Source organism: Heloderma suspectum, chromosome 4 (assembly GCF_057233095.1).
Source record: "Heloderma suspectum isolate Gila_16-S chromosome 4, 16-S_ref, whole genome shotgun sequence".
Taxonomy (NCBI): domain Eukaryota; kingdom Metazoa; phylum Chordata; class Lepidosauria; order Squamata; family Helodermatidae; genus Heloderma; species Heloderma suspectum.
This window is the reverse complement of record NC_139461.1, coordinates 26,805,929-26,863,375: the sequence shown is the minus strand read 5'-3', so window position 1 is coordinate 26,863,375 and position 57,447 is coordinate 26,805,929. Positions and strand designations below refer to the sequence as shown.

At 46.0% G+C, this 57,447-nt stretch overlaps 1 protein-coding gene across 2 annotated transcripts; it reads left to right on the top strand.

The window, feature by feature from the left end:
- The first annotated feature begins 10,045 nt into the window (after positions 1-10,045).
- Positions 10,046-33,022, top strand: MAL2 (mal, T cell differentiation protein 2). 2 transcript variants are annotated; one of them, XR_014790008.1, is made up of 5 exons: positions 10,046-10,247; positions 19,161-19,331; positions 28,123-28,299; positions 29,869-32,127; positions 32,252-33,022. XR_014790008.1 is itself a non-coding variant. In XM_084848901.1 (4 exons), exons 1-4 carry the CDS (start codon positions 10,110-10,112, stop codon positions 29,938-29,940), a joined length of 558 nt encoding a protein of 185 aa, XP_084705027.1. In that variant the 5' UTR covers positions 10,046-10,109; the 3' UTR covers positions 29,941-33,018. The 2 variants fall into 2 exon arrangements, 1 of the variants encoding a protein (XP_084705027.1); XM_084848901.1 differs by having other exon boundaries at positions 29,869-33,018.
- Positions 33,023-57,447: the final 24,425 nt, after the last annotated feature.

The following is a 57,447-nucleotide window of genomic DNA, read 5'->3' as shown; positions in this document are numbered from 1 at the left end:
CCAAAGTCTTGCCTGAATGAAAACATCTTTGCCTGCCAGCAGAAGGACAACAGAGAAAAAACCAACCTAGCCTTCCTCAGCAGGGGAGTCCCAGAGCCTGGAAGCAGCCACCAAGAAGGCGCTTTCTCACATCCCTACCAGATGTGCCTCTGATGTCAGTGTGACTGAGAAAAGGGCCTCCCCCAGAGATCTTAAAATGTTTGTTTCCTTTCATAGAGAGACCTGGCTTGGTGTGGGAGGTGGGAATAAAGATGAGACATCTCCTCCAACAATTACCTAGCCTTCTTAGGCCACTTTAGCTGAAATGGCGACACATCGCCTGAATATTATGTACTATCTTCACTCTTTTATCAAATCCAAGACACTGGCCAGATTTTGCCTCAGGGCAACTCACAATGAAAGCCCTACTCACAGAAATCTGATAGGGAACCCATAGTATTACAACCTGCAGTGTAGGGTGCCATGTGGCACTTTGGCTATGAATGAGTACAAGCCAGGGGCTTCTTCACATGCCCATATGATATCAGCACATGGCAGTACATCATGAGTTCCAGCCACATCAGGTCATGGCTGCTATGTATAGATCCACTGGCACATGCAGGGACGTTTAAGGAGAGAGGATAAGTAGTCATCCTGGCAGCTCCACCTCATGTTTAGGACCACATCCAGTTGTTCTTCAGGAAAACCTGTATCTCTGGATCTATACACAGACTATTATTATAATTAACTAGCAAACAGACCCAGATTCACATGGGTTCAAGTAACCCTCATTTTGATACAGTGAAGCCTTCAAGGAAAGTTACGAAGCTGACAGAGTTTAACATATTGTGCCTGCTCCGTCTGAGTGAAGCCATGCCTACTGGCACTCCAAGCACGGCCCCTGCCATGATGCACCCCATATCCCCCTGAGGGAGGGCTCTGCCCATTTCACTTCCCTGAGTAAGGGCTGCCCCACAGCAGAAGGGAGGGGAGGATGTTATACCTCTGTCCCTCAGGTTACTCCCCTGCCTGTTTCAAACTGCAAAGCTGGTTAGAGAAGTCAGCCACCTAGTGACTGAAGATGGTACTGCAAGCATCAAACACAGAGACACATTTAAATTAATTTAAGTCAATTAATGTGTTTTTAAAACAAAATAACCCCAAGGTGCAATCCTCTACAGTCCCCTTAATATGCATGCCAAGTTTCAGATGTCTTGGTTTCACGGTCTTGATGCTACGCAACAGACAGACAGACAACCTCATTTATTATTATAGATTAATAGAATTCTTCTGTACTAGGGAATGTATGCCAAAGACACACATTCTTTGGCTTAAAAAAAAAGGAAGTGACTGTTGATCTACATTGATCATGCTATTGTCATTGTGAGGCACAAAATAAATAACCTAACCCCTCAAAGGACTCTTAAAATACATGATCTTTTTTTGCCATCTGATCTCAAATCCATCCAAGACTTGGTCTTGAAACCTTTTTGAGAATCTCTCCATCTCTGAAATGGTGCATCTGGACAAATGAAAAATTCACCCCCAAATTGGTAAATTTTGATAAACCAGCAGATGTGATTCAGGAGTTTGCAGCTGAGTACCAGAAGTCAGTCCCAGCAGTAACAGAGTGCTGTATGCAATGACAGATACCTTGGCTAGGGACTTACACAATTTATCCCATGGTTGCCACATGCTGAAATGGTCGTGTGACGCAGCATTTAATTTATCCTTTTGCAGATGTAGCTTATTATTATGGCTTAATTCCAACATTCACTAGTGCTATGGGACTCTCTCCCTCCCTCCTCCCCACTGCAACCCTCCACAGCATCAGAAAATCTGCTCCGGAGGGTTTCCCAGCCTTTTAGAGCAGATTTTAAGGGCACATAGAAGGGTATGGGCAGAAGGGGAATTCCTCCCCCTTCTGGTTCCACTGATGGAACTGTTTCCATCAGCGGAACAACACAATCTGATTCAGCCCTATAGATTTGCAAGCAGGACCTGCAATGAAATTTTCTTCTGGGTCTTCACATCTCTGGGAACATTGCAATGCATTAGGAGAGAAACTGATTAAACAGTTAAAAGTAGCAAGAGGAAATAAGGACGCAGACAACTGTATAGAACTATAGAACTGTTTTATTACACATGCAAGCACAAGAGACAACACTATGAAACCAGCCAATACACCTGGACCATTATGGAAAGCCACCATTAAAAAATAAAAATAAAATCTGACTCTTTATAAATTTGCCTCAAAGTCATTCTATGAGACACCTAGTTGTTGTTGTTGTTCAGTCGTGTCCGACTCTTCGTGACCCCATGGACCATAGCACGCCAGGCCTTCCTGTCCTGCGCTCTCTCCCCGAGTGTGCTCAAGTCCATATTCATTGCATCAGTGATGCTATCTAGCCATCTCATCCTCTGCCGCCCCCTTCTCCTTTTGCCTTCAGCCTTTCCCAGCATCAGGGTCTTTTCCAGAGAGTTTTCTCTTCGCATTAGGTGGCCAAAATATTTGAGCTTCAGCTTCAGTATCTGTCCTTCCAATGAGCACTCAGGGTTGATTTCCTTTGGGATTGAATGAAATAGACTATCAACAATCCCCATTATACCTAGTTCCTTTTTGAACTGTTGTTATGATTGCAATGTATTGCTTGGAGACGGGGGGGGGGGGAGATAATAACAAAAAAACAAAAGCAACAGCACTCTGCTGAATTTCAGTGGCACAAAACCGAAAGTAAACAGCAGTGAATCAAAGCATATAAGTTTCAAGGACAAGAGTCTCCAAGACATACCAACTGTCTTAATGCCCACAGCAGGTGTGTTCCTGGATTCACTGTCTAGTTAGAATAGATTTACAGCTGCTGTGTGCTACCAGAATACCACAGAACAGATGCCATCTAGAAGGGGAACCTGTCTGATGGCCCTCACTTGCCTTTCTTCATAAAAGGGTTTGATCTAGCATGCATTATTGCTCATAAAGTATGGAGATGAATTTAAGTTCCATTGGATGAACCTTTTCATTTTGTTTTCAACAAGCTGACCGCTGCAACCCACAACCACCAAACAGAAAGGGATGCCAACTCCAACTGTGGTTGTTTCAATGGGGCTTGTGTGGGAGAACATCTCAGTGGATGTTTGCCAGATGCAGATGAGGACACAGCTCTTCCACCTTTAACAGTCATGTAGAAGAGGGAATTCTCTCTTCTGTGCAATGATTAAAAGTGCAGGAGCCCTGATGCTTTGCCACTCTACCAGTGGACTTTGCCCCATAATGCAGATCTGTCTGTCTCCCTTTCTACAGCCTTTAATGGTACCCTAGACTTGATTCCTAAGGGAGCCACTTCATAATGCAGCCACCTCTGTCTACATAGAAGTGACTTTCATGGCCTTCATATGGAGACTATAATGTTTTCATCACAAATTATTATGTACAAAATTATTTTCCCACACCACTGAAGAATAGCATGGCCCCCTACTGAGGAAACATGCCTAGGCCTCACACAGTGGCATGTACTGATCAGAGCTACCAGAAGAGAAACTGACTAAGTCTTGGCCTTAAGTTGGCCAGTTGCAAAGGAGGACAGGGCTTCTGCACCTTTAATAGCAGCTTGCCAGCTGCTGAAATCCCCTCTTCTACACAACTATTAAAGGTGCAAAACAACTCCCAGCAAGTAAACTCCATCAGGGATGAGATCGTAGCCCAACTCATTGTGCTAGATTTCCACCACCACTATGGTTCCCACAGAGAGCTTTTCATGCAATAGAGCATTTGAAAATGTGATTCCCCACCTGCAGCCTGAATTGGTAGAGTCCATTCTACCTCCTCAGAGCTCTACATCCTCATTCTGCCACTTGTGTTGACCTAATCTTCCTATTGGGACTGATAAGGCACACTAAATCCCCTCATTTGAGAAAGTAAACACACACTGCACCTTGCAATCAAAATATGGTATCACATCATATCTTTCCCTGCCAAAGCAAAATATTTTCTCCTACACAGCTCTACGCTAAAAGCTCTGTCCTGGCGCAAACTTCATTAAACCAATCTTTGATTGTTGACATGATTTCATTGCTAGCAACACGAACCTTCCTCCTACTCTAGAAACCAGAGTTTCTACTTCAGGGTAGTTCCTATCCCAGTTCAAGATCAGTTCTGTGTTGTATCATGCATACTATCAGGTGCTTTGTGCATGCTTAGAGATTGCAACATTAGACTTGCATACATTACTTTCTGCAGATACAGCTATGCAGTCAAACCAGAAAGTACCGAGCTGGTTGGGCACAACAGGAGCAAGATGAATCTTTTTTTCTTTTTTTTTTTTAAGGATCTTGAAACCTGATACAGTTACAGACGCTCATTATAGCCACACTTACTAGGGTGTGTGTGTCCTGGGTACAAAAATGAGAAATCCTGTGGGAGGTCCCTGAAACCTAGTAGAGAGCTTCTAACAAGATCAGAAAACAAGCATCTGACCTGCTAGTAATACACATCAGTCCATTTAAGAACAAAAAAATCCCGAATGAATCAGTGAAAAGTGGCTAGACCAGAATTTATATATTAATATAGTAAAGTGTGCATATTAAATGCTCTCCTCTCTTCTTCAAGTGGTGAGAAGTTCCAGGGATATAATGCTCCTCCGGGTTTGGTTTCCTTTGGAAGGCAGTCACTGGAGGCTTATTCACATTTGTAGTATTTCTGTTGATGTACAAATCTACAGCTTGAGCATAGGTAGGGGCACAGCTTAAACCAGCCTCTAGATGTGTTGGACTACAACTCCCATCTTCCTCAGCCAGCACAGGTAATGGTCATGTGGGCTGGGGAAGATGGGAGTTGTAGTCCAACACATCTGGAGTGTGCCAGGTTGAGGAAGGTTGTCTTAAACCTTTTGACTACAGACAGCTAAAATCCACAGGTTTTTAAATCCACATCAGACCACTGGAGAGACAGCCAACACCATCACATGCTTATGGAGCCCATAATATCATTATTTATTTATTTATTATTTATTAATTACATTTCTATCCTGCCTTTTTTTTCCTCTTGGAAGGAACCCAAGGCAGCTTTCATAGTCCTCCTTCTATCTACTTTATCCTCACAACAAGGTAGGCTTGACATGTGCCCAACCATGCCTACTCTTGATGCCAGCCCTGTATATATAGTTGCGGAGCCCCATTTGTTTGTGTGTGTGTGTACATATACACACACAGAAGTGGGGCTCAGTAACAAAATATTGCAGTCTACCCTGTTGTTGAAGGGGTTTAATTAAAACACACACACGTTAACATCAGGATTAGCAGCAGCCCCTGCTCTAATGGGTCTTGCTTACGGGTCTTAGGTACAAAATTTAGTTAGTTTTTGAACATTAATGGCGCAATCCTATGCAGATAGGCAGCCGGCTCTGAACTTGGAGGCAACCACCTATCCAATGCAGGGCAGGAGAAGCACGGAGGGGATCGTTCCCTCCACGCTCCTCCTGTCCTGCATTTTCAGCTAAACAGCCGATTTTGGCTGTCTAGCAGGAGTAGGGCTGAGCAGTGGAGGAGATTGCCGAATGACACATTGGATGTGTCGTACCGGCATTTCTCCCCTCCCCACCCCAGAATGCTCCCTGGACACCCCGTTTCAGCTGCTCCACACTCCTGCAAGCACAGAGGACGGGGCTTCTCCGTGCTGCCTGCGAGGCAGCATGGAAGGGAGGAAAGGTCGGTTCTCCGGGAACCAACCTCAGAGTGAGGGCTCCAAGGTCGGTTCCCAAAAAACAAGATATCCTACGGCCGTCTAGCCGCTGACTAGTGGCAATAGGACTGCTCCCTAAAAAATGCCATCAGTCAGCATTCAAGTCAATGGTGTGTAATTTGGTCTGAGAGGAGTCTGAGGGGACAATTTAAGTAGATCGTTGCAACCAGGGAGGTATGGATATTTTTTTAATTGGGAATCCAAACCAGAGGCAGCAACCCCCCACCCACCCTGCAATATTAACAATGTATTACACTGCTAGGCTACTGCAAGCTACTCGTGGTGTTCTCAGCACAGCCAACCTGCAATAGGGGTATGACAATGAACTAGACCACAGAGTCGTTGTATACGACTCTCTCATCCCAACCTGCACTATGGGGACAAAACTAATGGATAAGACTGCAGGGTTGTACTCTCTCAGTTTCAGCCCCACCTGCAAATACCACTAGACAACACTGCAGGGCTGTTGTAAACCATTCAAAGCCTGACCTGCAGTATTCCATGTGAACCACACTGCATAGCTCTCATAAACCACTCTCTTCCAGCCGTAGTCTTTTCCGACCTGCAGTATAGAGAATGAACTGCATATGCTTCGGAATTTGCATTAGTAGGGAGTTATTGTTCAGTATTTCACACTAAATAATAACTGAGCTAAAAAGAACAGGAAGTATTTTCTTTGCTACATTTGGGGAGGGCACACTGGGGCCCAATCCCAGCTACATTATGATTTTGGATTTGTCCATTGATTTCTGTGGTCAGCTCTCACTTGCCCTTGGGGACTTTTAAAAAATATCTTCTCAGTGTGAAACAGAAAATGACCTATCCGGACAATAAGAGGGTTCTCTCTGTAACTGTTGTATCTGTGTGTGTGTGTGACCCTCCTGTTCCAGCTTTGTTCCATTTCACTCCCACCTAGGGATGGGGGAGAAATCCTCCACGGACCCCAGTGAGGCCGGATTCAAAAGAATCCCCCCCCCCGAGTCCGTGGAGGATCAGAAGACTTACCTCCACCTCCACGAGGAATCCTCGCTGGCTGGCTCCTCCCTGCCGGCTGGCTCCGAAGTGCCAGCGATACAATCGCCATTGCCATATCGCTGGTGGGCCGGATTGACTACGGCCACAAATGGTGTTGGGGACGCCATTTGCGGCCGTGCTTTTAATTAACACGATAGGCTATGCAAATATCTGTGTAGCCTTTCATGTAAAAGCAGGGATGTCCTCTGCGGACCAGAGCTGGCCAGCGAGGATTCCGGGGGGGAGGGACGGATCGCCTCCCCCACCTGTGGACCCTGGCAGAGTCTAGGTAAGGGGGTTTCGTACACCCCTACTCCCACCCAGGCCCAATCTACATGGAGGCATCTTTGAACACTGATGCAGTTTAAAAATGCATTTTCTTGAATTCACATCGATTTCCCCCATGGCGCACACAGCCAATTAATCCAGTGTAGACTTGATAGAAATTTCACTTTCATGAGACAAATACAATCTTAAACCACATTAATTTGGCTATATGGGCAGTGTCTTGGGACATCAAGTTTCCTTCTTCTTCTTCTTTTAACATTCATTAAGCGTGGTGTGAAAAAGTGGAGATTATCCTTTTAAATCATCCCAAAAGCAATGTGCTGACTTTCTTGGGAGTAAGCCTCATTGAAGAGAATGTGATTTACTTCTGAGGACACATGTTTATTGGTGCGTTTTCAGCTAGTTGTTCTTTGAGGCAAATAAATAAAAAGGACAAAAGAGAGAATCAGGAAGGCTTGAAAAGAAATTCCAAACTTTATTTTTTTCAGGGCAGGGGGGAGGGGAAGCAGCATTGCAGGAACAGGTTAATAACTTCTTTCCATCTGGGGACCTCAACAACATTTGTCCTTTCTTTCTTTCTTTCTTTCTTTCTTTCTTTCTTTCTTTTTGGACATTCATTAAGCTTCATAGGTATTTTTTAAAAAAAGTCATACCAGGAACAACGTGCTGACTTTCTCAGGAGTAAGCCTCATTGAATAGAATGGGATTTACTTCTGAGCAGCCAGGTAGTTGTTCCTTGAGGCAAAGAAATAAATAGGACAAAAGATAGAACATGTCTCATTCAAAGGTGCAATGATGCACAGGTTAACAAACAACCAAAAAAACCCCGAAGGTCAGTGGAGGGTGAAGCCGTTCCTCCTTGCGGTGCTGAAGCCACTGCTCCTTCCCCTGGAGTATAACTACAAGTTTAGGACACACTGAGTCCCAAAACGCATGGAAGTCAGGGTAACTGGAAAGTCAGTCAGAAAAGGACTGTGTGAAAATGCAGCAAGAAAATCCAGGACTGATACAGACTGGGGGTAATGTCATGTGTCATATCTGTGAGAGGCGCGGTAGCACTGCAGTAAATTTCCTGTGTAGATTGGGCCCCAGTTGTCAGATTTTTTCCCTGTCAGTCAGTCAACACTCCATGCCACTGAATTCTCATGGGGCTGCTTTTAGGGTTTCCTCCACATAGGTTTTTTTCCCCTAAACAGTTTTGTATTTCTGCAAACTTTGGGGTTCCCCTGAGTCTGTCGATAGCTTCCTCTTGTGCATGGGTGCTGCCATTCTGGCTACGTAATGATGGGCAATAGAAATAGAACAAAAGATATATCACCCGTATCAGCCTGCTCGCACTTATAGAACAGCAAGAGAGGTCCTTTTCATTTGCTCACCTGCAAGAGCAGTTAGGTGGGTGACCACACATGAGAGGGCCTTCTCTGCAGTGGCCCATACCTCTGGAATTAGTTGCCATCAGGGATCCACCATGCTCCATCACTGCAAGCTTTTAAGAAGGCCTTGAAAACATATTATTTTACTCTGGCCTTCTCCCGACATGATTGCTATTGTCGCTGTTTTACTGCTGGTTTTGCTGTTGTTTTTTATTGCTGTTTTTATTACTGTGTTTACTGTGTTTCTATCACTGTTAATATTGTATCAGTTTTATGTCTTTTATTGCTGTGAGCCATCTTTGGCGGGCTTCTACCCTGAAAGGTGGCCAAAATTAAATATTGCATTTAACAACTTGACTGCGAGCCACAGGCAACCAGAAATTAGGATTGTGCGAACTCACCTGAGTCTGCCCCGTGACCAGCTCGCTGTATCCCTGCCCACTGCTGGACCCGGCTTGTGCTTGGCCACGAGCCGCCTGGTGGTTCGCAGGGGCCCAGCGAGCCCTGTCAATGCTGCTGTTGCGAGCAACTGCGTCCCTGCTTCATGGATGGGCCAGCCCTGGAACTACCACCTCATTCTACTGCATCTGAAATGGAATCATATGGCTGGCTCACACTGACCATGTGGTTTCTGACCAGGGCTTAGCCACAGAATTCCCACCCCCAGTGCCAGGGTTCAGACTCGGGACATGTGAAGTAGTTAAACTCAACAATGCTTCTGAGCATGCACAGACTGCCTTGTCATTCCTGCATATGAGTAGCAACTTGAGGCAGCCTTCCCCAAACACACAGGGGCGGGGGGGGGGGTGTGCAGAGGGCAGACTGGCCAACCCAGAGACCTAAGTTGGATCCACTTCTTAGGACCAAAACGGACATTACTTTAAATCTGTGTCTAGGCACTACCTGGGTGTTGTTGTTTTTAATTAGGTTGCAATCCTATGCACACTTAGACCGAGAAAGAAGTCTTACAACTCTCAGCATTCTCACCTGGGGAATGCTGGGAGTTGTAGGACTTTTTTCTCTGTCTAAGCATGCATAGGATTGTATCCTTACTCTACTGTAGGAGCAGGGCCCCGGATCCGGATCTTAAAAGTCCCCCTACCACATGCTAGGGTCCCAATCCGGAGTGGGTGCCCTGCACCCAGTCAACAGTAAAACTGAAGGTGTAGGGGCAGGGTTGGGGGAGACCTAGCTGTTAAACATAGATTTAAACGAATGTCTGTTTTGGCCCTTAGTGGGTTCTCTGGACAAGGGGTAAAAGCCAATGTAAGTCCTACTTAGAGGAGACCCATTGAAATGAATGGGGCTTCCATTAATCATGACTAACTCAATCCCATTCATTTCAATGGGTCTACTCTAAGTAGGACTAACACGGGATACTACCCAAGGTCTTTTGCGCAGCGCCGAGCGCACCCCTTCTGTCCAGTAACAGAAGCGTCATGAAAGAAGCGAGGGTCCGCGCGGTGCGAAGGCGCAGCAAGGTGGGTGCGAAGGCCGCGCGGGCGGGCGGGCGAGCGAAGAACGGGGGCGGGCGAGCGGCGGGGCGGTGCCCAGCAAGCTACGCGCTCCCTGCCTGCCACCTGCGGCTCTTCGCCTCCCAGTCCCTCCTCCTCCTGCCTGCCTGCCTGCCTGCCTGCCCGCCCTACCTGGCCGCGGCCACGTCAGGGGCTCCTTCTAACTCGGCCGCCACCCCCGCTCGCTCGGATCCCGCAGCCACCATGATCTCTGCCCGAGGCGGGAGCTCCATGCCGCCGCCCCCCAACGCCACCGCCTATTACCCCCCGCCGCGCATCACCCTCCCCTCCGGCGTGGAGATCCTGCGCACTTACTCGGGGGCCTTCATCTGCCTAGAGATAGTAAGTGACGGGGGAGGGGGATGCCGCGCTTGGGGCGCGTTGGGGGGGCGACTGGAGCGAGGGAGCAGCAAGGCGGAGCAAATGTGCAACAAGTGCGCCCCCCCCCGCGTGTCTACTCAGAAGTAAGCCTCCTTGAGTTCAGCGGGGCTTCCTCCCAACTTGGTGCTCTCCAGCTGTTTTGGACTTCCATAAGAAGAGCCCTGCTGGATCAGACCAAGGGTCCATCTAGGCCAGCGTTCTGTTCACAGAGTGGCCAACCAGCTGCCCACGGGAAGCCCACAAGCAGGACATGAGTGCAACAGCACCCTCCCGCCCTTGTTCCCCAGCAACTGGTGTACATGGGCATACTTCAGATCCCATCAGCCTGAGCCAACGTGGCCAATGGTCAGGGATCCTGGGAGTTGTAGTTCAAAACATCTGGAGGGTATCAGATTGTGGTAGGCTGTTGTATAGCATCACGGCTGTAATCTCTTCGCAATCTCTGTAATTTTTTTTTGCGGAAGGACTATCAGATACCTTGTAATTTTAAGAAGAGGGGTTCCTTTTATTTATTTTTCCAGCGTCCATACAAATCTACTGTTCCTGGGGTAGCTGCTTCTTTCTTTCTTCCTCAGCAAAAAATCACTCAATGACATTTCCCTCTCCCCCCCCCCCACACACACCCATCACTGCCACATAATGGAGCCACCTTGTTGCACGTCTGGCCTGTGCCACTGCAGTGGGGAACCTCTTCTGCACCCAGCCTTGAGTTCCCTGAGAGAAGAAAGGCGATATATATATTCCTAACACTGGAGAGAAAGCTGCACCTGTTGGATATCTGCATGTCTCACACTGTTGTTCAGCACAAGAGAAGATGGCCAACTAGTCCATTAGCCCCAACTTAGTCAAATGTTCTTTTCTGTCCCCACACAATCCCTCTTAGCTCCAACTCTTCTAGTTTCCCATTTGAGATGCATACTGTACAGCCTTACTTTGTTTTCCATGCTTACTTGTTGTTGTCGTATTGTGTGTGTGTGTTTTCAAATGATGGTTACATTACCCAAAGGATAGGGCAGTTATAGATTTAGGGCACAATCCTATGCATGTTTAGACAGAAAAAAAAGTCCTACAACTCCCAGCATTTCTCATGCTAGCTGGGGAATGCTGTGAATTGTAGGACTTTTTCCTGTCTAAGCATGCATAGGGTTGCGCCCTTAAATAATACGTTTTGACATCATTACTAGAGTCCCCTCTCTTACCCACTTCTCCCACCAATGCTTGTTTCTCTTCTCAGCCCTGGAAGTCCTACTTTGACCTCTTTCATCCCTAATTAAATGCTTCCTGCGGTTATGTAATCCCGCCCCAATCAATATGAATATACTAAGCTGCCTTATACAAAATCAGTGTTTGTTTATTTAGGGCGCAATCCTATCTAGATAGGCAGCCGCCTCCAAACTTGGAAGTGACCGCCTATCCAAAGCAAGGCAGGAGAAGCACAGGGGGTGGGGGGATCGTTCCTTCCATGCCTCTCCTGCCCTGCTGTTTCTGCTAGACAGCCCATTTCAGCCATCTAGCTGCGAGGGGCAGAGCAGGAGAGGAGGCTGCTGTAGGACACATTGGATGTGACATACAGGCAGATCCGCTCTTCCCGCCCTGGAACGCCCCCAGCCCTGCCCCTTTTCAGCTGCTGTGTGCTCCTCTTGTGAGCACAGAGGATGGGGCTTCTCTGTGCTGCCTGTGAGGCAGCGCAGACGTGGGGGAAGGTCGGTTTTCCGGGAACCGACCTCGGAGCGCAGCCTCCGATATCGGTTCCTGGAAAACAGCATATCCTATGGCCGTCTAGCCACTGTCTAGCGGCCATAGGATTGCTCCCTTATCGAGTTTAAATACCACCCAATCGACAAATTCCCTCGAGGCAGTTTACAATCATAAAAACCCCAAGCAACAATAAAATAACAACCAATACAATAATACAACTAATGAAAATATCAAAACATTTAAGAGCCAATAATAAAGTTAATAATCAGAGCAACAGATTAAAGATTAGATTCCTGCTGGAACAGGAAGGTCTTAGCCTGGTGTCTAAATGTATATGTTGAGGACATGTGCTGGATCACCCTGGGAAGGGCATTTCACAGATGGGGGACGCTACAGAGAAGGCTCTTTTCCTGGTAGCCACCCATCACACCACTGTGGGTAGCACCATCCAGAGAAGAGCCTCCAAGGTTGATCTTAACAGTTGGGCAAGAATATGGGGGAAGGCATTCCTTCGGGTAGTCTGGTCCTAAACCTGTTAGGGCTTTAAAGGGTCCATTTAACCCAGTACTGTCTGTCTGACTGGCGGCAGCTGTTAGGATGGCTGGACGTAAAAGAGGACAGAGCTTCTGCACCTTTAATAGGTGTGTAGAAGAGGAAATTGTACAAGGCGTACCTTGTTATGCAAGCTAGATGTGCTGAGCTCTCCGGCCTTTGCCTATAAGTGCCTAATTTTACTTATCCAGCCCTACACACACTCTCTTCAGCACCTCATCTTCAGCCAGGCCTGTTCAGACACCCCTTCCATTCCAGGTTAAGCCAGCTTTGTTTACAGGCCACACTCAAAATGAGTTTGTGGTGGTGACACACGGTCTTGTGCATGGCTTCTTCCTGAGGGCAGATCACAACCTTGCATGCCCGTGCGCCAAATCTGGCCCTCCTGGGTCCCAGACCAGCCTCCTGGGGTTACCTAGATGGACATGCCCCCTTCTGCTAGCCCCGCCCCCTTTCCCCTAACGACCAATCTCTTGGTGGTTTCTTGGCTTTTCTGCAGATTCGTCCTCATTTCTGAAAGGTAGAAATGCCTCTCCTAAGGTTTAATTACTGGTAGTAATTTAAGGGCTTTAAGCTGCAATATGCTGGTCTTTTTGACCTTACCCCCTTCTGCCTTCGGCCTTACCTGGAATGTGGCCCCGAGAGCTTCTCTGAAATGGAATGACTCTCCTAAAGCAGGTTGAGTGGCAGAGTGGCCATCTTCTTCCCTCTGTAACGGCTGCTGTGTGGCATGCAGAAATCCAAGAGGTGGCATTTTTCCCCAGCAAGTTGATGGTAGGTATTGGAAAATTGTCGCCTGCTGAATTTCTGCCTACTCTGCCATTGTTAAAGCCTTAGGATCCCTGCTAGAAACATTGCTGGCAACATGGCCATTTCTTCTCACCTGTGCAAATGAGTCCCATGCCCATCTCCTTGACCTTTCTCAAACACAGCTATGTTGCTGAAACTTCTGTCCCTATTTTACTCCTACTACTCCCTCCTGTCCCTATTCTTCCCCTGCATTGCCATGCTCCCTCCTAAAATCCATTCTCCCCCATGCTTCAGCAAAGAGAGCTGCAGGATGTTTCCCTCCTCCGTTCCTCGCATCCCTAGCTGCACTAAGGGCAATCACTGGAAAAGCTAACTGAGGGAAGTTGGCCTATTGTCCTGCAGCCCTTGGCAAGCAATCAGTTCATATGTGGGGGTTGGAGTCGATGGTCTTATAGGCCCCTTCCAACCCTGCTATTCTATGATTTCTTTCAAGAGTTGTCTGTCTCTGGCCTGGCAGCCCACTTGGCAAGGAGGGAGGGAGAAAGGGAGTGGCTCTGCCCACTGGTGGTTTAGCCCTACCTATCATTGGCATGTGGCTTCCAAAAGATTACTCCCACAAACACACAGGCAAACTGGTCCTCAACAGAAAAAAGGCTCCCTGCCTCTGATTTACAGAATATAACTATCAGAGTGGATGGTACACTTTGGCTTGCAACAACTTGTATTACTGGCCTGCACAGTAGTCCAGTTAGTCACAGGCTCTTCCTGCTTTTAAAATCTGCCCTTTCATTGCAGGGTGAAATCACCATCATGTCCCATGATTTAAATCAACTTTCCTTTTTTTACCATTCATATATTTGCTGATCAGGTTTGCATACTCATTGGTTGGTATAAAATTTAAAATATACTGGTTTACAACCAAAGAAAGTATTTACGCTACATGGAAGTAATTCATACATTGATCCATGTGGTCATATACCTTTTTACAGTACAAAATAATATCTTAGAGATGGGTGGGGGCAGGCGAGGAAGCAGTTGTGAAATTGAATGACTTTTGTTTGGCTCCTGCTGTACTCAAGCAGGGATACTAAGCAAGACACCTGCTTGAAAACTTAAGCTGCAAAATCCTCTGCCAATTACCTGAGAGTAAGTCCCCATGTATACAGTGGAACTTGGTAAACAGATATCAGATTATGCTGTATGTGCCTAGAATTTTCCAGAATGAACTAGCAGTTAAGAGCAGAATAGTGTTTCCCCCATAAGATCAAAAGTAAACTCCCTTCTTGTTTAGTTAGTAGAATCATAAATATTCAGCAGCTGAGAAGTGAAGGTAGTTCAGGTAGTTTGAGGGCATCTAACATAAGTGTAAGATTCTTTAAAGCAGGGGGGTAGGCAACTTGTGGCCCTCCAGATGTTTTGGCCTACAACTCCCATCAGGCCTAGCCAGCATAGCCAGTGGTGAGGGATGATGGGAATTGTAGGCCAAAACATCTGGAGGGCCACAAGTTGCCCACCCCTGCTTGAAATGGAGTGTTGTGGCTCTCTGCACTGGAACCACCAAAACTAACGATAGGCTCCGAGGCCTGACATTTTCAAAAGGCCAAACAAACGCTGGACAATTTGTATGTCTCCAGTTCAAGTACGGACATGCAGTAAGTCCAGAACATGGCCAGGAGGCACATGCAGCTTTGCTGAAACTAAGGCAGTTTCAGTCCCATCAGTACCTGAATGAGAGTCTTCTTGGTAACCACCTTGAGCTCCCTGGAGGAAAAGTGGCATATAACTGTAATATATTAGGACTGCACTTAATTCTACAAAAAATGTTCGTGATGAAAGGGGGCTTTTAGGGGGCACAACATTCTCACCCAAACTCAAATGTATCTCTTTGGGGCTTCTGTTTGCAGTCACTGTATCCCCCCCTCCCCTTCTCTGCTGTTCCTTCAGCACCATTCTTCTCTCCATCACTGCATAATCCCAACCAATCAGGGATCACATACTGAGTATGATGACATTCCAGCTCTATGTAGCAGTGTCATAACTGAGGGCTAACAAAGCCACATTGCCTTCACTGAGTGGGGAAGCATGTCCCTGTGGCTGAGACAACCAAGCCAATGTTCCCTGGCTTGCTACAGTGATTTCTGTCTCGGCATGACTGGAATGGTTGGTCCTGTTGCCTTGGCAACAGGGACATGTATTTTTACACACAGAGAGACACTGTTGCACCCTATCAGGCCTTCCCTGGAAAAATCACAGAAAAGCTGTGGCATGCAAAACAGTTAGCAAAACTTAGCCATCCCATTTTGGCTTAGCCATGCAAAGCAGGGTTGTTGCTAGGGCTGAGCCCCTGACCCCAAGTCTATTTCCCATAGCTCCAGATCTATTCCTAGAGCCCTAAGTGTCCATTGGTGCCAGTAAAAGGTTTTTTCTCAGATTAATGGCCATGCAGGGGTCAATTTTCAAGGGGGATTGCAGCCGGGGAGGGAAGGGTAAAGCCCCCTCCCCACATGCTGCAATGCTCCCCCCAACCCCCCTGCATAGCAATTATGCTTAGAAAAAAACCTTTCCATTGCTGCTAAGAAGAGGTTTTTCCTAAGCTTAGCTGCCATGCAGAGGGAGGAATTCCAGGGGTATCACCGTTGGGGAGGAAAGGCTTACCCTCCCTTCTCTGTGCGCCTGCCTAAATTCCACATTCACGTGGCAATTAAATTTAGAAAAAAAAATCTTCCATTAATATCAATGGAAAGATTAGCCCCATCCTAAATATTGTATGGGGATGGCAGGGACTGAACCGGAGACCTTCTGCATGCAACGTCTGTGCTCTAATACTGTGCTATCAGACTTCTCTGATTCCATAAAATCTCCTAATTTTCTCCACTTAAAAGATTGTAGTCTTATGCACACATAATCAGGAGAAGTGCCTGCTGAACACAGTGGGATTTATTTTGGGATTTATTTTGGAATATGTGTGCGTAATAGGGCTTCTAAGCGCCCCAAGATGGTTATCTGGCCATAATAAATCTTTAAGGATGCAATCCTATGCATGTTTAAACAGAAAAAAAGCCCTGCAACTCCCAGCATTCCCCAGCCAACATGGCTGTCTGGGAAACACTGGGAATTGTAGGGCTTTTTTCTGTCTAAACATGCATAGGATTGCACCTTAAATCTATTTTCGATGCCAGGACCTGGAAACACGCATCAGCAATGAGAGATTATTTCAGAACAGCCTTCCTCAACCTGGTGCCCTCCAGAGGTGTTTAACTACAACTCCCATAATTCCCAGTCAGCATGGCCAAACCCACACTGCACTCATTGCACCTGATACGTTACCTGCTTCTCCACATCTCCCAGCAATGTATTCTGTGGTAAAAAAAAAAAAAAGCCCTTTAAAAGTGGGCGCTGTTTAGTTTATTTGTTCGTTTGTTTAATTTATAGCCCACCTTTCCACCAAAAATGGTACTCAAAGCAACTAACAATAAAAATCTGTTGTGCAGGAAACTGTAAAAATAAGTGTGTGTGTGTAGGGAGTTTGGGGGGCAAAGATGGAATGGGGGGAAAAAGTATTTTTAAGCAAATGTGCTTGTAGGTCTGCCTCGAAAAGGCAATGATAATTTTGAAGTCATTTCACTTCCATCAAAATGGGTTGTTTTGTCGATTTTTCCCCACGAAATGGTTATATAAATAAGAATCTTCCAGAAACCCAAATATGCTTTATTCAAAAGTAGATGGAGGAGTGGGGGACTTATTCCAGGTGATGTTGGAGTGCAACTTCTGTCATCCCCAGTGATTGGCCAACAACATCTGGAGGACCACAGCTGCCCCACCTCTGGTTTAAAAGATATCCTATGCCATATTTGAAGGGGGGGGTCTGAGATTAACAGTACAATACTATGCATGTTTAATCAGATATACGCCTATTGAGTGCCTAAGTAAACATGCTGAAGGATCTGTGACATTAATCAGCAAAACAAAGATGGAAGTTGGAAAGCCAGTTCACAAAACTATTCCTCCTTAAATTACTGTATCAGCTTCACAAAGTTTTAAATAGGTCACTGTTTCTTGCCAGTTCCAATTTGGTGTCAGATTTTCAGTGAAATCCTGTATTTGTCTCCTCACAAGTCCCATTTGAGTTCTGTGGGGCTTACTCCCAGGTTAACGGGCATAGAATTGCACCCTTAATCTAGAAAGGAAGAGAACTGCACTGAAAGAATTATTTTAGACTCTTGCCAAACCACTTGTTGCATGAAACTGGCAGGTGTATCTAGCAGGCAACCATGTTGGAGGCGGTCATGTGACCTGGCGTGGAATTCATGAGGCACACAGATCAGGTCCCATATTTACCAAGGTGCGTTACTATGTTTTTTGTTTAAACAACTGGACCAGCATGTGCTATGTGTCTGTGTTTTTGGATTACACACCTCCAAAGCAGGAAGAAGGCTTTTATAGAAGCACATACGCTCGCTAAACCTGATGCTAGTTGTTCTGTGACCTCTATCCCAGTGATTACAATAAAAGCACACAATTACAATGGAGGCACCCACCCCAGTGTGGGGCGTGTGCTTCCATGCCCTCCCTCTAATTGGAAGGATTGCCGCCTCTTTTTAGGGCCCCTGCTTCTGTTCCTCTAACATACAGTTTTTGAACCCCTTTTCAGCCTGGGGGCCAAATTCAATTTCAGAGGTGCTCTCAAGGGGGAGGGGGCGCATTCCAGTGGGCTGGACTGAAGGCCAAAGAGGCAGGGCCAAAACAGCAGCATATTTTAGCTTAAAGCCCTTCCTGCCAGTAATTAAACCTTAGGAGAGGCGTTTCAACCTTTTAGAATGGGAGAAAAAACACATAAACACCAGGAAACCATCAAACAGTCAGAGGTAGAGGGAAAGGGGGTGGGGCCAGGGAAAGGGGCCATCTGGGGAAGCCCAGAGGGCCAGATTTGGCCCACAGGTATGAAGTTCACCACTACTGCACCTGAACAGCTGCATAATAGATGGAACGTTGGTGCAATCTTATATATGTCTACTCTGAAGTAAGCCCCATTGAGTTCAGAAGTACCCCCTATTGCATCTAAAATCAGGAGTATAGGATTGCATCTTAAATCACAGGAATCCTTTCTTGGCATGGAGATAACCAATTGAACCAATTACCTAGGGAGGTAGTGGGCTCTCCGACGCTAGAGGCATTCAAGATGAGGCTGGACAGCCATCTGTCAGGGATGCTTTGACTTGGATTCCTGCACTGAGCAGGGGGTTGGACTCGATAGTCTTGTAGGCCCCTTCCAACCCTACTATTCTATGATTCTATGATAAAATGGTGCCAGAAACATATCTGTTTAATTATAGCAGGGCAGACTAAAGGTGCAGGAGAAGGACCAGTAAAAAAATGGCCTCCTTACGTAGTAGGGTTGCCATTTTGTTTTTCCTGGCAAAACTCCTGTCTCTTTAACAGCTGTGTGACAAACCGAAATTGATCAGAGGATTCATTTCCTGGCAAGCTGATAAGGTGATGGGGAAAACTTCCACTACTGAATTCCTTGCAGTCACTCAGCTTTCAAAGGCATCTGCCCCCAAAATGTTGCCCCTCCCCATTACTCCGTATGCTACAGCATAGAATGCGTTGGTCCGATTGTGTCAACAAGTGTGTGCACACAGCAAAGAGTGTGCTACTAAATATGAGATAAGGTCCATTTTGTCGTACATAGAGTGAATGAGAGTAGTTCCCCTTCTTTCAGATGATAACATTCTTATGATAACATTCCTGGTATGAATTTGTGGATTTTTTCACTACAGTTTATACACACACACAATATACATATATATTTATTATTAGCTTTAAAAGTTAAACTTGGTTTGTTTGTTTTCTTTTTGTGTCATTCTTCTACAGCTGCTTGGAGCACTAGTCTGGATTTTAGTAGCTTCCACCAAAATCCCTTTGCCGCTGCTACAAGGCTGGGTCATGTTTGTGTCCGTGACAGCCTGTTTCACCTCTATCTCCTTCCTCTGCGTGTTTCTCTTCAGTTATAGAGAGAGAATTGCCATTGATTGGAACCGTTTGGTAAGCATTTAAAAAGTGATGTGGTAAAAACTGGAAATAAGTAGATGTCAGTTCAATGTCTAAATGCTTCATAACTCTAATCTCATGAGAGCTTTAGGCCCAATCCATACATACGTTCACAGGTCCAGTACACTAAATGCTGAAACAGTGCTTTCTTGTCTATAATAAGCTGAAACATTGGGACTAATGCTATAATTCAGGAAGGCGTTTGGGGTGAGCTAGGGTAATTTTAGAAATGTGATGTTTTTAATGTTGAATTTTATTGTATGAACTGTTTTTATTGTTGTACATCGCCCAGAGTGGCTGGGTGACCAGCCAGATGGGCGACTAATAAATTTAATAGATAAATAATGCAAGGGTGCAGAACATCTGGCTCGCTGGCCAAAACTGTCCCATGGGGCCTGCTTGAGTTCCTCCAGGGGGTGGGGCTTGGCCTACAAGCCCCGCACCCTGGTGGAATTCCCACTGTTATCACTGATCTCTTCCTAACATCCGTTCTTCCTAGCACTGGCCAAGTGGCAACTGGTGGCACGCCCCACCTCCATGGATATCACACATGCTTCACGAAGCCAGGGTCTCAGCTAGCACTGGAAGAAGCAGCCGCTCTTTCCAGCACTGGCCAAAGGGGACAGTGAGAGGTGCACAGAGGAGGCGCCCGACTCAACCACTACTGGGAGAAACCGCTCCTCCCAGCACCAGACAAGTCCCTTCCTCTGTGCTGAGAGAGGCACAGAACTCTGTGCTTCTCTCATCATGGAGAAAGGTACAGTGGGCAGGGGCTTGATTTTAATGGGCGTGGCCAGGCCCATTGATGTTGTCTGGGCCACGAAGGGCATGGTAGGGGGCATTTCAGCCCCCACCCTATTTTTGTGTAATGGATCCTTTTGATTTTGATAACAGATCTCTAACGTCTGTAAAAAGCCATATCTTGAAACCGCTGGTTGCTGCCAAGATTGCTATTGGAAGGCTGAAACTACACCAGCAGTGAAAGAATGGCTGATTGTGGACAATAATAGTCTGGACCATGGGTGGCTAACTGATGACCTACTGCTTAGATTTAGCTGCTGACACAGTTTATGTGATCCCTAGTGATCTGTCCCCCCAAAAGTAAAGACACAGAATATCCCTTCCCCAAAATCATGCATCCAAAACAGAATTGAGGAGAAAAAAATGATATAAACACTATTCATATAATTTCATTTCATGTATTTCATTTCTACACCACCCAGTACCCAAAGCTCTCTGGGCGGCTCACAAAAAAACAGGATCTTTAATTGCAGAATCTAACAGTAATGCATAGCACACAAATAAGACCAATATCTATGAGATAGCTTTGGGTTGAGAGGAGAAATTCGGTTCGATGTGATAGTCTTTAATGATGAAGACGTGAATGTCAAAATGCATTAGGTTTATTTTTTTGTAGGTTTTAGAGAACCAGGCTTCCTAGGATTTTTATTATTTGTGTGTGGTTATATGTTAGTGTTAGATTTTGCAATTAAAGATCCTGTGGGGAGCCTCTAACACACACAGGCCAGATATGGTCTGCAGGGGTTTCCTGTCCAGGGAATTTCCCCTGCCAGCTTCTTCCCCCAGACCAGCTGATGACTGGAGATAAGAGCTTTTCCCTGCAGGGAAAAGGGAGCAGGACCTGGGGAGGAAGCTGCTGAGTCATTAAGTCCTGCTTACTTCTGAGACTTGTCCTGCAGAATCTTGCCCTGCTTACTTGAGAGTAGACATGAGGTTCATGCTTCTTTTTGAGTAGACATGCAGAGGCTTTGAAAGTGCTGCTGAGTGATTCAGTCCTGCTTGCTTCTGAGTAGGCATGCAAAAGCCTTGATCTGCTTACTTCTGAGTAGGCTTTAAATCAGTAATCTTATTTTAGCCACACCCACTCTGCTTTAAGGCACACCCACTTTGCATTTGGCCACACCCACAGAGAGAGAGAGCCCACGCACCTCCCCCCCACAGACCTCTCCCAGATTGGAATTTGGCCCTCAAGTTGAAAAAGGTTCCCCACCCCTGCTGTACTGTTTTTATATCCTTTTTGTCCTCAGTAATCTGACTGATTACTCTGTGGTAGAGCACTGGCTTTGTCTGAAAAACACCCCTAGTTCACTCCATGGGGCCATATGGACCCGTTAAATTATAGAAGTTGCATATCATCTTCTCTAGTTCTATACGTAAATAGGCCGACCTGCCTCCATTTTGAATGTGTAAGGTCATAGAATCATGGAACAGTAGGGTTGGAAGGGGCCTACAAGGCCATTGAGTCCAACCCCCTGCTCAAGGCAGGAACCCAAGTCATAGGTAACCGCTGTTTATTGACCTTTGTTTTAACCCAGATACTGAATGTGTATGGGCTAATACAAGCCCAAACCTGCCTGCTGCATGGCTTTGTGTCTTGTCTTAAGAACAGAAGAGCTGCCTTGATGGACATTGTCAGCATTCTTGGCCCAGCAGGGTCTCTGGCCAGTGCACAAGCAGAGCAGAACGGTGCTGGGCTTCTCCAGGAACTGATATTCCAAAGTCTTCAGCAGGGATTTTGGAGAATGATGCATTCCGGCGGTGACTGGGGCTGAAGGGAAAATGGGGCAGGGCCAAATATACGCAAAATACCAACGTACGTTAGCTTCAAGCTTTTATTGCCAGAAACTAAGCCAAGTTTAGATAAGGCATTCCGACCTTTCAGAAGGAGGGCTGGAATTGCAGAAAAGCAAATGCTCGGCGATCAAGGGAAAGAGGGTGGAGCCAGGGGAAGGGGGCATTTCCATCCAGGGAACTTCGGAGGGCCAGATGTAGTCCCTCGGCTCAGCACACCTGGTCTGCTGCATCAGTTTGTGAAGGTTCCTTTCTAGCTATAGCAGCAGATGCAGGAAGGTTCACCTGGATGGGATGAAGGAAAAGAGGGTTCAGGAGAGTGTGCACAGCTCCAGGCAACCATTGCCAGGTGGGGTGGCAATGTTGGGGGTAAGGAGTTGGGCAGTCAGTCTGTGCAAATGGAGGGCAGAGATGTGAAGCTGATACTGGGAAAGGTACTGGTCCTGCGGATCCTTTGGAGTGGATTTATCAAGGCAGGAGCCAGTCTGGGTGAAGCAGCTGTGGTTTGAAGACTGAAGTTGGCAGCAGAGTTCAGCCTGCAGCAGCTGCCCCAACCTGGTGCCCTCCGGTTGTTTGGGACTTCAGCTCCCATAAGCCCCAGCCAGAAAGTCCAGTGGTCGTGAATGCTGGGAGTTGCAGTCCAAAAGATCTGGAGGGCAACAGACAGGGAAAGGCTGGCAGTGAGCAGTGCAGCCAGTCAGGAGGCAAGGGCAAGCATTTCTTGCTGCCCAAGGTTCCTTGAGTCCAGGGTACATCACTGGGTGGCCTAAAGGAAGTCTGAGCCATGTGGGATAGAACGGCAGTGGAATGCAGTGGAACCAGCAGTCTGCCACCAGAGTTGGTGGAGTGTTCAGGGGGACCTGGGCAAAGTACCCTTGGTGGGCCGTGCCTCAGCAGCAGAGTTTACCTGGCTGCCAATACCAGGGAGTGACCCAGGGCTGGTGAGGGTAGCCTGGCAGCAGTGCTGAAAGGAACACCAGGGCCATGAGTTTGGACTCACTGGGGTGGCTGCAATTTCAGTTTTCCCACAATGCAATGCCCTTTTAGAACGGGGCCACAGCGCTGTGGTAGAGTACATGCGTTGCATGCAGAAAGTCCCAAGTTCAATCCCCAACATCTCCAGGTAGGGATAGAGAGCCTCTGCCAGTCAGTGTGGACAATACTGGGCTAGATGGACCTAGGGTCTGACTCAGGCAGCTTCCTACGGATGGATGGATTCCAGTTTTGACAACTCTGTTCAAACTATTTCCCAGCTTTGCCCATATTTAAATAACAGCAGTAATAATCTGGGAGCTTAGTGTCCTGTCTAAACTTCCTGTGCCCCTCCAGCAAAAATTGCTCTCGTAGCTGCGAAAGTCCTGGCTTTTACTTCGGCTGGTGACAGAGAACTTCATTGTAATTGTTGCCAAGGGGGAGAGGAAGTTCCAGGGCAGGGCAACTGGGTAGAGGAAATGAGATCATCTCCCTCTGAAGTCCTGCACACACTATGCTACTCATAAGGATGTGTCCGCTCCCCTTCTTCTGCTAAGGTGCCAGGAATTTGGGCAAAGGAGTTGTACAGTAGACATCTAACTGCCTCAAACATGAAGGGTGGTCCTTGGTCCAAACTCATTACAATCTGCTTATTATGCTGCATGTTTTATGGCACCTGCCTGTTTTACACCGGGTCCTGGCTTCCCTGTGTAAGCTAGTGGGCAGGAATTGTCTTCTTTTATTGCTTTGCAGCACCTGGTTTGCATCCCTTCATCTGTTTTTATAATATTCTAGCAGAATGCCTTTTCCTGTGGGTGGCGTGGAGGGGAAGCCTGTATATTGCAAGAATCCTGGAGATTGCATTGCATCGCTCTGAGATGTCACACAGAGGCACATTGCATGTATATGCCCCGAATCTGAAGTGGAGGCCTTTGCTCCCCATTGCAACTTTCTCCCCTAAACAAAGTGCTTTGCTTTTTGCCTTCTTAAGAATGAACTGAACCACAGCCATTCTCTCAAATGGGAGAAGTTATAGGGATCAACCTGGGGGTCTATCTAGATGTCGTGGGAATGTTCCCAACTCACATCTGCCCCACACTTATCCCTGGTAATTTTTACTAAAGGGAGCATGGGACATGCCATAATTGTATTTAGCATTTTTCTTCGGCAGCATTTGGTTGCTGCTTGCTGGGGGCAGAGAAGCATTGAGTGTGATGACGTCCATCAGATGTCCCTTTTACTAAAGATAGACATGAGTCGGCAGCAGCCATGTGTCCCCTGTAACACTGAGTTATGCCCTAAGTACACCCCTTTGAGTTTCTCCATATAAGTGAATGGCTGCCATTCACTCCTAATGGTGGGATAGCCCACCACCACCACCACCACCATCATCATTATTATTATTATTATTATTAACATTTCTATACCACCCAATAGCCGAGGCCCTCTGGGCAGTTTACAAAAACATTAAAAATGCAATATACAGAGATTTAAAACAATTTACATTTTAAAAATGAACAGACAATTTTTATTTTTTTATTTTTTTATTAAATTTATTAATCGCCCATCTGGCTGGTCACCCAGCCACTCTGGGCCATGTACCACAAGAACAATTTAAAACAATAAAATACTACATTAAAAACATCACATTTCTAAAAATACCCTAACCCACCCCAATATACACAAAAGAAACATGTATCTAAAACAACTTCAAACAAACAATCTCAAAAGCAAACAACTATAATCATAAGACATTCCAGGACCGATTAAACACTCATCATATGCTGCCGAATGCCTGGGAGAAGAGAAAGGTCTTAACCTGGCACTGAAAAGATAACAATGCTGGCGCCAGGCGGGCCTCATCAGGGACATCGTTCCATAATCTTTGGGGGCTACCACCAAAAAGGCCCTCTCTCTTGTCACCATCTTCCAAGCTTCTCTTGGTGTAGGCAGCCGGAGGAGGGTCTTAGATGTTGAGTGTAGTATACAGGTATGTTCATGTCGGGAGAGGTGCTCCATCAGGTATCTTGGTCACAAGCCATGTAAGACTTTATAGGTTAAAACCAGCACCTTGAATTGGGCTCAGAAACATACAGGCAGCCAGTGCAAGCGGGCCAGAGTCGGTCTTATATGTTCAGACCTTTTGGTCTGTGTTATCAATCTGGCCGCCGCATTTTGCATGAGCTGCAGCTTCTGAACCGTCTTCAAAGGCAGCCCTACGTAGAGTGCATTGCAGTAATCTAACTTGGAGATTACCAGAGCATAGACAACAGTAGCCAGGTTATCCCTGGCCAGATAGGGGCATAGCTAGGCCACCAACCAAAGTTGGTAGAAGGCACTCGGTGCCACTGAGGCCACCTGAGCCTCAAGTGACAAAGATGGCTCCAGGAGAACCCCCAAGCTACAATTAGGTAGCTAACCTAACCCAACTATTCCACTTGAGTTCCTGAAAACCTAAACTTGCATCTTGACTTGGGGGACCTCAGTATCTGGGGGTGCATTTCAGAGCAAGTTTAGCGTGCTTGCAGCCGGGATCCAAATTATACTCAAGTTTATTTTGCCGTGTAGAATCTAATTGAGCTCCACCTCTGGTTCTGTTTCAAGAAACTCTTGATAACACTAGAGTGGGATGGAAAACCAGGAACTGACTTTTATAGGTATCTTTAATGGGCACACGCTCTTACCATTGCCAAATTTATTAGTCAAGAATGACTCAGTATACTCACTAGGAGAATTCAGAGTTAGGAACTTTGCATCCAGGACAATCCAGGAAAAGTTTTAAGGGTGTTTCCAGGTGGAGAGTTCCTACAGCTAGCTATCAAAAGACACTGTGCAGCTATTCTGTCTTTTTTTCAAGGATGTCTCCATAACAATGGAAGGAGAAGGAAGGAATGGCTTACCCGCATTTTTCAAGGAGCCAGTTTTGATCTAGGCAGGGTTCCACAAGCGAGGGCATCGCACCATTCTAAGTCACTTCCCAGAGCATACTTCTGGGGGGGTTGGGGGGTTGGAGTGAACCAGGGGTTGATCAATCAATAAGAGAGGCTTCCTCTCCCCCTCCAGGCTCTCCCGTATTTTCTTCTTCTTCTTAATTGCAAGCCTCGTTGAGCACAATGGGAGTTACTGGTTTGTGCTGGGAAAGACACACAGGGAAAACACAGGAATGGGAAACCAGCCCCTTTCTAACCTGACCATGCCAGGAACAAAGGTGTGAATTAGTTACTTCGGATGTGCGCGTTCAGGGGACAAGTCTCATTGACCAGAAGAGGAGTTACTTCCAAGCAGATGCACTTATGATTGTGCTGGGAAAGGCATGCAGGGGAAAACAGCCCCCTTTCTATCCCAGTGGTGTGCAGGATCACTGTAACAAAGGTGTGAATTAGTTACTTTTGAAGGTAAAAACCAATAAAATAAATGGGGAATTGCAACTTAGTAAAGTGCTTTGCAGCCTTTAGGGAATTTGGGCTTTAAACTGTGCCATTTCAGTTGAGGGGGATCTCTGTAAGTTCTGATGTGGCGTTCAGGGGAGAAGCCTCATTGACCACAGTGGGAGCTACTTCTGAGGACACATTAATTGGTTTGTGTAGGGACAGGAAACACCCCTTGACTGGGGTCATGGTGAAAGGCACACTCCTGGGCAGGGCTAGCATACCTGAGGTAAACGTGGGGGTTGGGGCACACAGGAGCTGGGCAGAACCTGACTTAAGGAAAAGAATCAGACTTTAAGCAGTCTCAGGAAATCTGGTTTTTCCCTGAAAAGCTCCGGGGTGGCTGCTGGATGGCCATGACGTCATATATCCCTAACGACCTCCAAACGCAGCCAGGTCAGAGTAAATTGCTGCTGGAGACACCCTCTTCTTTAACAGATTTTTTTCTGGTAAGAATAAAGGTGGAAGAAGCAGTGAGAAAATATGGGCGGGCTACCAATTGAAGACAATGATGTCTAAACACACACATACACAGGGCCCATAGCCGAGGGGGCCTTCCCCCTTCTTTGCCCCTCCCCAAATTGCTTTACAAACATATAATTTAAAAACATTTCACAATTTTCTCTTTAAAAGGCCTACAAACCAGATGAACTGCCCCACCTACTCCCCTGCCCCAAACTTGTAGGCTGGTTACAAGCCTGACACACACACATGTAAAATTCCATGAATGAGGCAGGGCGATTGCACAATATAAAGCCTTGTCTGGAAGCACCCCAGATCAAAGCATCCTTGGGATGTCACCGTAGACATGAGAAAATGCATTGAGCACATGTAATGTAGTTCAGCCTTCCCCAACCTGACTGGGATCATGGGAGTTTAGCCCCACACATCCAGAGGGTGCCAGGTTGGGGAAAACTGGAATCTTGGAATTGAACCAAGGAGGCCTGGGTTCAAATCCCCGCTCAGCCATGAAGAGCACTGGATGGCCTGGGGTGTGTCACCATCTCTCACCCCAGCCCAACCCTATCTCATGGAGTTATTGTAAGGATAGCAAGGGGAAGGAAGTACTGCTATTAGTGGTAGATTCCAGAATATATAACCAATAAACAAACAGATCTGATACAGCTATTGTTAGTAGCAGCAAAGATCTCCTTAGCAAAAATGTTGAAGGACATGAACATTCCAAAAATTAAGAGTTGTTGATGAAGACATGGAATGTGGTTTTAATGGAGGTAGGAGGAATACTGTTTATACTAAACCTAGGGTTAATGCCAACCTGACTCTGAAATTTCAAAATAAGTGAAAAATAAGTATTTTTGGATCAACTGTTCCAAGTAAATCCATCTTTATGGATTGGACGTCCTTCTTGTGGATGTAAAAGGATATTTTAATATGTTGTAAGATGTCATATAAGTGTATGGTGTTTTTTTAAAAGCATGCCTATTCTTTTATGCCTATTCCCCTTTTCTTCTTTATTATGGATGGATGCAAATAGTAATTGAAGAAGAGGAGAATAAGCTCATGTATGCTACCCTAAGTTCCTTTTTTGAATCCATGTATGTCCGTAGCCATCATAGCAATACTGTCTGTGTGGCAACAAATTCTGCAAGTGAATTCTGTACTTTAGAAGTGAGTTATTCTCTCCCTGCATAGTAGTTTTATTCTTGTCGGTTTGTGTGGGGAGGGGTTTCATGCCAAGTGCTTTGCTGGTTGTTAAAACAAACCATGAAATGGGGCAAACGTACTGTTTCTATTGGCTCAAGCAAACTCTGTGTTTCCCTTTTTCTTTTCAGGATTTTCTTTACCATGCGGCCATCTTCGTCTTTTATTTTGGAACCTTTCTACTGCAAGCAGCCACAACCTCTTTGCATGGCCACCCATTTAAGATCAGCTTAAACCTCCAGTCCAACACTACCTCCCACAAACCGCTTCTAAATGAGCATGAATATAACTTGAGCATAGCAGCTTCAGTAAGTATTCGGTGGCACGTCCTGTCCTTAGCCAGGTTTCCAATAATTCTGGCAGGGACGAGCAAAGAGCCTCTTCTCTTTCCATTTTGTTTCTGGCCTGCCTTCCTGGGCCAGCCTGATCAAGGGAGGGAGCCCACAGGGTACAACAAAGACAGGGGGTGTCTTTGTTGTGTGGGGAGGGGCCATAGCTCAGAGGTAGAGCACATGCTTTTCATCCCCATTCAATCCCCAGCTTCCCCAGGTAAGGCTACAGAAAGACCCAGCCTGAAACCCTGGAAGGGTCAACAACACTGGGCTAGCTGAGCCCAGCGTAAGGTAGCTTCCTAGGTAAGGCTGGGCTGGGCTGGAGTTGCAGGACCTTGGATAGCTACAAGTAGACCACTTGCTCCACAGTCTGGAATTCAACTGAAACCATTCACTTGTTCCCCACCTTTCTGGGTCGGCTGGCACATTTGGAATGTTGAGAGTCATGGGTGCTCTCACAAAATGGCTGCCATGGGCAGTTTGCCCATTTATAAAAATGGCTGTCAGGTTAGGCATAGCTGCTCACAAAACACTCATTTCCCAGAAGGCACATTAGTGAGACTGGACCATCACACATCTCCCCGGGGGAACCACCAGTTGTGATTGCGTGTACCTCGTATTACTTGACAAGTTACCAAGTAACTGGTCCTGCCCCTTTACCTCTTGTGACAGCCCCCTTACCTACTGTTTCCAGGAACATAGAAAGCTGCCTTGTACCATCTAGCCCAGCCTTTCCCAACCTGGTGCCTTCCAGATGTTTGTGACTTCAGTTTCCCATCAGCCTCAGCCAATATGGCCAGTGGTAAGGGTTTATGGGAGTTGTAGTCCAACACATCCAGGTTGGGGAAGACTGATCTAGCCCAACACTGTCAATAGCTACCACTATTTCATCATCATCATCATCTCCCACCCTTCCTCCATGGAGCTCAGGATGGTGTACATGTTTCTCTGCTTTTGTCTTTACAACTACCCTGCAAGGTAGGTTAGGCTAAGAGATGGTGACTGGCCCCAAATTGCTGAGTGAGCTTCAAGGCTGAGCAGGGATTTGAACCTGGGTTGCAGCCCTCCAACCCCTGCATTCCACTGTCTCACCTTGCATATGCAGAGCTCTGTCTAGGGTTCCAGGGGGAGTCTGTTGCCGTACAGCAGTCTCTGCTGCTGTTTGCCTCTACTCAGGAGTGGGCAGCTTGTGGCCCTCCAGGTGTTTTGGCCTATAACTCCCATCAGCCCTAGCCAGCTTAGCCAATGGTGAGGGATCATTGGAGTTGTGGGCCAAAACATCTGGAAGGCCACATGTTACCCATCCCTGCTCTGTTGGCATATATGGAAATAAAGCAGCTATTACAAAGTGTCCAGATCACACACGCATCTTAACAAAACCAGGCCCAGATAGTGCTGCGTGTTTGACATTTTGACTACTTGGAGAAATGGAGAGCATGCAAGACTAGTATACCATGACAATGACAGCATGGGGGCGAGGTGGTGGTGGAATGGGATTAAAAGCTGTCTGGCATGAAACTCATCTTGCCTTTTTCTCCCCTGCAGATTTTTGCCTTTGCAACAACTGTGTGTTACGGGTGCAGCACAACCCTCGCTTTAAGAAGATGGAAACTATAGCACTAGAAGAGACAGACAGTTCCAGAGCATCCCATCGGGATTACGTACCTGTTCCAATGATCAAATGGTGCATGATGTGTCCATCAAAAAAGAATGGCGTTTCAACGGATATTTGGAATACATCTATATTTTTCTAAAATCTTGATGCACACATAAAAAGTCCACGTCATCATTATATGTTTTTCGACTGGGGTTGTTGGGGGGAAATGTGTTTATTTTAAAGCTGTATCAAAAATGCCACCCCACTTTCACACCCCCATTCACAGTCCGCAAAAGTGCAGTAGCATTTTTGGCTAACTTCTTGGGGGCAGGATAAATTGTTAAAATATTTTGACTTTGGAGGGGACCTTGACAAACGGCAACAATGGTGGTGTGGCTTTTGTGTGCGTGTTCTTTAACAAATAGCTGACTGTCATTTGCAGCCGCCATCTCCCCCCCGCAGTGCCTCAGAAATGCTGCTATATCCTGATGTAGCCGCCTTCCGCATGCATTATTGGGGAACGTGGTGGCCCGCTTGCACATCAATTTCCAACACACACAAGCCACTGCCACCGTCTCCACCACTTGTCAAAACTTCTTCCCCCCCCACACACACACACACACTCTCCATTTTTATTTTATTTTTATTCTTTGGGGGTGAAAAAAGCTGTGCTGAAAATTTCAGCCCGGCGTTAGTTTATTTATTTCTTTGGTTTTCAGCTGCTTATGTTGACTGATCTGCTAGGAGCGTTATCCTCTGTTACAGATAGTATTATGAAGTTGAGTGATAAATGGGACTATCAATATCAGACAATTGAATTCTTGGTGCTAAACAATGGCTTGCAGGAGACATAAAACTCTCAGCAGATGCGTTATCCATCTCGCACATATGCAAACACAGGGAGGCAGCTATAAAACGGTAAACTACGCTGCTTCTGGCTGAATGTTAACCGTCTTCACAACCCATCAAGCAAAGCTCCGAAGCAATCTCTTAATTTCAGTGGGGTTTGTATGGGATTAGGGTTTCTGGGGCCCAGGATTTGGCTCCGGCTCTGGTTTGAGGGCCCACTCTCAAGGCCTAAGGGTGGCAAGTTTAAAGGTCAGGGCCATTAGCAAGTCTGAAATTACTACCTTTAGAATCTTAGGAGCACAGGAGGATGCCTTATACTGAGTCAGCCCGTTGGTCTGCTGCGTCAGCAGCAGCTCTTCCAGGGTTTCAGGCAGAATTCTTTCCTAGCTCTACCTGGAGAAACGGGGGATTGAACCTGGGACACTGTGCATGGATGCAAAGCGTGTGCTGTACTGCTGAGCTACAGCTCCTCCCCTCTTGGATCTAGGGGTTTGCAGTAGTATTATTTTTAAACACTAAAAACAATTCACTAATCACAGAGAAAATATTGCATGAGATTTTGTATACCCCAATTCCCAATATTTCCTTTGGAAAATTTGGGGGATATCCCAGCACTCATTAAGTGTTTTTCTTAATTTTTTTCCGTTTCCTTGGCCTTCATGCCTCTGTTTCTACCCTTTTGCCGCTGAACACATCTCTAAGCCCTGCCTTGCTTATCCTATTATTGTCTTTTAAGAATCGGCAGCACAAGAGTCTGAGGCTTTGGGATTCCAGAGACCTGGCAACCGGTGTGAGCTCCCACATGATCCTATTGAAATGACCACAGAGACCATATTAATGGTGGTTGGGGGACTGCTCCTTCTCCTAACACTCTTGAGCTGATGTCTGTGCAGGCAGGGCCACAGGCTTCTATAAGAGAAATCTAAATGTAATCATTTAGGAAGATGGGCTTCCCATTTTTAAGCAGTCATTTATGGAAGGGGGGGAAGCTTTAATATTCATCCAGTACATATACGTATCTAGCTCTGATTACTAAGCTGTGCACTTTTCATCCATATACCTCAAAACACTTTATGGAAGAGTTTATTATTATTGCCCCGAGGGAAAGAGTCAGATAGGAAAAATGCTCGTTAGCATAGAACAGAAGTGTACCTTCCTCACAGATTTTTTTAAAAGCTGGAACTATATCAATTGGTCATGACAGCTAACTAATTCAGGAATCCCATAATTCTCGACATGCAGGTCTTATCAGTCTGACTTTTACTGGAGCAGTACCCTGGGAAAAATTTGTCCAGGGCTGAAAACATGGTTATAAACCAAGGCCAGCAAGGGCTGGTGGCTCTGATGTCAGTGGGGCAGTGAATCTGCTCCAGGTTTCAGTCAGAACTCTAAAGGAGGTCTCCAAGGGGCTGGACCAATTTTGGGGATTGGGTTCAGCAACTTGGATAGCTCCTTTAGAGGGCTGCCTGAAACCCGGAGCAGATTCAACGCCCCACTGACATCGGAGCCACCAACCCCCACTGACCAGGGGTGTCAAGCCTCTTTCAGCCTGAGGGCGGAATTCAGTTTCAAAGAAGCTCTTAGAGGATGCATTCCAGTGGTGGAATGCATCCTTACATAGGAATGTAAGAAGAGCCCTGCTGGATTCTGGTAGAGCATTTAAAGCCCCTTTTGAAATGGTTTGTCTGTGTTTTTTTCAAGAGAAAATCATATATTCAGTAGTATGTTGGTTAGGGCGAGAGCCCATATGATCAGTTCACAAAATGGATGGACTGCCCAGCACAGATTTTACCTCCTACTTCTAGCAGTATGAGTCTTACTGCAACAATCTGGAGTCCCATTCCACATTTTGCAAGCAAGATTTGCATGTGTTTATATACATACATATATACGTAACTTCTACCTGTGCCAATGCCTCTTAATCTAAACTCATATTTTCTAATGTATCTTGTAGATTCCTGCACGTATCAAAGCCAGCTCTAGCTATTGAAAGCCAATAGGTTCTGAGGTTGACAAATTTTGTTTTAACGAACATATTTATATGACAGAACACCTCTAATGCATTTGTGTTTTGAGCGTGAGAATGTCTATTTGTGGTGAACTGTTGTGCTGATTTCTTTCCCTTGAACATAAATGTTTGCACTGTTTTATATCTGAGGGTTCAAGTTCTTAGATCAAGTACTCACAGGTCAGCATTGCATTTGTACTTTCTTCTAATACAAATTCTTGGAATATTGTGTGAGTGGAAAATGACCTGATATCTCCGTTCTGATTTCTTGTAGTACCGTAATTTGTTGCATTTTAAGAGCCACCTCAGTTCAAAGGTATTGCCAGTGACAGAAACCAGTCCCTACTTTTGGCTCTTGAGTCCAGAAATAGCCATTCATAGTGGATTGGAGTCTCTGCTGAATCCAGGCCGGGAAGGGAGACTGGACAAGATTCAAGGCAGAAATTGGAGTGAAACTTTGAGACAAAGGAGGCAGAGCTGGAAAAAGATCTACGCAGGGATTAATTGCTGGGCTCCAGACTTCACACATAATTGGGGCCCATGAAGGACTTCCTTTATGTGCAGGGAGAGTGGACCGATATGGTGATTATTGATGATGGCCAATCAAATCATTTTTGGCCATCTCCCTGGATGAAAACAGAGAAACCCAAGCACATATAGAACAGCCTAAATACAACGCTTTGCCATAACTCTGCAGCTAAAGTTGATGGGCTGGTTCAAGGATACTTTACCTATCATTTAGAGGTTTATTATTTATTTATTGCATTTATATCCCACCTTTTTTCCTCCAAGGAACCCAAGGCGGTGTACATAAGCCTCCTGCTCTCCCTTTTATCCTCACACCAACAACCCTGTGGGGTAGGTTGGGCTGAGAATCTGTGATTGACCCAAAGTCGCCCAGTAAGCATCCATGGCAGGTCAGGGACTAGAACCCAGCTCTTCTGGCTCTCAGCCCGACACTCTAGCCACTACACCACACTGGCTCTTACAGGTTGAGCTGTAAATTTATGCCTGAGCAGAGCCTTGAAGTCAGTGGATTCCTCTTCTACTTTTAGCCATATACACAAAGGGCTGGATGTGCCTGATCTCAGAAGCTAAGCAGGCTCAGCCCTGGTTAGTACTTGGATGGGAGCCCTCCTGGGAATCAGGCTTCCTGCACTGAGCAGGGGTTTGGACTCGATGGTCTTGTAGGCCCCTTCCAACCCTATGATTCTATGACTTCTATGGAGGTGTACTTGCAGGAATGTTTTTGACACCTTTCCAAATGTGTCTTCAGTAGCCCATTTGGGGATTAAAATGCTTTGCTTATAAGGCCACAAAAGAATAAAACATGCATCTTCACCTCTCTAAGCTAGAGTTGAGCAACTTCCAGATGTTTTGGCCAACTACTCCCATTCCCTTACCACTGGCTATGCTGGTTGGGGTTGATGGAAGGTGTAGGCCAAAACATCTAGAGGGCCACAGGTTGCCCACCCCTGATCTAAACAATAACTTCAGCAGGCAATAAAAAGGTATTTTTCAAAGCTGGTTAACGCTGCAGCCCTAAGCACACTTACTAGGCAGCAAGACACTATGGGTTTTACTTCTGAGTAAACATGTTCAGGGTTGCACTTGCACTGCAGGTCTCTTAGGGCACAATCCTATCCAGCTAGGCAGCCGCCTCCGAACTCAGAGGTGACCACCTATCCAAAGCAAGGCAGGAGAAGCAGGGGGATCGTTCCCTCTGCACCTCTCCTGCCCTGCTATTTCTGCTAGACAGCTGATTTTGGCTGTCTAGCTGCGGGGGGCTGAGCAGGAGAGGAGACACAAAGGATGTGTCATACACGCAGATCTGCTCTCCCCACCCTGGAAGGCCACCAGCCACGCTCCTTTTCAGCCGCTCTGCGCTCCCAAGGTCAGTTCCTGGAAAACAGCATATCCTTTGGCCATCTAGCCACTGTCTAGCAGCCATAAGATTGCTCCCTCCGAATAGTATGGTATCATCAGCTTTTGTACCTAACAAGTATTAGTCATTAAAAATGTGGAAACATTTTATGCAATGATACAGCCAGTTGCAGGGTTACAAAACAATATTGGGCTCAGTAGGCACAGCTAGGAATAGATGTATCGGCGATGTTCAAGCCTGCCTAAATTCTCCAAAAATCACTTCAAAGCTGGTTTCGCCTTGCTCCTGTTTTTGTTTCCAACCTGGTGCTTTGTTTCATTCGTTGTTCATTCAAAAAGGAAAAGCATGCACATTCCCTCACTGACTATAGTGTGAAAATGCATATTTTTTGGAAAATGCACTGCAAAATGCACATTTTAAAAATACATGTTTTTCTAATGCAGTCCAAAATTTGGGGATTTAACATTTCTAGAACAACGCACTTCTCGCATTTGGGATTGTGAACAGAACGTCTCTGCATGATTTGCATACAGAAACGAAAATCTAGTATGCCCCTAGCCACAGCCATCTTTAAAAACTGGCCAGGCAACTAGTTTGTTGGAGAGGCCAAGAAGGAGATTGTGCTTCTTCCCTTGCTTAATGCTGGAAAGAAGAGACAAAGATATCAACACTGTACTAGGAAAGAAAAACAACCCAAGGATCACTCATTTTCTCTTTGGTGCATTCAGGTCTCTGTCACTCCCTTCTAACTGGCTTTGAACTTCTTCAGACTTTTTTTGTATCCTGCTCTTGTGCCTTAAATGTGGGCTGGTAAAGGGTGGAAGGAAAGAGAAAAAATAGCCACTAGTCCAAAGGTACAAAACAGGTTAGCAGCTAAATCAGTGGATGCAGGGGCTGTCGAAAGGAAGAGGGAATTCCCATTTTGACCGCCTTGCCTTTGATAGTTTCGCCGCACAACCGTTTCCTGTTTTGTCCAGGACAGGAGTGCCAGAAAAGCGGACTGCTAAAACCCCTACTGCTAACACGACTCCACTTCATAATCCTGCTGCTGAAGTATTTGTGCTTGAGCTACATTGTGCCAATACAACAGGAACAAGTAGGTGATTTTCAGAGACTTAAAGGCACAGGGCAGAGCACCGTAGATTTGCCCCACTGGCCAGGTTGCCTAGATCTGCCATTCATACACTGCAGCCACAAATACCACTGCAACTAAAATGCCACCACAGGATCAATCTGCCATTTGTTTTCCTGATGTGTATATTTGTTTAATTCTTTGCACACACCCAAATGTCAAAGAATGGTGGTTGTTTTAAATCCTGTCCACCACTCTATACAGCAGAACTCTCAGTGCTGACTATGCTTTTGTTTTGTATAAAAGTGCCATTTTGCTCAACCCTCTCCAGGTGTCCTGAGCATCATTAAAGTAACCAAAGTCAATTTGGTGGTTTGGCAGTTACTGACGAATTCATGTCTGGTATCAGAAGCAGGGTGCATGAGCAAAGCGAAATCAAAATACCTTTTTGTTAGGAACGTGTTGGAATTGCAAGAGGGAAGGTTTAGCCAGGTAGAACTAGGGCAGGACTCACCACGGCCTCATGTTGGCATTAGGGAAGGAAGAGGAGGAGGCAAATACAGTGCAAAGTATCTCAGTCCAATGGTGGGCTGGCGTTAGTCTTCTTGCATTGCTTCCTCCTCCTTTCTTTACTAGAATCCTGGTGGTCCACTGATTATGTTTAAAGTGAATAGGGGCTGAATAGGGCAACCTATTCAGCCCCAAGGGCTGCATGTGATACTGGCTTGGGGTTTGGGGGGGGGGGGGGCGCTGCCTGGAAGTTGATTCTGGGTTTCAGTCAGAACCAACCAGACCTCTAAAGTAGCTATCCAAGGTGCTGTAATCTGTCCTCCAAAATAGCTCCTTTAGAGTTCCAGCCGGTTCTGAATGAAACCCAGAATGGATTTACAGCCCCACTGAAATAGGAGCCACCAGCCTCCACTGATGCGCATGCATACACCTGCGCATACCACCACCCCAAAGAGATCCTGATACAGGCTGCTTTTTCTGCATTGCTAGCAGGAGCAGGGAAAGACCAATCTGTATCGCGATCTCTGCGGGAGGGCGTAGAGAGCTGCCTCCTCTTAGATTGCTTTTTTCTCACCATTGCTTCCAGCAAAGAAAGAGTGACCTGGTACCAGGTGCGCTGGGATAGGGAATTAAGCAACAGCAATTTAGGCTATGGGTGGCTGTATGTTGGTCCCAGAACATGGGTTGTGCATCTCTGTTTTAAACTTACAAAGCAAGGGTGCAGATTTGTGGTCTCTTAACAGTCCAAGCATACCTCACCTGTGTCAGGTGATCAGAGTGATCCCCTGACATGTTTACTAATTAGAATGGGTGGGGAACCTGTGGTCCTCCAGATACTGTTGGACTCAAACTCCCGTCAGCCTCCACCAGCATAGCCTGTGGTCATGGGTGATGAGAACTGTAGTCCAACAACATCTGGAGGGCCACCAGTTCCCCACTCCTGTCATAAGAAATGACTAAGCCCTGCCTAATAGGAATATAGAAAATGACCTTATACCGAGTCAGAGCATCAGTCCATCTAGCCCAGTATTGTCAACACTGACTGGCAGCAGTGGCTCTCCATGGTTTCAGGCAGGATTCTCTCCTACCTGGAGATGCCGGGGATTGAACCTGGGACCTTCTGCATGCAAATCAGGCGCTCTTACGACTTTCAGCCCTTCCCCTCTAATCTAGGACTGAGTTGACACATGCCACCTTAAAGACTCTTGAGATTCTCTCCTGCTAATGGTGCGTGTGCATGAAAGACAGAAATGCACTTTTGACTTTTAAGTACGCTTTTATCAGATTTTTAAATGGATACTTTGCAGATAGGTGGGCTTACAATGTCATTCCAACCTTCCTGTGTTTGGGGTCACCTGGGAATGGATGTATTCTATCTGAAGCACATTTTAAATCCTTCACCCACCATTTTGTTTTCCACCTGAGAATGACGTTTCTCACATATTAAACATTCCTTCTTGTAAAGAAAAAAAAGTGGGGTCTCTTGGGTCACTATCCAGTAGGCCTTTCCCCATCTAGTGGGTGGAGTGAAATGCAGGGATGGCGATAGAACATAATACAATCCCACAGTAGCTCTGCACACCGTTCCCCCTGTCGGCCAGGCCTGCCCAAGACATAACTGTTCTGAAGAGAAGAATGTAAGAAGAGCCCGGTTGGATCAGACCAGAGTTCTATCTAGGGCAGCATTCTGTTCCCGCAGTGGCCAGCCAGATGCTCCTTGGAACCCCACGGGCAGAACATGAGCGCAATAGCACTTTCCCACTCGTGTTACCTAACAACTCCTATTCAGAGCCTGATACCTCTAATCATGGAGGTAATACCATCACGACCACTATCTCCTCTTGTTGTTGTTTAATGATTGCAGCACTCGAGGTGGAAAGAGCTCTGGTCGGTGAATGGTGAGTTTGTTGTGATTCACTCAAAGCAGGGGGTTGTCTGCCAAGTTAGGTTAGTTTTGTGCCAAGTACACTTCAACTTTCTCCTAGATAAGAATCAATGGCAGCTGCTGATCTCCGGGAAGTGAATGTTGGGCTGGAGAGACTTAGATTTGTCCGTGCCTCCCTGCTGCCTCACACAAAGGGAAACTGCATCTCCTCTTCCTTCGCATGACTCATGTGCAGTGCAATTCGGTCTAGCCGGCACTGTGCCATAACTATCAATATACCTACCTACATACCTCATAGGCAGCCTTAGGAAAGTGGAACTGGTGAGGTGAACAGATGGCCATCCTGCAGGCTGCAGCATCTGAGTTAGTACACAGAAAACAGGTTTGGGGCAAATGCTCATTCTCATGTCCCAGTACTATTGTGTGTGTGGGGGGGGGGGGGAGATACAAAGCCCTTGTTGTCGACTGCATCCCACCCGCCTAGCAACAACAGGAGAATTTGCACCATCAGGAGGTGGCGGCACCATTTCAAACTGCGGTGGAACCAGGCTGGAGTCGTGCAAAGTTTTAAAAGCCTGCTCTTGGCTATATTCCAGAAGCATATGCCAAAAAATATGAAGGGCCCAATCCTATGCATGTTTAGACAGAAAAAAAACCCACAAGTCCCAGCTTTCTACTACTAAATGCTGGTAGGTGAAGGACTTTTTTCTGTCTAAACATGCATAGGATCGCACCTTAAGAAAACTTGTGGTAAGGTTACATTTTAATGCAGGGGTGCAGAACTTTGGGCCCAGGGTTTCCCCAGAAGGCCTCACCCACTTTCTCTGACCACCGATCATTTGGTGGTTTCCTGACTTTTGTGGAGAGAGGTTGTAATGCCTCTCCTAAGGCTTAGTTACTGGGCAATAAGAGCTTTAAGCTAAAATGCACTGATGTTTTGTGATTTTTTTGCCTCCACCCTTTTGTCTTTGGTACTGGCCTTTTTGCTTTCAGCCTTGCTCGCCACTGGGATGTGGCCCCTGGGAGCTTCTCCAAACCTGAATTTGGCCCTCTGCCTGAAAGAGTTTCGACACCCCTTAATGCATCATAAGAACTGTAGTGAAGTTATATGAATGACATATTTTTAAAGCAAAGGCATATGTGCCTTTGTTATGCATACCATATACTACATATATCACATCTGTGGGTTAGCATCTTTACCGTCAGCCAGCTGCCATGCTCCTTTGCAGTTCCCACTGCCCCCCACATCCCTGGAAGAGCCTGGAACCTGGATTGTATCACCAGCTGTAATGACTGCCCACACCCACATGTACATATTCCTACTAATGTATTTTGCATGGATTTCAATTGTAACCGGCGGATCGCCTTCCCCAATACAGACCTGTGCGAGCATTGAGATCACCGGAGGAGGTCTTGCTGGTTGTACCACAATCTGCAAACTGCCATCTCACAGCAAGCAGGAATCACGCCTTCTCTGTGGTGGCACCCAATTTATGGAAGAAAGACCCATTTCTTTACCGACGCCTTCCCTGAATGTGCTGCTATTCATTTGTAATTTAATTGATTTTAATGTTTTTATTATTTATTTATATTAATGTTGTAGCGATTTTATATATTTTAATTAGATTTTAATGTATATTATAAAGTATTTTGTGAACTGCTTAGAAATATTTTAAAATACGTCCAACAGTATATAAATCTGTTAGATAAATAAATAATAAATAAATAAGCTGCTTTGGGAGCCAATTATGCTGAGTAGCACAGTATTATAATATAATATAATATAATATAATATAATATATTAAATGCATGTACAATTTGTTGATAGCAGTAGTCACTCGGAGCCAAATTAGGCAATATGTTAAATCCATGATTGTATTTCTGTGTCATTTAAAATATATATTAGAAGCAGCTTTGGGGGACCCCAATTTAGATCAGAACTGTGGCATGGGGGAGGGGGATGAGCCTTTTCATTGCATACAATTTTTCTGAATGAAAATCACTCCCCCCACCCTCCAAACCTTTTTGGGAAACTGCAGTGGGCAAAAATAGCAGCTTTCTGTTGTGTTCTTTGGCCACTATCCCACCAGCAGCAGCAGCTCAGAGGAAGACATAACCCACTCGAAGGCCTTCTAGGCCAGAAGATGTTATTTTGCCAGACTCCTCAGAGTCCAGTGTAGAACACACAGTCACCATCACCCCCATGTCATAGGAGCCAATGACTGAGGAATAAGGCAATGGCCTTTTAAGAGCACACCATTCCTCAGAAGGAGTGGGGCCAACAGCAGGACCAGACCAGACCAGACCGCCTTCAGATGGCCTCTGCATCTTGCTGAGACACCAGCTGTGTTTGGAGGAGAATGCTCCAGCCAGCATTTTCCACAGTGCTCTGTCCAGGGTCCTGGTGACTTCGACTGTGCCTGTCATGGCTCTACTGTGGTAACCTTCCCTCGTAAGCCTTGATGGGACAGGACAATTATACCATCTGGGGCAAACAGCAGCTTTGGGGGGAAGGGCAATTTTTGGTGGGAAAATGATGGAGGTAGAAAGACCACCCATGACCAAAAAAAAAGCAAATGAAATTATGTGTTTAATGCAGAGGTGTTGAATCTCTTTCAGCTTGAAGGCTGGATTCAATTTTGGACAAGCCTTCGGGGGCCAGATTTCAGTGGTGGGTGGAGCCAAAGGGAATGAGGCCAAAGGTAAAAGAGGCCAGGCAAAAATATCAAAAATACCAGCATGTTTTAGCTGGTATATGAAGTTCAACACCCCTGGTTTAATATATCATATAATTTGGCCTTCTGTTTATAGAACCAGTGAGCAGAATATCACAGATGCTCCTGATGTGGTCACCTGGCAGTTGAAACTTTGGGAGTAGGGTAGAAACTGCCACTTCTGCCCTCCAAAAATGTTGCCCCAGTAGGCTCAGGCCCTGCTTTTTCAGCTGCCATCAGATGTCAGTGCTGCACTGGTGATGAAAGGAAGCCTTTGAAACACCATCCAGTCCCAATACCTTATTTGTACCTAACCCACTACTGGAAAAATGAGAAACAGACATGGACAGTTTTGTCCATCCTTAGTCAGGTGTACTTTCTGCACTGATTTGAAAAGAAGATTGCATGTAGAATAGACAGCTATGCTCTCTTCCCATTTAACAACAGAAGATGGCACTCTAGCCTTGCCTTGGTTCACATTCTATATAGTTTAGAGAACCCCCACAAACACACACACACACACACACACACACATGAAGATTCTAAAGCAGCCTTCCCCAGCCTGGTGCCCTCTAGCTGGGTTGGACTACAGCCCCCATAATCCCCCAGCTGTTGTCTAGGGGATTATGGGAGTTGTAGTCCAACCCCATCTGGAGGGCACCAGGTTGGGGAAAGCTCTTCTAAAGAGACATTTGGTGGAGGGAGAAAGAAAGTCCTTCTTAAAAGTATGTTCTGCATTTTTCCCCACTCAGTTTCCCAGCTCTAGTTCACAAATGCATGTGCATGCTTGATTTCCCTGGACTTCTTATTACTGTATGTATGCGGACTACCCACTGAAGGTGCGTGAACTTCAATACGGTCAACTGAAGAGTGTGGAATGCATGGAGGTGTCACTGTTTCGACCGATTCCACTTTCATAGAATGTGTTCAGGACAGAAAGATCAGATTGTGACCTCCTGCAGACTTCCAGGCATTCAAGTTCTAAGAAAATGTGATTCGAACCAACGTGGAACACCACATGTCCCTGCCTTAGCAGTTATGAATCCTAAAAATAGCAGAAGGAATTGCACTGTAGTCTCAAAGAACCCAAAGTCACAATGAGTTCAGCAAACAATCTGGAGCTTTCCCCCAAACAACCCAACTCTAGTTAGAACAGACTGCAGTTATTGGCCTCCATCGTCACGTGCTGATACACTGCTGTGCTGAAAATGTGCTTGCTTCATCCGTGCCCTTCAGAGCTCTGCCAACTCTGGAATGTTCAGGACATGCTTTTTATGTTGTTCTGCAGCACTCTCGGCCGATAAGCTGCAGGGTCACTTAGAGAGGCTCCAGATGCCAAAGAAATATAGGTCAAAGGCAAGTAATGATCCACAATTTTGTGGAAAGGCAGTGGTTACAATAAATTGGGTGTTCTGCATTCTATCCAGGGTGGTGCTTTCTTTCTTGGTTTGTTGCTTTGTTTATTTATTATACTTTCATACAGCTTAAGGTGTAATCCTATGCATGTTTAGACAGAAAAAGGTCCTACAACTCCCAGCTTGCTGGCTGGGGAATGCTGGGAGTTGTAGGACTTTTTTCTGTTTAAACATGCGTAGGACTGTGTCTTTAATATACTAAGGGTGCAATCCTATGGCTGCTAGTCAGTGGCTAGACGGCCACAGGGTAGGCCGGTTCCAGGGAACCGACCTCGGAGCCCTCACTCCAAGGTCGGTTCCCTGAGAACCGACCTCCCTGCTGTCCCGCGCTGCCTCATAGGCAGCGTGGAATGGCCCTGTGCCCCATGCTTGGAAGAGGAGTGCAGAGTGGCAAAAACGGGGCATTCCTGAGGGTGTCCCGGGGTGGGGCGGGCAGAAGTGCCATTCCGATGCTCCCTATGCATCGTCCGGCATCCGCCCCACCTCCCCACTCCAACTTCCTGCAGCTGAACAACCAAAATGGGCTGTCTAGCCACGAATGCAGGGCAGCTGAAGTGCAGCGAGGACGATCCCCTCCATGCTGCTCCTGCCCTCCATTGGTTAGGCGGTTGCCTCCGAGTTCAGAGGTGGCCGCTTATCCTAATAGGATTGCACCCTAAGATCCCAAAGCAGTTCATATTAAAAATACAAAATAACAAGATAAAATAATATCTTCTTCTTTGCTTTGATTTTTACCTGGCCGTACAGGTTTGAATCATCTGGTCAAAATCTTTGGGGAGGGGAGAAACGTGGGCAAAGCAGACACCGAGTAATTTGGTCTTCTCTTAATAAAACTCACCTTGCTTTAAAGCAGTGGACTGGACCTTTACTCCGTCTCTCCTATTATTTATGACATCCACACTGAGGACTACAGAACCTCCATATCACCCCCATCCCTTTGCATACTCTTTTCAGTGCCGAGCTAGAGTCCTGAATAACAGTGCTGTGGTGTAGTGGTTAGAGTGTTGGACTGGGACTCCCAGTCCACTCAGCCATGAAGCTCAATGGGTGGCTTTGGGTCAGTCACTGCCCCTCAGCCCAACCTACCTTACAGGGTTGTTGTAAGGTTAAAATGGAGAGGAGGATCATGTACGCCTCCTTGGACTCTTGGAGGAAAGGTGGGATAGAAATGTAACAAATAAATAAAATAATTTTAAAACATTACTACAAAATGACAATAAACATGGCATTAATATAATCCATTACAAGTCAGGGGACAGAATCGATTCACCCCCGCTGATTCTCTTCCACCCTGCCTGTTCCATTGTGCAAGCGGCTTCCTCCATTTGTGCAATGACAATTTAGCACTTTGGGGGCAACCCAAAATGAGTGGAAACACTCATTTCTGGAAGGACGCAGGTAGGTGGAACTCACATAACAGAGCTCCACCGACCTGCCTCCTTCCAGAAATGAGCTCATTTTGGGACTTCCCTTAGGAAATGCTAAATCTCTGTTCTGTAAGTGGTGGGTCCCGCTTGCACAACAGAATTGGTGGGACCCACCACATGCAGAACGGAATCAGCAGGGCAGAACGTAATCGGCAGGGGTGTAAATGCCCCATTGGATTCTGCCCAGGGAAAGGCTGTGTGAAGAAATACATTTACAAGAAATTCATTTTCAGTACATGTTGAATGGTGCCATCAGATCAAACCTCCAGGTGACTTGATGTCACCTTAGTGGACAAGCAATAACTTCTTATTATCATTATTATGCCAGAATGCCTGTGCCTGATGATGCACATGTGGCATTCAAAAGGCTGCAAACAAATAAGCTTGCAAGATATACAAATGGCATCAATTGGAGAAAGTTTAATGTATTGTACCCCTTAACACATTTTGCATATAGATAATTATGTGTGACAATAAGACATCTATATATCATAATCATAGAGCTGGAAGAGATCTTGAAGGTCATCTAATCCAACCCCGTGGTCAATCCAACCCCGTGGTGTACAGGACCTACAATGCAGGATGCAATTACATAATTATCATAATAATTACATGATAATTAATAATAATTACATAATTACATAATAATAATTACATAATTACATAATAATAATTACATAATTACATAATAATAATTGCATAATTACATAATAATTAATAATTACAAAATAATCACATAATAATTACATTATTACATAATAATTACATAATTACATAATTATCGATTATCATAATCATAGAGCTGGAAAGGATCTTGAAGGTCATCTAATCCAACCCCGTGGTCTAATCCAACCCCATGGTGTACAGGACCTACAATGCAGGATGCAATTACAGCATCTCCAGCAGGTGGCTGTATTCCATCACATCTGCATCATCATGATAACTGAAGATAGCAATACATAGTGTTCGAAGTGTCTCACATCTCAGTAATGTTTACGACAATCCTGTAAGGTAAGCCAAAATTATTATCATTTTGTAAATGAAGGGTGGGCTAAGGCTGGGAGATAGTGACTTAAATGAGGCTAGTTAGTTCATGGGATGGGCAGGATTTAAAACATGGACTTCCTGGTTCAGATGGGGATTCCCATCTGGGCAACTAGTAGTAGTTTCATGTCCCAAAGCACAACAAGAGCTGGATCATGACCAATATCAGCACAATAGGGTTCTTTCTGATATAACAACTTTCTGCGTACCATGAGAGTACTTGGGAATGATACCCATGGAGAAATGCATATGGAAAAATTTGCAGCACAGTGGAACATACATTCATGTGGCTTTTTCAAAAAAGTTCTATGAGGAGGCTCAGAGCAGACACAGAATTCAGCCCCCTAAGAGAATTTGAAAACAAAGTTTCTAGTCCTTATGTCTGTGAGATGTGTGTCAATTGGGGGGGGTGTCCCCTGGCAGAAATAGTTGCAAATAACATTGTATTGTTATATTGGTTGTACTGTTATATTGTGGTTTTAAGGAATCCTTCTCCATGAGCCCCTGCCAAAGGAAGTGAGGCAGGTGGCTTCCAGGAAGAGGGCCTTTTCTGCTGTGGCACCCCAACTGCGGAATGAGCTCTCTAGAGAGGTTCGCCTGGCACCTACTTTGTACTTCTTTTGGTGCCAGGTGAAGACCTTTTTATTTTCCCAGGAATTTTAGCATTTTAGCTTCTTAGTCCTTTAGATCTGCTGTTTTAAATCTGTACTTTAAATCTCTGCGTTGCTAGGTTTTTTCTGGTTGTACTGTGATATTGTGGTTTTAAGCTTTCATAGTTTATATTGTTTTACGTTGCAACTTGTGGTTTTAATTAGGGCTGTGCAGGGACCGCCCGATCCGACTCAGAAGCCGCTTTGTGGCTTTCAAGGCGGGTCCAATCTGGCTCAGGCAGATTCGGGGGGCCTTGACCCACCTTGGCCCCGAACTTGAAACGGGGTTTGAATGGTGAACCCCGCTTCAGGCCCTCCCCGGACACCCCCGATGCCCCCACACAACCCCCCAGCTCCTTACCAGGGCCGCCTCCTCCTCTGCTGCCGCTGCAGCTGTTGCCTTCTCCGTCACCGCACATCCAGGCCTCAGGAGATGGTGGTGGCGAAGGTGGCGGCAGCACTGAAAGCAGGAGCAATTTAAAAATGGCAACTCCCTGGAAGAAGACGAGTCACCGTGTGTCCAGGCTTTGGGAGATGGCGGCGGCGGCAGGCAGCAGTGAAGATGACAGTGGCAGCGGCGGTGGTGGCGGTGGCAGGCGGCCAAGAAGACGGCAGCAGTGGAGGCCGCAGCGTGGCAGCGGCAGCGAGGAGAAGGCAGCTCAGGTAAGGACCTCAAGGCACCGAGGGGACGGGGGGGCGAAGCTCCGAAGCACACTAGGTGCTTCGGTGAGCCCCCAACCCACTCCGGGTCGCTCCGTGCCCCCTCCGCTTCGTCTCAGAAGGGGCACAAAGTGACCTGATGCAGCCCGCTTCAACTCAGAGTTCAGGCCTCGGGCCGAACCAGTGCACAGCCCTAGTTTTAATTTTTGCAAACTGCTCGGAGAGCTTTGGCCATTGGGCGATATAGAAATGGAATGGAATGGATGAACGAATGAATGAACAAACAGACAAACATCCCCCCATCAGACATTGCAGTCTCAGACCGCTCCTCTCACTAGGACAATACCTTTCACCCACTGGAGGACCCACCTTCCATCCATCGCCTCCTCCCTCACCTGCCCAGGAAAGGTTTGTGGGTCCTTGGAGGACAGGGGAAGAGGGAAGTGGTGGCCTGCAAGCATTTTGCAAGCACACACGGAGCACATGCAAAACACTGGCCTTCTGCAAGCACTCACATAGAGCATGCACAGGAGATCAAGCCCCTTTGGAGGCGAGTACAGGGGTGCTCATAGAAACGTGGGTAGCTGCCTTATACCGAGGCAGACCCTTGGTCCATTTAGCCCAGTACTGTCAATACTGACTGACAGCCAGGCCTTGATGGGCCCCAGGACTGGCTGGCTGTTGTACAGGTAGAGGGAATGACCGTAAGACTCAGCAGGCCTCAAACACAACTGTCTTTTATTTATCACACACACAACCGCGGAACTTAGCAGCAGCTCCACCCACTGCTGCTACTCCCAACTCTACAGGAGCTGCCAAGGTTCAAAACAATAACTAAACAGAGTCCTGTCCCATCCCGTCCCCCGTATACATAACACCGTCTGTCATGGGCTCCCTGCTCTGCCCCCAATAATGAACTCACACACGAAATTTGTGCATACACACACACACACACAGTCGAGAATGTAATAATAATGCAAAAACATTTTGCACTACATGGCCTATAGGACGGATAGGGGAACTTCATGAGCAACACCCCCATGACCCACACATCTACCACCACCGGTGTCAGCAAAAAAAAAAAAAAATGGTGGCAGCAAACTGCAGCAAACCACTATGGAATGTGACAACAGCCAAATTTAGCTTGAAAACAAGCCATTGTAGTGTTCTGTAGCAGATTGCCACCAATATTCAGTGACAAATCAACCATTTCTTTTGGTGCCGCTGCCGCAAATTTCTGCAGTGCAGCAGCAGAGTGGGGTCCGCCAGGGGCAGTGGGGCCTCCATTGTGGCCCATGGGCCATGTGTTGCCCGCCCCTGGTCTAAAGGCACATGATGCAGCAACCTTGCTGAAGTCCAACAGGTCTGGTTCTGGTCAGTGCCTGGTTGGAAGATTGCTATGTGTGTTGTTTTGATCTCAATGGATGAAATACAGATTCTAAGTGGAATAAAGCTCCAAGCTTCAGAATGTTTCCAAGTTCTCTTCCGCTTTTTTGTTTAGATCCAAAGGAAGGAATCTTATCTATGCCGTTATCGTGTCTCCAGCCAAAAATATGTCTTTGTTATATTTTATGGTACCCAATCACAGAATTGGACTTATCACATGAAAGATGAGATTATCTTGATGTAACATTTTGATTTTGGTGCTGCCAAGTATAAACAGTCCTGCTCATCAACAGATCCATCTGCTGTTTGCAGATTGTAGGGAGAACTGATATGCTCCCAATTACATCAGTGCTTCAGGTAGGTGCATTTACTGGGCTGGCTTCCCTTCTGTCCAAGGCTTTGAATGCTGATGAATAGCTTGTTCTTAAGAGCTGGACTTGGTTACAATTACAAACATAGATAGCTGGCAACTAAGCAGATGGGAGAAGGGTGGGGTGTTATGAAGAAACATATCCAGGGAAGTCAAAAAGCAAGAATTAAAATATTTCCTATTGCTAGGATCTGAAAAAATATTGACTGTTCTGAAGGCTCCAATGTTATAGTGTAACCCTTGTGGTTTTCCCCACAGCGTCTCTCCAACTGTTTCCTTTGATGTGTTGCCTGTAGCATAATAAATGTTGGCAAAGACAGCGAAGGGGGAAAAGCCAACCAAAAAACCTCCCAACCAGCTGGTCTCCTTGAAAGCTAAGAATGAACTGAATGAAAACCAGTTTGAAATGATCCACCTAGGGTACAATCCTGTACTTGTGAACTTCTGGCTGAGGGGCTTCAGGATTTGGTGGAAGCAACGGAAAATATGCAGGCGGAACACCCCCGTTATGCCAATGGACCACTCCTCTGGTGAAGATACACCAGCCTCAGTCGTGTAGCTTGCAGGGATGCTGCTATCATCTGCCACCCCACCCCCCAGACTTCCCTGTTCACTCTGAGCTTACCTGCAATCCTCACAGTAGCTGAGGGGGAATAAATTTTCCAAGCAACAATATATTGTTCCCTGAAGTAATGCAAGGTTTTGGGGGGTAGCTTGGTCTTGGCTGAGCAATTAAGACCCATTAACTTAAAAAAAAAAAAAAAAGACATGCTCCTAGTTGAGATGAAAACTGTGAGGGCTGGTTTGTTGATATGGATCAAAACCGCTGCCTGCATTTTTGGCATCTCCTTGGGGATGTGGTTATCCAGACTGTCATGGTGCACACCTGCCCTTCCAGATGTACCACAACGCAAGCAGTGGTCAAACTGCAGGTGTTCCAGGGGCCATTTTCATCCCCAGACATACCTGCACCCAGGGGACACAGTCCATGGTGCACTGCGCAGTCCACAGGGAGCCCATTTGGGCTGTACCTGACCCCAGCAGGGGTCAGGTACAGCCCACGGCCCATGTGTTGCCTACTCCTACCCTACCAGTGACTGGTGCTATGTCCATATGTGGGTGGAGTTCTGGGCAGGACATAGAAGGGGAACATTTACACCATCTGCTGTATACCTTCAACCCATGGCAACGCTCCCGTCAACAGCACAACTTCACACCAACACCAGCCCGGGCGCCAGGGATTTCCTTCCCAGTGCCTTCGACAGGAGGACAAAAATCAAGTTAAAAGGTCAGAGAAAATTTTTAAACAGTGTTTTCCTGGTGCTGAAAAGACATTAATGTCAGCAACAGGAAAGCTTCCCTGGAGAGGGAAGTCTATAAGGAGGCTGCCACAACCGAGAAGGTCCTTTCCCCAGTCACCACCCACTCATCATTGTCATCATCGTCCCTGTATTTGTATGCTGCTTTTCCACAGTAGAACCATGTTCAAAGCGGCTTACAGCAACATCAAGACAAATACATGAAATACAGCAACATTTTCAATTACGAATCATAGCCAGTGTGGCGTAGTGGCGAGAGTGTTGGACTGGGAGCAGGGAGATCCGGGTTCTAGTCCCCACTCAGCCATGGAAGCTCACTGGGTGCCTTTGGGCCAGTCACACACTCTCAGCCCAACCCACCTCACAGGGTTGTTGTTGTGAGGATAAAATGGAGAGGAGGAGGATAATGTAAGCCGCCTTGGGTTCCTTGCAAGAGGAAAAAAGGTGGGATATAAATGTAATAAATAAATAAATAACAAAATTTAAATAAACATACAAATAAGCTAAAGAATTCCCAGTAACTATACCTCAACATTTTAAAAATCCACTAATAACAAAAGTGAAACACAAATCAATTTCAATAGGAATAAAAATAAATTATCTCATCTAAAGCTAAAAGTTACCCCAGCACCAAACCTAAAGAAGACCCGACCCTGATGACCTTCAGCGACAGAAGCAGCCTTTGTAGCTGGAGTCAGTTGGGGCCTTGCCTTCCCAGGCCAGGTGGAAGAGAGCGAGGCAGAGGACAGGGTCCAGGTCTTGGAGGACTCACAGTTAGATGGTCTCTCACCTCATGTCTCATCTCACCCAGAGGAGGGTCCCTGAAGATGCTCCAAGCAGGCAGGTTAATCTGGAAGTAGATGGTCCTCTAGGTACCCAAATCCCAAGCCATGTCAGGAATTAAAGCTGGGGTGGGCAGCTTGTGGCCCTCCAGAGGTTTTGCCCTACAACTCCCAGTCCCAACAGCTATGCTGGCTGGGCTGATGGGAGTTGTAAGCCACAACCTCTGGAGGGCCACAGGTTCCCCATGCCTGCGCAAAGCTAAGCACCAGCATTTTGACTCCTGGGGTAAGTTACAGAGTTTCAAGAAGATGAGCTGCATTTTGCGATGGGTGGGCGGGTGTTACTTAGACCTGCAGGAAGTGTCTCAAAAGTTTGGATAAGAACAAGCGAAACACATTCATTTTATTTATTACATTTTTTTAACTGTCCAGTAACCAAACTTTCTCAGGCACTTTTTGCACATCCCTATGTAATTCGTCGTTGAGGAAACCGGAAAAACGTAGCTGAATATGCTTTTCACATCAACAGCAACAAAGGTGTGTAATGACAGTTGCATGATTCCCCTCAGGGGGAGAAGGAAATGATTGCTTTAGTGCTTTGGGGGAAAGACAAGTTGTTTGAAAGCAGGCCAGTGTCGGTTTCACGTTTGTTTGATGTGGCTTTGCTGCAGGCCAGTTCTGTGGAAAGAGGAAGTGTTTGCTGCTCCCGGATAAGCGTGAGGATCGGTCGGCCTTGGGCTCAGGCCAATGTGACTCCACATTCTTAAGGAGCAATTCCACAGGGCGAAGCGGATGCTATTGGCGAGCTTTATCAGGGTACAGCTGCATTCAGGCCTCCAGCACAGCTGCGTCTTTAGCCAAGAGGTTGCCAGCTTGGGCTGATCAGCAGGTTAGCCTACAGTCTGCAAAGCTGGATGATGGGAGTTGTAGTCCAACATTTTGGGGGCCACAGGTTCTAATCTCTTGATCTAGTGTGGCCGGGTAGCTGGCCAGATGGGTGGCTAATAAATCAAATAAATAAATAAATCTAGAACCGGGCTTGTTCAGGCCCCTGAGGAGATTATGCAGGCCCAACCACTCATATACGCTTCTGCTGCAAAAGTGAAACTGCCTTTTCCAGTTCACTCACATGGCCTGTTAGTCCTGGGCCTTCTGGCTTGCCCCATAAGGAGACTGGACACAACAGGTTTTGTGGCTTTTCTCTGACCAGTTCTGCCTGGAAAACAGCTATGAGAACCTTGAAAGTTCGCTCTGTTTTTAAACTGCCAGCCGCAAACTAATCCAGTAACACAGATGGGTCCTCTGTAGATTGACATGGAACCTACACCTGCTGAAATTCCCTCTTCTACACATCTACTAAAGGTGCAGGAGCTCTGTCCTAGATTCACCATTAACCTCTTGAAAGCTTTCAAGTCCCTTGCAGAAATCTCACCACAGGCCTGAACTTCCTAGAAATCCTAGGCATGCTATTATCTCAGCCTCAGGTCCCCCCAGCCATCTATAATATGGGACTAATAATACTGTCCTACCTTGCAGGGGGATTATAAGGATTTCTGAGATAACGTAGGTGAAGAGGTGACACCTTCTCATCAAGTGGCGAGAAATTTTACCAGCTTTCATTTTCTTTGGATGAGAGAGCACTGAAGACATAAGATGTCTTTCTAATCATGGGTTCATTTACCACAGCCTCCCGCAGTCTGGTGCCCTCTAGATGTTTTGGACTTCACCTCCCATCAGCCCTAGCCAGCATAGCCAATGGTCAGGAATGCTGGGAGTTGTCATCCCGGTTGAGGAAAGATGATTTAGAAATATGGAAGCAGATCATAAGTGGAAGCAAAAGGGCACTCCCACAAGGAAGATGGGCTACCCCACATCTGATCCCCAGAGAAAGGCCTTGTATCCCCTAAGTGCCCCCCTCTCTCCTAAATCTGCCAACTGCTAATTCACTGTCTCTCTCACACACACACACCCGCCTTGTCCCCTTAGCTGGAGGGATGTCATCTTCTCCAAGCTCTGACAAGTATCTCTTACAGAGCTTCAGAGCAAGTTCCAACAGTTGGGAGACTAGTGTTATTCCTAACCATTGGCTCATCTGGATGAAACATCAGCCAATCATCCTGGCCTCTAACCAGAAAGAAATTATCAGTGATTTTTAAAAATGCATATGAAGAGCGCTTGGAACATTGGAAAAGGCCCTTATAAATTATTGTGGTGATGCTAATGGCACATTTCTCATTTTGTGGGATGATGGCCAATCAACAATATCCTTAATTAAAACAGACATAATGGGACAAAAGATGAAAGATACAAAATACAAAATACAAACAAAAAAGTATAGCCAATCATTCCTTCTATTTCCAATATTCACTCTATGAGTGCCAAAATGGCACCACCCATGCACAGGAAGGAGGTATCAGTAGGCTTGGGGGAATACAAGTTTTGCAGAAATACAAAAAAAATCTTAAGGGGAATCTTATGTGAGAGGAACCCAGCGACTCCAGTGAAGACAGAGCACGCTCACTGGCCACAGAATACTGACCAACTATTCAGGGTGGAGACAGAAAATGGCAGGGGGCGGGCTGAATGAAACATCATGGAGAAGCCATGACAAACTGACTGAAAGACTGAACAAGATCATTCCACGCTGCAACATTTGTATGTATCTATGCCTATTCTTCCCAGCGTCATCATCAATACAGAAGCCACAAGGAAATGGCCATAGCAGCACCCACGGCTGGGGACACAACAATGCTGGTGGTCATAGGCAAAAGGATGAAGAAGCAGAAAGAAGGACAGGAAGCCAGAGGGATAATAGAGCATACACTGCACCACACATGTTTACCTGGCCACTTGTGAATCGCCAAAAAAGAGGACATGCATCACATAAAAAGTAGACACCAATTTGCATAAAATTTCCATATACTAATTTATATCGTACATATAGATGCAAACTTAGAAATAACAACTATAATTTAAATAAAAAGTAAATTCTTATCACCATAATGAGGAGGACCAGGTGACCTGTATGCCTTGTTCAACTGGTGTCCAGGTGCTGTTGATGGGCAGCTTCAAGGCCCAGCTCTCCCTTCTGAGGGTTCTTTATCTTTAAACCAGAGTTGGACTGGACTGCCCTTCAGACAGAGTATGTTTTCAAAACAGAGAACAGTCCTCTGTCAAAGAGGACACGTGGCCACCTTACACCATGGCATCTTCTGTACCCCATGTAATTCCATTCGGTATAGGCTGGGTTCAGGTCACTGTGGCCACAATCCAAATTAAACCTTAGCACACTTCAGCCCTTTAAAATCAGTGGGTTCAAGAATGCTTACCTCTGTTGGGTTGAGGCCTAGACATTTATATTATCTTGACATTGGTATGGTTGCCATGGCTTTCCACAAAGAACCCAGGAATTGCAGTTTTGTGCTGAGGTTGAGAATGTTTTTTTTGGATACCATCAATAACCCTTTGATTACGCATTAACAGTTTCCAGGCTTCCTTAGTTGAAACCTATGACACGAAAACAGATTTGAATAGGGATGTCAGAGAATTCCGCCAGTGCATTCAGCCCCCCCGAAATCTGTGGCGGAACAAAGCCCCCCGCCCCCCCCGCCCTGCAAAAGGCGCACGAAATGGGACACTTACCCAGTGCCGTTCGCGCTGCTCTGTGAATGACGGCCGCGGCTGCAGCCGCCATTCCATTCATCACTATAGCTGTGATAGGCTACGTAAATACTTACGCAGCCTATCACGGCTAACGCAGGGACGCCATTTGCGTCCCTGCGGAAGCTGTGATAGGCTACGTAAGTATTTACGTAGCCTATCACGGCAAAAAAAAAGGGAATGCAAATGGCGGCAGCTACGGTGGCCACCATTTGCATTCCCTTTTTTTTTGCCGTGATAGCCTACGTAAATATTTAGTGTAGTGGTCGCCATTTGCGTTCCCTTTTTTTTTGCCGTAATAGGCTACGTAAATATTTACGTAACCTATCACGGCAAAAAAAAGGAACGCAAATGGCGGCCACCGTAGCCACCGCCATTTGCGTTTGCTGTTTTGTTTTGTTTTTTGCTGTGATAGGCTACGTAAATATTTACATAGCCTATCATGGCAAAATACAGGAAAACAAATGGCAGTGGCTACGGCAGCCGCCATTTGCATCCCTGCAGGCTGCCCAGCGGCCGGATGTCTGGCTGTGGGCGGCCCCGGCTGGTGGCTCTGCGGCATCTCCGCGGAGCGGAGCCAGATGGAGAGAATTTCAGGGGGAGGGATGGAGCGCCTCCCCCCCACCGCAAATGTCACCCTTTGAAAAGGTAAGTGACTTTCGTACATCCCTAGATTTGAAGAGGACAATCCTATACATGCCTACTCAGAAGTGAATTCCACTGAATTCAATGGGATTTACCCTAAGGGATGTGTGAATACGGTCTACATCATAAATGTATGATGTAGACTTCTGCCCATATCACCTTGGATGATATTCCCTACATCACATTTATGTCATAATTAAAACATCATGGAATTATTTCCATAGCATTGGTGCAGTGCCCAAAGGAAGTTTTATGGGCAAGCGAGGAGTCTCTGGGCATCAAGAGCTGACATAGCTATGAATAAACATCCTTCATTAGGAAGTAATCCCTTCTTAATGCACTAGTCTTGCCATCTACATCAAAGGCCAAATGTGAATGGAATGTGGGGAGTTCCCTCTATTCTCTTCTATGAAAAATGCATTTTTTATTAAAAACAGGAGATGAACTGAACACACCGTCCTCTTAAAAAGTGCTTCAATCTTAGCTATCAAGAGTTAAAATTTATGTACTGTGATTAGGCATATTCTCTCTTTAAAAACAAAAAATAAAATCACCTTTTTATAAAAGAAAAGAAGAAAATTCAAGACCAACAATATAATTAATTAATGAAGAGCTGTTTTTTTCTCAATTTCTGTTTTATATCATGTTGAGATTTCTTTTAAGAAATGCTTGCACATTCCTCCACATCCTGGGAGGTTACGTATTATTAGTATTATATCTTCCTCGGTGGATTTGGGCAGATATTTTTTAAAGCGTTTTCCTCCTTGCAGGTGTCTCAGGATAGTCAATACATAGCAATTCCCCTGTCTGTCCGTTATAGACAGGGACCTCTATCTAGAGTCATGGCTGCACCTGAGTCAACACGAATTTGTCCATCACTGAACATCCCCTCAGCCCTGTCTTATATTGCAGTAACTTGTGGCCCTCCAAATGTTGTTGGACTACAACTTCCATCATCCCTCACCATTGGCTACACTGGCTAGGGCTGATGGGACTTGTAGTCCAACAACATCTGGAGAGCCACAAGTTGCCCACCCCTGATCTATGTTTGTTGATGTTTAGAACACCTTGTTAGCCTTTGGTAAATGCCAGTTAGTAGCGATACTGTCTTCACGTCTGGGAGAAAGAAGCAATACAAGCCTTTCAGCCAAACAGCTCAAGTCCACTCCCAACCCTGAACTGAGGAGAGGTTGGTATGCATTTGCTTATTTTAAAAATATGACTCAACATGGTGCCATTTTGAAACTCTTGCGCAGAATGCATAAGCCAAGGTCTATTTTGTTCCCTACTAGGTGCACATCCAGTGACCATGACATACTCATTGTTCGGGCAAAATATTTTGCTTGTTTGTCTGGAGTTCCTGATTTATGATAGATCGATTGCGCAGCCAAGTCATATCAACTAATAGCCAAGGAGTGTGCTTTTCTTTTCATTTTAGAATCAAAGAGATTGTTTGCTTTTGCACTGAGCTATTTATCATGGCCGCCACTGCTGTGCCCTACCCTCATTAAGTAGAATGGCATGGAAGAGGAATAGCTGGCACTTCTTCGATCACATAAAAAGGGGGGTTGATATTATAGAATCACAGTATAGGAGAGAGTCCTTCAGTTCTGTCAAGTGCAACACTCTGTTATGACAAGATTTTCGAGATGTAAGCCTTCACCATTTCATACAGCTCTAGTCTGGAAGGAGACTGCATGATATCCTTGTCAGTTTGAACCCATAGGATATTTTTAGTTTAGACCAGCCTTCCCCAGCATGGTGCCCACCAGATGTGTTGGACTGCAAATCTCATAATTCCCAGCCAGCATGCTGGCTGGGCAGGGGCGGCCCAAGGCACTTTGCTACCTGAGGAAGCAAGGACAAGATGACACCCCCTCCCATTCTATGTACAAAAGCCAACTGGATGGATCTGTCTTCAACACTGATAATGGGACAGTATCCTCCACTGCCCCTGAAGGTTGCAGGCTAACTTAGGGGGCACAGAGCAGGCCACATGGCCCACAGCTCTCTCCTCCAACACCTTGCTGCTGCCTCTCAGCATCTGCCGCCTGAGGCAACAGCTTCACTTTGCCTAACGGTAGGGCTGGCCCTGTGGCTGGAAATTATGGTATTTGTAGTCCAACACATCTGGAGGGCACCAGGTTGGGAAGACTGGCTTAAATGGCTTTAAAAGGGGGTTACAGCACACACCTATGCCCATTGACCTGAGAGTAAATCCCATTGAATTCAATGGGCCTGTTTCTGAATAGACATGTATAGGATTGCGCTGATAGACCTATTCTCCATTAATGTGTCTTAAGGATATTTGTCATGGAGACTGTGTGGGACCACCCAGTTCAGGAACAATGAATATCAGCTGCTGCAGATCAACAGCAGGAGAGAGCCAGAACCTTCCAGGTCCTCCTTGACTGGAGGGTTCTGCCTGGCCACTGTTAGGGTTGCCACAATTACTAGGCCTGTGATGACTCTTATGGTAATTGGTTACATTGTCTATTTTTATTACGTTATGTTTTAGACATTCTGCTCTGTGTTATGTGCTGCACTCTATGTATGTAAATAGATTTAAATAAATAATCTCCATTTGGGTGGCCACTTACGCATTGCCAAGAAACAGCAAATGCATCACCCAAAAAGAGCACATGGGTCTGCATAAACTGTGCATACTATTTATACACACACACACATCGATGCAAATTTAGAAATCATTACTATCATTTAAATTGGGGGTAGGCAACTTGTGATCCACCAGAATGTTTTGGCCTACAACTCCCATCGGCCTTAGCTAGCATGGTAAGGGATGGAACTTGTAGGCCAAAACATCTGGAGGACCACACGTTTTCCACGCCTGGTTTAAACAGACATAAAATACATCTCTCCCCATAGTGAGGAAAACTGTGAGCAGGCAAACTGTGTGCCTGCTCAGTCTCCTGTCCAGGTGCTAACAGTTGATGGGCAAGTTCAAGGTCTCTGCTCTCTCTTCTTGTGCTTCTTTATCTGTTTTGCTGCGCTTGTTATAATGTTTAATGTTCCCCATGCTGGCTGGGGAATGCTGGGAGGGAGTTGGAGGACTTTTTCTGTCTAAACATACATAGGATTGCGCCCTAAATAAATTTAAACTGAACTTTGACTGGACAGCCCTTCAAACAGAAGACATCTTCAAACGGAGGGCTTACCTGTGTAAAATCGGACACATGGCCCCCGCTAGCTACAGTGAGAAAGTATTTTCCTTAACATGCAGTCTAA

What these genes read in the sequence shown, in the direction of transcription:
- MAL2 (XM_084848901.1), top strand. Translation starts at nt 10,110, where the DNA reads ATGATCTCTGCCCGAGGCGGGAGCTCCATGCCGCCGCCCCCCAACGCC. An exon ending in CCATTGATTGGAACCGTTTG is followed by an intron (nt 19,332 to 28,122) that starts GTAAGCATTTAA and finishes TTTTCTTTTCAG; the next exon opens with GATTTTCTTTACCATGCGGC. An exon ending in ACTTGAGCATAGCAGCTTCA is followed by an intron (nt 28,300 to 29,868) that starts GTAAGTATTCGG and finishes TCTCCCCTGCAG; the next exon opens with ATTTTTGCCTTTGCAACAAC.